At 35.4% G+C, this 57336-nt stretch overlaps 2 protein-coding genes and 12 non-coding genes across 14 annotated transcripts; 3 read left to right on the top strand and 11 right to left on the bottom strand.

The window, feature by feature from the left end:
- The first annotated feature begins 4924 nt into the window (after positions 1–4924).
- Positions 4925–15036, top strand: LOC133335159 (tetraspanin-11). The gene is made up of 2 exons (XM_061543467.1): positions 4925–5009; positions 14004–15036. The coding sequence occupies exons 1-2, from the start codon at positions 4953–4955 to the stop codon at positions 15030–15032; spliced, it is 1086 nt and encodes a 361-aa protein (XP_061399451.1). The 5' UTR covers positions 4925–4952; the 3' UTR covers positions 15033–15036.
- A 3041-nt stretch (positions 15037–18077) lies between these two features.
- LOC133335170 (uncharacterized) lies at positions 18078–25985 on the top strand. The gene is made up of 6 exons (XM_061543478.1): positions 18078–19442; positions 19516–19627; positions 21723–24126; positions 24190–24946; positions 25351–25568; positions 25631–25985. Exons 1-6 carry the CDS (start codon positions 18078–18080, stop codon positions 25983–25985), a joined length of 5211 nt encoding a protein of 1736 aa, XP_061399462.1.
- An 8070-nt stretch (positions 25986–34055) lies between these two features.
- Trnad-guc (transfer RNA aspartic acid (anticodon GUC)) lies at positions 34056–34127 on the bottom strand. Its single transcript has one exon. It is a non-coding gene; the product is annotated as a tRNA-Asp (tRNA).
- Positions 34128–35634: 1507 nt separating this feature from the next.
- Positions 35635–35706, bottom strand: Trnad-guc (transfer RNA aspartic acid (anticodon GUC)). Its single transcript has one exon. It is a non-coding gene; the product is annotated as a tRNA-Asp (tRNA).
- An 868-nt stretch (positions 35707–36574) lies between these two features.
- On the bottom strand, positions 36575–36646 carry Trnad-guc (transfer RNA aspartic acid (anticodon GUC)). Its single transcript has one exon. It is a non-coding gene; the product is annotated as a tRNA-Asp (tRNA).
- Positions 36647–37062: 416 nt separating this feature from the next.
- Trnad-guc (transfer RNA aspartic acid (anticodon GUC)) lies at positions 37063–37134 on the bottom strand. Its single transcript has one exon. It is a non-coding gene; the product is annotated as a tRNA-Asp (tRNA).
- A 436-nt stretch (positions 37135–37570) lies between these two features.
- Trnad-guc (transfer RNA aspartic acid (anticodon GUC)) lies at positions 37571–37642 on the bottom strand. The gene has a single exon. It is a non-coding gene; the product is annotated as a tRNA-Asp (tRNA).
- Positions 37643–37978: 336 nt separating this feature from the next.
- Positions 37979–38050, bottom strand: Trnad-guc (transfer RNA aspartic acid (anticodon GUC)). Its single transcript has one exon. It is a non-coding gene; the product is annotated as a tRNA-Asp (tRNA).
- An 813-nt stretch (positions 38051–38863) lies between these two features.
- Trnad-guc (transfer RNA aspartic acid (anticodon GUC)) lies at positions 38864–38935 on the bottom strand. The gene has a single exon. It is a non-coding gene; the product is annotated as a tRNA-Asp (tRNA).
- Positions 38936–39161: 226 nt separating this feature from the next.
- Positions 39162–39233, bottom strand: Trnad-guc (transfer RNA aspartic acid (anticodon GUC)). The gene has a single exon. It is a non-coding gene; the product is annotated as a tRNA-Asp (tRNA).
- Positions 39234–39471: 238 nt separating this feature from the next.
- Trnad-guc (transfer RNA aspartic acid (anticodon GUC)) lies at positions 39472–39543 on the bottom strand. The gene has a single exon. It is a non-coding gene; the product is annotated as a tRNA-Asp (tRNA).
- Positions 39544–40876: 1333 nt separating this feature from the next.
- On the top strand, positions 40877–40948 carry Trnad-guc (transfer RNA aspartic acid (anticodon GUC)). The gene has a single exon. It is a non-coding gene; the product is annotated as a tRNA-Asp (tRNA).
- A 1623-nt stretch (positions 40949–42571) lies between these two features.
- On the bottom strand, positions 42572–42643 carry Trnad-guc (transfer RNA aspartic acid (anticodon GUC)). The gene has a single exon. It is a non-coding gene; the product is annotated as a tRNA-Asp (tRNA).
- Positions 42644–45490: 2847 nt separating this feature from the next.
- Positions 45491–45562, bottom strand: Trnad-guc (transfer RNA aspartic acid (anticodon GUC)). The gene has a single exon. It is a non-coding gene; the product is annotated as a tRNA-Asp (tRNA).
- Between the last annotated feature and the right edge of the window lie 11774 nt (positions 45563–57336).

Raw genomic sequence — 57336 nt, 5'->3', positions numbered from 1 at the left:
TGTCCTGCGCTTTTCTTGACAGACCAAAACGTGACTTGGCGCCCAATTACTTCCGCACATAAAAATGCGTGATCTATTATTAGAATTATTGTTCACCTCAAGAATGCAACAATGCAATGCGTGGTCTACGATTTTCGTCGGCCATTTTTTGAGCGGAATTATTTCATGGAAGATTTTGTAGAACATCCCTTTGTGATTACCGTTAAAAAGTTTGAAGAACACCAGACGAACTTTACGCAATATATTTACCATTTTTATAATCTCCCCCATAAGTTGGAGTGTATATTAAATTTGTCATTCCTTTTGCAACACCTCTAAATATTCACCGGAGACACCACAAAGTATACAGTGGTGGCAACGTAATTAAAACATTTATTGTGATAAACATTTTTTGATCAGAATACACCATAAATTGCTAAAATTAGTAGAAAACCATAAATAATTCTCAAAATAAATAAATATTTGAAATAAAAACTCAAAAAATGGGAATTAACCTAAAGGAACGATTCGACTTCGGTAGCCTTTATTGAAGAAGGCCGGAATATATTTGCCGTATTTTCTAGAAAATATCGATTGATATTTTAATTTATTACAACAAATCGATTGTTCCGATTTCAACTAAACTCTGAATATATTTTATCAAAAAATATATCAGTCACAACCACCAACGTAGCCAGGGGGGCCCTGGGGTCCCGGGACCCCCGAAATGAGGATTGATTTTTTAATTTTTATACAGATATTGGAGAAAAAATTACATACATTTTTGCAAAATTACTAATTTGTTTAATGCAACTGCAATTGAATTTCGAAATATATTTGAGTACTCGACTTTTTGAGAGTACATCTATAATTTTTGATGCAAAGAATATTCATAAATCTAATATAAAGCGAATGGAATGTCCGATTCGGTCCAAGCTGTGCACATCGTTATATTTCTTTCACACTTAAATGGGGAATATCGGTTTACTCCTACAGGTACCTCCCCCACAAAATGGTCTAAATCTTGCTGAAGATTAATTGGGAACAGACCATCGGATTGGAACCAAACTTTGACACCCTAATATTTAAACTACACCTGTATAATGTCCTCCCATACAAAGGGTGAATATTTTGAAAGCTTTTAAATCTCATATGCTCATATACATCAAGAACGGTGTATATGCCTCCTTAATAAAATGTTCTTGAGATATACATCAATCGAAGTGATGAAATCCTACGATCCTATAATAAGTTTAGGGCTTCAAATTGGCCCGTCCGAAAACAAGGATATATCGGCTTCAAAATTTCAGCTTCCGGCTTAGTTGAATGCGGTGGAAATATCGAAAAGTCATACATTAGAACTGTATTGCCAATGTGGTGTTCTTCAATTCAGTCGTAAGCACAAGTCTATCAGTCTGTTGTAATCACTCTATCGTCTGCAGGAAATGAGCTAGCTGTCCAAAAATTTGCACAGAAGTGCCAGAGCTATATCAGTCGACGTGTAGACATATCCCCCATATAACGGTACCTTATGGAGACCAATTAACCAATTTTTTTTAACCGAATCGGCTGTACTTTGATATTTTGGGTTTACCAAAAATTATTAATATTGGTCCTCGTTTCAGTGCGGCCCCTATACTAAGGTCATCCTCCAATTTACAGTATGTTCAGGGTTATTAGACATTTTTTAACACGTTAATAAAGTGAAATTTGAAAATAAGTGTATGCATAGTAAAACAATATGATGATGTAATTTTTTAATCATGGTCGTTCAAATTCTATAACGTTTAAGAATTAATTAATAATCAATCAATTTTTATTTATTCATAACTTTTATTGCAATGGTTCTTAGCATGAATTTTATAGAAAATAGTACGAAAAAGGAAAAGCTCTCAATTTGTGAACGAATTTCCGTTTAAATCCTTTAAAGTCGTAGAACTATTCAATAGCTAACGATGGGGTAGGACAACGCGAGAAAAAAATATTTTTTGGTTCTCGGTGGTTCAAATTGGTTCAAATTAAATTGGTTGACAGTAGTGCAAATTGTATAAATGGCACCTTAAAATATTAAACTTCGGTATAAGTCCTAAACATATTCGTATTCTGCAAATGTTTTCCAACGTGCAAAAGTGAGGACATTGCAGTTGATCTTGAAGAGTTGAATATTTAATTTTAAGGTGTTTTGTTAAGTACAAAATACCTAATAACATATCGTAATCTTTCGATGTCCAAGAGGATTATTTATGATTTAATTAATTTTTTAACAATTTATAAACAAATATTTAAAAACACTATTTATTTACAACTTCAAACTTTTTAACTCTTATTCCTATTTTAATAAACAATACCTTACGTCTTTACACCACTCTGGTTTCTTGTTTTTTCAAAATAACTTACTTACATTGTTGATGCCACAATACCACCTTATGGCACAAACTTATGGTATAGAGAGAGGATCCAATTGTTTTACTAAAAATCTGGCCAAGAGTCTGGCCAGCCAATGTATAGGTATTAATGTTTGTCAGTGAAGAGTTTAAATTTATTTTCGAAAATTCTGATATTGACGTTATTTGCATCTCATAAAACTTGCCTTAAAACGTCTATCCCCGACAAACTAATATGTCTGCAAGGATACTTGGTCTTCTGATCCGAAAGAGAACGTCGCGTAGCTATCTTTGTAAAATCGAATATAAACGCAATAACAGTTTTTAAATCATGCATCGGTGATAATAATACAAAAAATGATAATTGGTTGTGTTTACAGACCTAACAACACCATTCTGTTTGATGGTTTTCTAAGCACACCAAAAACGGCGAAATAATCATTACCGGAGATTTTAACTCGAACATTCTTATTGATAAATCACTCATTAATAATCTCTCGATTTATTAGTAACCAATAGTGTTAATCCCACTCATTTTTCTTTTACAGTAAACACATTACTCGATCTATTTTTTGTCAATAATTTGAAAAATGATTTAATATTTCTAGCTTATAAATTTAATATTCTAAAGGAAACCCAAGAAACGTCGAAATAGAGTCTAAATTTCACCAAGCAAACTGGGATCGTTTATATGGCCTCATTTCTGTCGATCAACAAGTCGAATTTCTCACAGAAAATATACTTACATTATATATTGAAACTGTTCCTGTCATATCTATGAGGATATCACCTAAAATAAAACCTTGGTTCAACTCGTCCATTAAAACATGTATGTATCGACGAAAGGGATGATCTTACTCTAGGTGGAAGCGATTTAAAACGCCAGAGCTTTATGAAGTTTTCTGTTCCGCCAGAAGAAGAGTGAATAGCCGGTGTCATCGGTGTCTTCAGTTTTTTGGAAGAGAACAGGTCAGCCAGAGCCAAATCCGGTAAACACAGTGATTGAGGTTGTTATATTAAATTTATCATTTCATTTGCAACACAAAAAAAATGTTTACAGTAGACCCCATGGTTAAACACGTATTCTCTTTTGTTCTCTTTTCGTCAGTCATTTTTGATGATGATCTCTCATTTACGTTCTCACACTCTTATTCTCAATAAAGATCTGTTCAAACCTCCTGTAAAGTAAATATATATCCTTGCCAGAATAAAATTCTATGACTATTTATGTATGTTGCCTGTCTGTCTGTTGAAATCACGGTATTTGCACGTTTTTTAACCGAATTGCCTCTATTTAGGTCAGGCATGCTTACCAATATACGCTACCGTAACTGAGGGTCGATGAGTAAACACATTTTCTATTTCTTTCTCTTTACGTCAGTCGTTTTTAATTGTGAATTCTCAGTTACGCTCGCAGAAACTTACTCTCAATTGAATTTTGCCCAACACTGATTTAGGTTATTATTGGGAGCATTGATGCTCAAAACTTCCCAAAATCACACATTAGCGTAAATGGTTAAAAACGTACTCTCATTTGCTCTCTTTTTCCCTGGGTGATTTTTGGTGATGAATTCTCAGTGACACTCTCCAAACTAAATCTCAATTTAGGTGTGCATAATACTTATTAGGAGTCAAATCTTCTTACCTTCAATTTTCCACAAAAACAATATTTCAAACTTCCCATGCCTGGATGTAATGCTGTAAACTACACAGAGAATCTATTTAATGTAAAAGAGCGCAAATAATGTAAGCATAACAATAGTGTTAAGATATTTAGTTTTAAGTATCTCATAATAGCCCCACTCTAGAGAAAAAGGTGAGAGCTCTCTTGTGTACACTGTGCGATGTGGTCTCTCGGTCACACAATGGATCAACCATAACGACAACGTCGACGTTCCAACGTCATAACCATTGAACTCCACCGTCGTCATGTTGCCACAAAATGTGGACGTTGCTGCTGCTCATTTAGTTGTAATAAAGCTAAGCTACGGTTCAGATCGTATTGTAACGGATCGGTTCATTCGAAATATGAAATGGAAAATGGACGGAGACATAACGCATGCAGTGAAAAACTAGTGATAAAAAGAAAATAGTCAAGCACTTAGTGTTCTGAGTTCTGATAAATTAAGGCATTGTTGTGTTTGGCCATTGATTACAAAAGAAGAAAAATAAAAAGAAACGTTCTCAAATGTTTGAGAATGCGCTATGAATAAAAGGAACGAATTATTATTATTATCAGAAAGCGTGTGAATTTCAAAAGAACTTCAAATTATTACAAAACCTATATAGTTGAAGGGAACTACCTACCGGCATATTTGTGTAGATTACAAAAAATGTGATTTCATTTGGAAAACAAAAAGAAAAGAAATATATTCAACAAAAAAAAATCCATTTTTTTAATTTATTTATTGTTTGGGTGTGCAATCCATACCATTCCACCCAACCGCCCATCCATTGGATTTCAAATTTTCTTGCCAAATACTAAATAAAAACGTCGGATCGGACCTGTCCATTGTAATCCAATTCCGTTGCAGTTTGGGATTATCGTTTGCATTTATTTATGCTCCACATCATCGCTCGCTCATCACAATGGGTCGCTTTTGCAATCATAAACTTTTGCTCAATTGTTGTAATTTATTATTTTTAGTAAGTATAAAAATGTGCTTTGTTACATACACATCTATTTACATATATGGACATTATTTAGTACCCATTTAAATTATAATTTTTAGTTCAGTTTCTTTTATTTTCATATAATAGTAATTACTGCAAACGTATTTTGTATTGCGGGTGAAATCCACCCAAGGTTTTTCTATACCTTCCACCACCCACCCATCCAACCCGATGATAAACCACAAAATTCTACATATTTTGAATTTGATTTATAAATACCGTTTATTTTTTTCGTTCTTCTTCTTCGTAGTCATTTCTTGTCTGTGGTTTATAGCCCGTTACCGATTTCCCTGTGTTCGCACACAGGCCTTCTTTTTCCAATAGTTGCTTTAAGTGATAATAATTTTAGAATTAATTAACATTGACTCATTGAATGTTGACTCTTTCTTTCTCTGGTAGTATTTGTTGTTGTTGTAATTGAAATGTCATTTATGGCAAAGCTCAAAACAATTATAGAACCGAATCGTACGGTTTATCTTCCTTATATGGTCTAATACGCAATTAAGCAACAACATTGACATTGTGCCCAAAATGTATGTTTTGTCTTTTGTTGTTGTTGTTGGAAATTGTAGTATGTCATGTTGGAGCTTTGGTTATGGCTTCTTCCCCACACACACACATACGATACACATGCGCTTCAAGTGTAAGTGGCGTAAAATTCGGCCAAGTGGAAAGTTAATCGTTTTTGTTATATCCTCTGCTAACAGGGTGACTTGAATTTATATTACCATTGTTTAGTAAATTGACCAAAATTAAAAAAAAGAACCAGTAAAGACCGATTTTATACCCTTCACCATGAGGTAGATATTTAAAATACCTAAAATCCATGGTAAATTGCCTGCAGATCAAAACAAAATGACAAACTTTAGACACTTGGGTTGGAAAATTGAACCTACCGAAAATGATGAGTGACCTTGTTATGTGAAGAAGTTGTATGTCCACGAAGACTGTCATTTGAGAATCCTAAATACAGTTAGGCACAGCCAAATGTATCCACTTGTTTTTATACCCTTCACCACACTGTGGTACAGGGTATTATGTTTTTGTGCATATGTTTGTAATAGGCAAAACGAAACGAGATGGTTCCTGGTATAGAATCACTTTCTCAGTCGATTTATACATGTCTGTCTGTCCGTCCATGTATTTTTGTGAACAAAGTACAGGTCGCATTAATGATCTGATTTGGATGAAATGTGGCACATATGACTTATTTGGCATAAGGAATTGGAGCTTCGATCGATTTTATATAAATGGTGTACCAAACTCCCAATATTGTCCGATTGAGACAAAATTTTGCACAGAGTACTGAATTAAGTTTTGTTGAAATCGGTTCAGATTTAGATATGGCTCCAATATATAGCTTCGTCCGATTTTATGTAAATGGAACACCATACTGCCAATATTGGTCCGATTGAGACAAAATTTAGCATAGAGTACTGAATTAGGTCCAGATTAATGTATGCGAAGTTATGTTGGAATCGGTTCAGATTTAGATATAGCTCCCATATATACTTTCTTCCGATTTTATGTAAATGGTGCACCAAACTCCTAATATTATTCCAATTGGAACAAAATTTTGCACAGAATTAGGTCTAGATTGATATATGCCAAGTTTTGTTGAAATCGGTTTTGATTTAGATAGTGGAGTGTATTGGTATGTGTATAGGGTTTTTTAACATAGTTCAAATATATATTCGCGCAGATAATGTGTTCCACTTCAATGGTTTTTAAAAGCTACGTTCAAATAAGAATTTTGTTATATGAGCATCTCTTGTATGTACCCAAAGTAGTGAAGGGTATCATATAGACTTTTGAACATTCCTTACTGGTTCATTATAAAAATGGCATAAGTGCATATCAATTAATGAATACAATTTTATTATTTTTTATATGTGAATATGAACATCATTAGTGAAATAAAATTGCCAATATTAATATAAATTCTATATAAAAAAATTATTATTATTAATCAAAAGCAATTGCAACCTCACGAAAATAGGGGAAATATCAATATTACCCGATCTGCTGTCAAAAAATAAAAAATAAATAAAATGAGGCACAATTTCTAAAATCTCAGAGAAATATCTAGAAAAGAAATGTAACCCAGGAACAATTCGAAGAATTTTGAGTGAGCATGGTCTTTATGGTAGGGTTGCACTGAAATAGCCATTAATAAACCCAAAATAACCGGTACATCCGATTGGAGTTCGTTCTTTCTTACTTAGCTAGCTTGTGACAGAACGTTTCTTCCATAAGCCGAGCTTAAACAAGATTTCCAGGCGCGTCGGTCTTGTGCGCAGCTCATCTAATTGTTCCGAGATGTCTTCCACTTGATCTTTTCATCATTCCCCTTCTGCGTGAACCGTGAGCTGGATCGCCTTTTTATACTTTTTGAGCTGGGGCATCCTCATTCATTCTCACAACATGACCTAGCCAACGTAGTCGCTGCAGCTCGATACGTCTATGTTGATGACTGAGAATATATGGTACATCTCATTGTTCATTCGACGGCTATGGGCAGATCGGCCTATAAATAATTTTTCTCTCAAACACTCCAAGAGCTGTCTCATCTGCTTGCACAAGTACCCATGCTTCAGCGCCATGTATAGTGTGAGTTTGTTCTGGCGAGAGGTGGCCTTGTTCTTTAATTGTTTACTCAGACCATAGTAGCATCTGTTGCATCTCATATGACCTTTTCCAGCAGAATGTTAAAAAAAGTAACAGACAAACTGCCACCTTGTCTATATCCTCGTTCGGTATTAAAGGGCTCCGAGAGGTCCTTTCCGACTTTAACTGCTGACCTTGTGCCAGTTAAAGTTTTCCTGCATAGCCGTATTAATTTTGTGGGAATTTTGCAGGAAACACCTTTGAACGGATAGGGCTGTCGAATGCGGCTTTATAATCAACGAATAGGTGGTATGTGTCGATGTGTTTTTTGTGAGTTTTTTCCAGGATTTGGCGCAGAGTGAAAATCTGGTCAATGGTGGATTTGCCTGGTCTGAAGCCGCATTGGTATGGTCCAATGATGTCATTGAACATTGAGTTCATTTGTTCACACAGCACACTGGATAGCACTTTGTATGCGATGGGAAGAAGGCTAATTCCTCTATAGTTGGCACGGGACACAGGGTGCTGAAGTTCCAATCATTGGGCATGCATTCCTCTAGCCTACTAATCAGCTGGTGCATGCTCCTTACCAGCATCTGACCACCAGTCTTGAATAGTTCGGCTTGTAACCCATCGGCAACTGCTGCTTTATTATTCTCCAGCCGATTGATTGCTATTCTGACTTCATATTGGCTAGGTGGTATACACTCTATACCGTCATCTATTATACCGTCTTCTTCACTGCTACTATTTGATACCACAAGTTTTTCAAAATGCTCCTTCCAGATTATCAGCACGCTGTCTGTATCTGTCACCAGGTTTTCTTCTTCATCTCTACAGGAGGATGTGCCTGCACCAAAGCCTTCGGTTTGGTGTTATACCCGTTGGTAGAATTTTCGGACTTCATTCTGACTCCTGTACATCTCGATTTGCACACGCACACATGTTTTCTTGTTCTTTCGTCTTTTTTTCGTGTTGCCCTATACGACACTCCTGGTCGTACCATAGGTTTCTTGGTGGTGGTTTTTGGTGCACAAGTGTTGTTTTTGCTGTAGTTTGTAGGGAGTGGGCAATTCTTTGACATTGTGCTTCTATACTATTAGCAGGTGGGTAAGTTGAGCGGAGTAGACTTCTCATATCTGTTGTGTTTACTGCTTTTCGATGTCGAGTTTCCGTGATACATTAGATCGCACATTTGCTGCTTACGAACCTTGGCTGCCACAAGGTAATGGTCCGAAATCGACTCGATCGGACATCGTAAACACTGATATTTGCCAAACATATTTTTCCTTCCGATTTTTTGCATTAAAATCTCCTAGTAGAATTTTAATGTCATGGCCAGGGCAGCGGTCATATGCAGTTTCTCGTAAAATATGTCTTTGGTCTGTTCATCTTTATCGGAGCATATTCGGTCGTAGCGTGGGCGCAAATGACACTGATGTAGAAGAACTTCGCTTTTATACGGATTATAGCAATTCGCTCATCTACTGTAGTGAATCTGTAGACAAGGTCTATTATTATCCTGTTAATCATAAATCCTGTAAGGCAATTCAACGTTCGTTTATTCAAAGTGCAGATTCGCAGATCGTGGTCATTTATACGTTTGCGGGGGTCGCCAACATTGGGGTGTTTGGTTTTCTTTTTCGTTGCTTTTTCATAGTAAGAGGGGCTTTCCGAGTGTGGGCAACTAACCCTACGCCTCAACCCACATTTTTATAATTCTTATGGATGAACTCGCGGCACATATCTCATTGGGCGTCAAACCTTCGTACCAAAAATCCACCATGGCATGGCGCTCTATTTATGAAGATCCCCAACGATTACAAATACCTTAAATGTCCACCTTATGGGGGAGTATAAAATACATGTTTCGTATATTTCAGAGGTCTTTGGGCCAAAAACAAAAACTTCTTTCCTTCAAAAATTTCCGCGATTTAAGACACATCAAAACTATACATTGTCAAATTTTGTTACATTGTGTAAGGTAATGTTAACATTTATTTTTCTGAAAACGAAAAAAAAGGTGGCGAAAGATTTTCTGCACAAAAAAAAAATTTCTTTGGAAAATTTCTTTCACACACACGCATATTGAAACAGAGAGAATGGAAATTTGCATGTGTGATACGCTTGAAGCGTTAAATCTTTGTTGTTTTACTAAAAAATAATCGACACCGAAAATAATAATGACGAGTTAATGATTCACGAAAGCTATACTTACGGGTGGGCATGCAGATAGATTACGTTTTCTATGGATGTACGTATGTATGTATGTAAGTTTGTTTTGTGTTTCTACACTGCGTATCATAACTATAGACGCACCCTTAATTCAATTGGTATGTTAGTTGACAAATGAAATGGACCCATTAAGTTATGGTTCACAATAAAATGATCAAAAACAGATATTATTCAACAAAAATAATTAATTTATTCTTTATGGTTTCGCCGAATTCTGCCCTTTAAAAATTGCTGGTGTTGCATAACTATAGACGCACTTTTACAAAATTAGAAAAAATTATTTTTTAAAACTTAAATAAAATAAAATTACTTTTATAAATAATGGGTAGGGCCTCCCTTATTTTGAATAAGTTCAAAAATTTTAGCCATCACACTGTTGATCAAAATTATTCGCAAGTTTCATCGTTGACCGCCATTCATCGATAATCATTTCTTGGAAATAAAATAATGTTTGGTATTGGCTGTTTTCTGCATAGACACGACGAGTCAAGATTCCACACATGTTCTCGATCGGATTCTGGTCGGAAATTTTAATATTTTTGGATTTTAACCATACTTGAGTATGGCCACTTTTATGAACTGGTGCGTTGTCCTGCTAAAAGACGAGTCCTTGATTGTTACTGCTTTCCCAAAATGGCAATAATTTGTCTTCCAAGACTTGAACGTACTCGATTCAATTCATCCGACAACATGGAAATGTCAAATAATGGCTATAAAATGCTCCCAAGGCCATTAAGGAACCGCCACCGAAATATTGTATTAAGAAATAACGATATTTCGGTAAACGCCACCTTAGGAACATTTTATAGCCACGGAATGCTTTATTTGACATTTCCATGTTGTCGGATGAATTCAATGGAGTACGTTCAAGTCTTGGAAGACAAACCATTTTGGGAAAGCATCAACAATGGCATGGCGCTCTTTTAGCAGGACGATTACCAATACCTTAAATGGCCATACTCAAGTATGGTTAAAATCCAAAAATATTAAAATTTCCGACCAAAAACAAAAACTGTGTTCCTTCAAAAATTTTCGTCGATTTTGCAGAAAACATCAAAACCAAACATTATTTTATTTTGTTATCATGATGGCGGTCAATGATAAGACTTTAATTTTGATCAACAGTGTGATGGCTAAAATTTTTGCTTATTCAAAATAAAAATTATTTATAAAATAATTTTATTTTACACACGTTTTAAAAAGAGATTTTTTTCTAATTTTGTAAAAGTGTGATACGCTATAGTTATGCAACACCAGTTTTTTAAAGGGCAAATAATCGACAAACCATAAAGAATAAATTAATTATTTTTGTTGAATAATATGTGTTTTTTATCGTTTTATTGTGAACAATAACTTAATGGGTCCATTTTATTTGTCAACTAACATACCAATTGAATTAAGGGTGCGTCTATAGTTATGATACGCAGTGTATAGAAAGTGAAACGATTATTCATTTTAGATAGACTCACTTAAACATACATAAGTATATTCATACATCTCCCCTATAATAGTTTACGAATATTATATGAACAATAACAACAACAAAAATTATAAAACATAACAACCAGTACAGCAACAACAACAAATCGTGTTATCCATCATTCAAAAACGAACAACAAAACCAAAAAAAAAAATACTTCTAAATTACAGGCGGACTGGCCTGTCTGTCTGGCATTTGTGGCTTAACGCTGAGGATGATGATGATGGTTGATTCATAAAATGGAATTTATAATAAATGAAGAAAACAAAACAAATAAACGAAAAAAATGAAAACGATCATCGAAGCATAACTAAATTTAATTTGTATTGCATCAGGATTGAGTTTGCTTTTTCGTTAACAAATTATGTGGAAAATTATTGAAATTTTTAAAAACATTGATCTTTTAACTATAACTTGTATACTTTAATGCGGAGCTCTTATGAAATTGATTGTTGATCAAGGTTGTGTTAAGAAATGGGGGTTAGTAATGAAATTTATTAAAAAAAACCATTCAAAACCAAATTTCAAAACCTTTTGTGTATATCTATATTCGATTTATGAAGGAACCGCCAAGTGGCGAGATTACTTCTCAAAATGGCTATACATGTCTATGTTGCATGTGGGTCTGTATTGGTCCTTGAGCGTGTGATAAGACTGGATTTTTAGAAATTCGTACTAAAGGGAATGGATATGCTTAAAACCATAACCAAAAGTTCAATGATGGAGTGTAGAGTGGAAATATCAAAGCTTTATAAATTGAATAAGTTATTCCGTTTGCAACACCTCAATCACGATATATCGCAATATTTAAGATAGAGCTCTAAAATTTTGCACAAACATTGCTAATAATAATAATAATAATTGTTGGATATTTGGTATTTCAAATGGGATATATCGGTCCACGTTTTGGTGTAGCCCCCATGTAAATGTACCGCCAACAAGTGTTCCAAGTGCTGCCAGCAACCGACACAGCAGATAGCTGTGGTTTGCGCGGGCGATTTGAGCACGCTGTAGAATGTGACCCCGAGTATTTAGGGGTAGTTGTGTGTTCCTCTATTGCACATTCAAGGGCATTCGACTATTAGATATTTTGAAAATTTCAATCAGTAATCAAATTTAAAAATACACTCCACCTTATGGTGAAGGTAAAAAAAACTGAGTTTTAAAATGGAAGATGCCGATTCATTTCATTTGCAGCTCAATACGACTGACTATGTCGATGTCCGCGTATAAATTGTAAAGCTCATGGTTCATTGGACGCCGATATTCACCGTCGACGTAGATCGGCCCGTATATCTTTCGGAGAATTTTTCTCTCAAACACCCCAAGAGCTGCCTCATCTGCTTGCGCAAGTACCCATGCTTCTGATCCATATAATAGCACGGGTAGTATCAGCGTCTTGTAAAGTGTGAGTTTGGTCTGGCGGGAGGTGGCCTTGTTTCTAAACTGCTTACTTAGACCATAGTAGCATCTGTTGGCCATCACAATCCTTCTCCGAATTTCAAAACTGATGTCATTTGTTTTATTTATGGCGGTACCAAGGTATATAAAGTATTTAACTACCTCGAAGCTGTAGTTCTCAAGTTCCACAGTTGGTCCGAGTTTACTGGACGTCTTGCGCGTTGATACCATCAGCTTGGTCTTCTCGCCGTTTACTGCCAGACCCACTTTGGCAGACTCCTTTTCAATTTGTTCAAAGGTGGCTGTTACCGCTCGCAATGTTCGACCCATTATATCAATGTCATCGGCGTAGGCGAGTAACATGTGTTGTTTGGTGTACAGAGTGCCATTTCTGTTCACCTTTGCGTCTCGTATGACCTTTTCCAGTAGGATGTTAAGAAGATCACACGACAAACTGTCACCTTGTCTGAACCCTCGTTCGGTATTGAAGGGCTCCGATAGGTCCTTTCCTACTTTAACTGCTGACCTTGTGCCACTTAAAGTTATCCTGCATAGCCGTATTAATTTTGCAGGAATGCCGAATGCAGACATGGCTTTAAACACCTCTGAACGGATAGGGCTGTCGAATGCGGCTTTATAGTCGACAAATAGGTGGTATGTGTCGATGTGTTTTTCGTGGGTCTTTTCCTTCCTACCGAATAGATCCCGGAAAATAAGATTAGGTAAACCCCCTTGGTAAAGACTATATATGTTTACATTTTCACTGTTTTTCGGTATTCTTAAGGTCATAGGTCACAATGACGTTGCATAATTCACTATACTTGCACTTTTTGTATAGCCCCTATAACGTTAACTGCAGTCTTTCGTAGTTTATAGTCTCATGTTATACGAATGGATGTCATTTAATTCTTTGAGGGTAAGAAGCGGTCTGGCAAAAGCTATAGCCAATTTTTAAATGTCCTAGGTATATTTGTATATCTTCCACAATAAGGTATACATTCTTCATCAGAATAATATTGATTTTAAATAAGACAAATAATGTCTATATACCATTATTTTCATGGTAACGCCTTAAAGTATGCTATAAAATTTAAAAATCTTGGTTGTAATGATAACCACTTTATTTCTCGTCTTAACTCCAAAGAATATTTAATATCATAATTATTAATAAAATATTTTTATATCTAAGATTACCGAATGCTATAACTAATAATACCCGTTAAAATCCCCATTTCTCATTTCAGATATGTGGTACAATACTGGTTGTTTCTGGATTTTATTTATTTACCGACACAAAGCGGATACTCCTTTCACGCCTGCTAGCAGCAACCAGTGAACGTTTGAATGATTTACCAGAACCACTATTCTATTATATATCAATCGGTTTGGCTATGGCTGGACTGATTGCTGTATTGGCAGCAATGATGGGCTTCTGGGCATCCTGTCTAAATACCTATTGCTGTCTAAGTTTCTATTTCCTAACCGTTGTTGTATTGCTATTAGCCGAATCTGTTGTTTGCTTAGCCATAACCCTTTGGCCTCATTGCTTGGGCATCAATTTAGATGAAGCGAAAATGAGCAAAGCTTTGCAAGCCAACTACGGTGTTCCTGGTCGCGAACAATTCACTATTGCCATGGATTTGGCTCAGGCGAAATTCGGTTGTTGTGGCATGAATAGTGATAGCGATTATGATGTATCCCTGTGGAAGCTGCAATCATACGGTCAACGCGATTGGGTTGTACCTCTCACATGTTGCATTCTAGATAACCCATCCGATAAGAAAAGTCATTTAGATCCCAAACCTGCAAATGAAACCTTATGTCAATCCATTGAAAAGCGGGAATATACACAATATCGTTTCACATCGCCCTGTCTCAGCTATTTGGATAATTGGTATCGTCAACAGTATGTCATCTTCTTGGCGGCAAGTCTTATCATAGCTGTAGTGGAATTTTGTGTGCTACTGAGCATCACCCTGGCCTGTACCAGAGTCTCAACGAAGAAGGTGAAAGTTGAAAGTTTTATGGAACTACGTCCGAGAATAAAACGTCGCCAATCTCTGGTGGAGAATGTCTACGAACCGGAAGTGGAATTGCGAATTGCCGAGGAGCCACGAGGTGCTATTATTCACGGTGTACCCAGTGATATATCGGAAGATTTCAAAGAGGTCTATATACAACCACGTGATCTGTATAAGAATCGTTATAATACAACATTTAAACCGATTTCCAGTGATTATAGTGTTCCAACAACACGAAGTTATTTAGTTTAATTGTTGCTGTTGTTGTTCGTCCAGTAAAAAATGATAGTTGTAGTAAAATAAAATGAAAAATTAGTCTTAAGGATTTTATTATGGAACTGATTTGCTCATTTCCTAAAGATAAAAATTTATAAATTATTATGCATTTTTATAAAACATCCCTATGTACCAACATATGTATTTGTGTATGTGGTTTATGTTTCCGTATTATATTTTTATTATTATTAGTTATTTGAAAATAAAACGAAACCAAAGAAAATCAAATGAAAATGAAGATATTTAATTGAAAAAATCTCCAGATGCAATGCAACATCACTGAAAAAAATTTGTTGGGAAAAATGATTACATATCTTCCTAAAGGCGGATTTACATATAACATCTAATCATGATTAAAGGCTGTATCAGGGTTTATTTTCTTAATCAGGCTCAATTTACCATGATTTATTATACAAGTTTAAATCATCATGCAGCAAGTTTTATTTTAAATCATGATACTAATGAGATGCAACGCGGGTTTTGTACGAAAAAATACAACTCTCTAACAATGTACCAAAATTTGCAACTGTTTCTACATTTTTTTTTAAGTTAACGGTTGCCAAATAAAAAATTAATGATCGAAGGAAAATAAAAATGATTTTTCAATTTTGAGTGTTTTTATGTGGGTTTTTTACGTTCCAAACGATAACAGCTTTGAAAAAAATTCTATCGTTGTAATTTTTCTTTTCATTTACAAATTGCAAAGAAAAATATTTTTGGCGCAAATTCATAATTTTGTATGTATACAAACATCAGCTGATCGGCATTTAGGTCATGATTAATGGTATGTGTAAACAATTAGGGTGTATTTCAGGATTTCGTTAATCGAGTCGATTTAAAATCGTATATGTAAATGGACTTTAACTCTTAGATTTCTATGAAAAAAAAATAAAGAAAGAAAATTAAATCAACCCCAATGTACTCACTTTTGCACGTTTGACAAAATTTGCAAAAAACTAATATTTTTATTACTTTGATCACCGTCCTGCTCATAATTACTTCTCCTACAGAATAGGCGTTCTTATCTACCAAGACCGGTTGGTAGGACTCTACAATGATTCAATAAACTTCATTCATTATTATATTGTTAATTTCAAGATCCAGAAGTTAAAGCCCACCCATACCATCGTAATTCTTCAACCGTGCTTCACATTAGGCATTTGAATTAGTTGCTATAGCCAATGTCGGGAAGGGCTCTTCACGCCGTTCACCGATTAACAGGTTTGACGGTACTAATGAAGCATATTTTGGTATTAAAACTTATCAATTCACTTTCCCGTCGGTCCACACAACTTAGAAGCGGTGTAAATTTGGGGTTTGGGAACAAGGGAACATCGTTTTTATACCCATATAACCACTAATTGGGACAATTTGCCATTTCCAGGGTAGAACAGCTTCTTTCATTCAAGTCCTACGTGGCCTCTTCAGTGGTTATTAAACGTTTTTTCATGATTTTTTTTTTAGTTAAATATTTGATTTTTGTTCAAATTTTTTTCACAATGCTTTTAGTAAACGGTCCTTAATTAACGTAAAACTTATATTATCTTCAAGGTGTATGCATCAGATACAACAACAAATATTTTACAAAAACAACATTGTTGTTATAGAAATTAAATTGTCATGCTGACCAAGGTGTATTCAATAAGGTGTAAGTGACAATCATATGGTTTCAAACTTTTTTCTTTATTGTTTGTAAAGTAAATTGTCAAAAACATTTTCAATATTACATTTCGATTTCAAAAATGGTCTTTAAATTTAGGCTTTTTTAATAATAAAAATTCAAGAAAACTACATTCATAGAGGGGGGCGGAAAGGAAACTTAGGCTCAGTTATAACCCCGTTCGCCGATTGGTCCACATATTTTATGTTATGTGTGGAAATCTGTCCAGAAATCCCAGCTACTCATAAAATCTTAAAAAAAAATTAAAGGACATAAATCTCCGCCCAAAGACTAAATCATGGAAATTGTATTGACCGTATAAAATCTTTCCATAGGCGTATTTAACCTCCGCCGAGAATTGTGACAAGCACCAAGGGGCCGATTCCAATATATGCTAACATAATCTCCTCGATTTTATGAGTAGCTGGGATTTCTGGACAGATTTCCACACGTAACATAAAATTTGTGGACCAATGGGCGAACGGGGTAACAACTGAGTCCAAGTTTCCTTTCCGTCCCCCTGAATGTAGTTTTCTTGAATTTTATTAAAAAAAAAACCTAAATTTAAAGACCATTTTTGAAATCGAAATGTAATATTGAAAATGTTTTTGACTATTTCCTTTACAAACAATAAAGAAAAAACCATATGATTGTCACTTACACCTTATTAAATACTCCTTGATTATCTTAAAAAAAAAACTAATAAAAAAGATTAGCAAAAAGTGTTTTTGCATACCATTTCTTCAAATTATTCGTAATATGTAGACGCGCAAAAGTGAGTACATAGGAGTTATTTTGTTTTCCATATTTTTTTTAAACGGCCTTTGCATTAGAACTACATTATGAGAATTTATTTGACATATATACAATGGAATTGACAATTTAAACCCACCGGGTTAAACGTACTATTACCTAGAAATTTAAGAGTTAATTGTTTAAATTTAGGTTGTTTTGTTAAGTACAAAATACTCAATAAAATACAACAACATTTTTTAATATGCTTTTTTACTTTTATTTTTATGACGTAAAAAGTGTCCAATGTACAAACATGTACTAGAAATAGTATCGATCGAACCTATCAGCTGATTGAGATTCTTCCAAGTTTTTTTCTAAACATGTATGCTGGGTGTCACCACGTTTTACTTCGTACTTATTCGTAAACATTTCATTTTTGTTTCGATATGGTCTTTATCAGCTATTCTTTGCATACGAAACGTTTTTAGATTAGGTCGGCTAAATCGTCGATCGTTTAATTGTTTATTAGTTGGTGGACTGAAGACATTGTTCGTTGTTGTTTTTATTTTATTCCCCTTGTTTGTTTATGTTATGGCGCCGAATTAATTAAATAAATAATTCCGAAAATGGCAACGAAACACAATACGGCTGATGAAGATCCTTGGACAGATTTAAGTTTCAATGATGAAGAACTGCATACGCTGATGAACCAACTGGATAATCCACTGGAAGGTGTGGACAATTCAAGGCTATGTGAGGCTGAACAGCACAAGGGGTTCGATAGGAATGTCGGAGAGACATGGATCTATCCCAATAATTTGCCATGCCGATCCTATCAACAGAGCATTGTACAGGCGGCGCTGTATCGTAATACATTGGTGGTGCTGCCCACTGGTTTGGGTAAGACGTTTATTGCTGCTGTGGTCATGTACAATCTATATCGATGGTATCCCCGAGGGAAGGTGATATTTATGGCACCCACAAGGCCGTTGGTAAATCAACAGATAGAGGCGTGTCAAAAGATTATGCCATTTCCACGAAAAGACACCGTGGAATTGACTGGGAGACTCCCAAAAGCTAAACGTGCCGAACTGTGGAAGACAAAGAGAGTGTTCTTTGCCACACCCCAAGTTGTACAGTCTGATATTTTGGGTAATTATGTCGCAGGCGATGAGGAAGAAGGAGAAACCACTTTGGAAGATTCTACGAGTTCCTGTAAATTTGAATTCCCATTTGATTCGATTAAATTGATTGTGGTCGATGAAGCCCACAAAGCCAAAGGCAAATATTCCTATGTTGAAGTTGTTCAGTCGATTGCAGCGAGGAATAGATATTTTCGTGTTGTGGCCTTATCAGCTACCCCCGGTCGTAACATGGATGATGTGGCGGAGGTTTGTCGTAATCTGTTAATATCTCACATAGAGGTACGTTGTGAGAATTCCGTGGATGTGGCACCCTATGTCCATAAACGTGCCATGGAAACTGTGGTCGTGTCATTGGGTGAACGCATTAAGGAAATCCGAGAAGAGTTGTTGGAAATAATTGATCCATATTTGAGGCAGCTAATCGATTGTCAAATGCTTTCGGGATCATTGTCAAATATAAATCGCAATTTTCTTCTCTACGAACAAAAACGTTATCAGGAACGTTGTCAACACAATGGACGTCATCCACAACATTCCGCCATTACGACTAATTTTTCCATATGTATAAGTCTTTACCATTCCTTGGAGCTGTTGGAACGACATGGCCTGAGAGTATTCTTAAATAATTTCGAAGAAGACATAGAAGGTAAAACGAAATTCGTTATACAAATGGAACGTCGTCTAAGGAATCTGGTTGATCGTCTCAATGAAGAAATGGGTCCAAATCCGTTTAATGTCTCAGCCGGCCCGATGACAAATGGTGAAATTGCTGAAATGCCCAAAGATTTAGATTTTGGTCATCCGAAATTTGAAAAGGCCCGTGAATGTTTACTTAAGCATTTTAAGGTGAATATACAAAATGGAGGAGGATGAGAGTATTTAAACTGAGTTACAAATTTGATTATTCTTTTCATTACAGTCTCATGACGATTCCCGTGCCATTGTCTTCTGTGAATATCGTGAATCGGTATTGTTAATCTACCGCATGCTGCTCCAACATGTTCCTTTACTAAAACCTAAATGTTTTGTGGGTAAGTGCCGATTAAAACTTGCGATTAAGTTTAGTTTAAAACAAGGTCGCGGATTACCTTAGAGAATTTAAAAAAGTAGGGGGAATACTAGTTCCTACGCAGACGACGCCAACCCCGTTTGGACGTCATTCCTATCTAGACTATCCAGAATTGTGCTCTAAGGATTGCTACCGGATGTGTCATGATGTCGAGTGTGGATCATATTGATGAGGAGACAAGCTGTCTGTACAGCAACTTAATGTGCTGCTTGCCAGACAGATACTTCTGGCCTGCCATCTGCCAAATCACACCCCAATCATGGTGGTGCAGGATCCTCGTTCACTGAACATCCAGAAAGACATCAAACATTTCCGCCTAGACATCCAAAACGTCATACCATCCGACCTCATCAAATTGTGAATAGCAGCAGGTCTGAAACCATTACGCACTCGAGGGGCGAATCAAGCCGTTGACGGATTGTGCTACTAGAACAACTATAGCTCAACTCAGGTTTGATTGTAGATCAATCTTAAATAATCATCTGTCAACAATTATTTCCGGCACAAGCGATCAGTGTTCAAACTGTCCCTCATGACACAAACCATATATTTCCTTACCAAGTCAGACCCACAGATTTTCACAAAACACGCTGCATATGCCAAAGAGAAAGTCCTCAGCAAGGTCCTGAAAGCTCTGACAGGTACCTCCTGGGGAAAGGATAAAGAGATGTCGTCTTGACGTACAAACCCATCAGTCGCTCTGTGCTGAGCTACGCCACCCCGTTTGGACGTTATTCCTATCCAGATTATCCAGAATTGTGATATTTTTTGCTTCTAGAACTACTCTAGCTCAACTCCGATCTGGTTGGAGAACAATCTAAAATAATTATCTGCCAAGAATTATTTCCGCACCCGATTCTTACAGCTACCTGTATAGAGTAACTTCGGGTAATGTGGACCACCATTTTCTTTTTTTTATATTGTGGGCGTAACAAAGGTAAAAAATAAAAACAAATTGTTTTCACAACATGGTAGATTTGTTGGCTAATTATACTCCAGGTCAAAAATTAAATATATTTGTCCATAAAAATGTTATTGCATTATATTTCAAAAAACTCTAAACTGCAAATAAAAATAACTTGGCGGGTAATGTGGACCAGTGTGTGTGGGTAATGAGGATCAGTAAGTTAAAGGTAGGTTGTGGATTAATTGTGATAAATTTCAATTTATTGGACTCTTGGGTAACAATGAATGCAAAAATATATGGGTCCATGTTTTAGAATAGCCCCCATTTAAGGGTACCGCCCCCATTTGCGGTATTTTGAAGGTCCTTGCTTCATTATCCAACCGAGGCACCTATAATTTCGGATATAAAGTTTTCAGAGGATAGAATACCTCCTCGCATATTAAATGCGTCTTTGTTTCGAACTCGTCCTCATGAAAATGTCCCACTTTTTTATAGTGGTCCACATTACCCGACATTGAATATTTTTATTTAAAAATAATTATCGGCTTCAAAAATGAATAAAAATTTAAAAATAACCGATTGTAATTACAGATAAACGTGTATTTTTGTTAAAGAAAACAAGAAAACCACATAACCTCTTTATATTCGAGAAAAACAAAATGTTCGACTATTTTACAAAATCGTTCGACTATTGTGCTTTAAAATTTTTAAATCACACTTTTACAATCAGAGCAACATTTTCTCATACTAAATTTCCAACATTGCAATTATTTATTAAAAACCAAGTTTGGTGTTTGTTTTCACTAATTAGGAAAACATTTACCAAGGCGGCATTGACTTATTTCAAGCATTTTCTTAGATATGGGGGGTGGTCCACATTTGACGCATGGTCCACATTACCAGAAGTTACTCTAATATATTATAAAATAATCAAATATATCCTAACTCTCACACATACACACACTGTTACAACACCAACAACAAGTTTCCCAGCGGAATTTTGGAAGTTCATATCTCCGAGATTCCGCAATAAAAAATTATATAGTTTTAATGATCTGCGATCAGATCCTAAATTAAACTTATACCAAAATTTCATTTAAGTTTCAAAAAAAAATTAATAATAATTGATTTCTTATTTTTCTCCATTCAGGTCAGGGTGGTACTGGTAATTTAAGACCACTCACCCAAAAAGAACAAATACAAATAATGAATGATTTTCGTTCGGGACAAAGTAACGTACTTATAGCCACTTCGATTGGTGAAGAAGGCATTGATGTCGGGGAAGTCGACCTCATTGTTTGTTTCGATATAAGCACTTCGAATCCTACAAGATTTGTGCAGCGTATTGGACGAACGGGGCGAAAGAAAAATGGCAATGTTGTAATGTTGGTTACCGAGGGTCGGGAGCAACAGATTTTAAAAGATGTCCTGCACAATAAAGACCAAACGAATAAAAAAATTTTAAGATCTCCCGCAGTTCAGCATTCTCTGTATAAGCAGGCACCACGTTTAGTACCCACCGATATCAAGCCGAAATGTTTACAAACCTTTGTAACGCCTTACAAAGATGATGAGGATGACGATGGTGGCGACGATAATAAATCTACGGCAGGGAAATCCAAAAAGACGGTGGGATCAAAAGCAAACAAAAAGGGACTGGGCCAAGAAAAAGGTGTACAAGATCTGCGAAAGTTTTTCAACAAAAAACCACCACTTGTAGAAATGGATGCCGAAGATTTGGAATATTTCGAAATAGACACAAAAATGACGCAGGCCAAACCGGGCATACACACCCAGCAAAATATGGAACGGAGTTTTGATCGTATTAAACATTTGTTTAAGGATATGGCAACACCAAAATCAACACAATTGAAACCGAAGATGTGTAAAACGGATGTTCCTAAAATTGAAATTGAATCTGTTGATTTGTGCGGTGATTCATCCGATGAACACATTGAAGATGTTACACCTAAAAAGCGACAGAAATTAACGAATAATAATAGCCAAAGTTCCATAACAAGTTATTTCAATAATCAAACCCAGAATACCAGTATAGCGGATGAGGATGATGGTGGACTATCGGCCAAGGAAATTTTACTAAATGGAAGGATTACAAAATTAAATGAATTCCTAAAGAAGACACACACTACAGCGGATGTCTTGAAAAGGGCTAACATCAAAGATTTATCCTATCATTTAAAATCGGACGAAATGTCAGATGAAATGAAACAAAAGTTGCTGATGGTACATCAGGATTTCCTACGCAATAATCTGGAGCAAATGAACATTTTAAATGCCCTCCAAGATTTTGACAATGAATCTGAAGAGGAAAAGTCTATACGAGAAATTCATCGAATAATTGTTAGACTTTTTGGTGGTGGTGAAGAGAAAGTAGAACAATTTTTGGAAGAAGCAGAAATGGAAAAACATAAACGGCAATCCACAATAGATGATATTTCATCCGATGAAGAATGGGAAAATGAAAAAGAATTTAATAAGAAAATGGATGATATATTTGGTGATTTGGGGGAGCCCCATAAGAGTAGTGAAACATTCGATTGGGTCCGAGAAAAATTCAAACAAACCGCAAGGTATAAGGATGCCGAAGAGGAAAGGGCCAAGGCAGCAGTATCCAAGGTCCAGGAATCCATGGTCTATAATACATTTGTGGACAATGAAACTGAAGATCGTACACTGAACTTAGAGGACAACGACGAGGAGGAAAATAATGATATATCATTTACTGAATCCAAATATTGCAGTCAATGGTTGGAGTTTAATAAACCGGATATGGCCTTTAAATCGACACCATTGCAAGGGCAAATGAAAAAGTTCTCAGAATCGAGACCTACAACTTCTACCAAAGCCAGGAATTTATTAAATAAACTTGAAGCAACGGGTGGAGAGAAGATCTTTGAATCTAAATTCGAAACTACTTCCACAAGAGCTATGAACTTATTAAATAATCTAGAGGAATCTAAAGAAGAGAAAATAACGGAGCAAAAGAAGGAGAAGGAGTCTGCAAATTCACCAAATAATTTCCTGCCAAGTACGAAATTTTTAGATTCATTGCTGATGTGTGAAAAGGAATTAAACACACTTCTACTGGAACGCAAAAAGGAAGAAGATGAGAAGGAGGATATTCACAATATATTGCATGATGAAAGTTCCACTTCCAGAGATACTGATATGACCACGGGTTCTTTGGTTATACCGGAAACAGAATATCCCTTAGAGGGGAAAGTTGCAACCACAAAAGATACGGCGACAAATGATATACTCTCATCCACAGTAAAAGAGGCCAAGGAAACCAGTTTTGCCATGGATGAGGATGATGGAGAGGAAGATGAAATGTTCCTGGCTGCTTTGGAAGCAGAAATGCAATTTACACAAACCAAAGAGCAAGAGAAAACTAAGGAGGGAAGTACAGATGCTCTCAACGATTCCAATAGAACACCGGATAATTTGAATTTAACCGCGGAAACTGCAATTGATCCCAGTGCCAATAAACATAACTCCAGTGTTAAAATGACTCCACCCTCCTTGAATTCAACGCCGGATATAATTGAATTTAAAACCAACAACAATGAGTCAACGACAACAAAAATCTCTTCCAGTTTACCCACACCACCAGAAATTTCCATAGAAAAGGAACTGGATTTCGATATGGATGCATTTATGGAACCATTCCCCGAAGAAGAAGAGCTAATGAAATCATCACACAGTAAATTGCCAACAAGACGTGAAAGTCTCAAAGAGAATTTGAATAAGGGTGTCGGGGCCCGCCAGTCACCAGATTTATTTGGTGGTGGTGATGACCAAAGTAAATCTCCAATTGTATTGCATGCGAAACCCATACAAAAAACTTCCTTGGCCTCCAAGTTGTCGGCAAAACTAAATCTACAGAGAAGTCATTCAGCCTTAAATCCTCCCACTTCGACGAAATTTGCTTCACCCAAGAAAAATCTATTCCCTACAAATTCCAGTGCCAATTTAACATCACCCTCCTCGCGTACATCCACCAATGCCATACAAAATAGTGATAAATCTCCCAGTCTATTCGATATGTATTTGAAAAATGCCAAAGGTCGAGCAAAATTGCCCAGTTCTCTAAGAAATACCTCTTCGACCTTGGGTATATCGAGATGTGAGAATAATACCTCAACGAGTAGTAATTCTAAGCCCATACCGGCCACACAAGATGAAAGCATTTTGGTGGTAAGGAAACGAACCACAGCTCCTAAACGTAAAATATTCGATAGTGATTCGGAGGGTGGTGAAAGCAGTGAAAATGATGTCACCGTCATTGCTGCCGATAATGACGACGACGAAGACGATGATAGTGATTTTGAACAAATTGCAGCCACACAAGCAGTGAGTTCCAAGAGATATTTTTCCTTCCATAAGTAGAGTAGATTCTTATTGATAAATATATATTTTTTATATATGTTGTAGATTCAGGAATAATTTTTAAGGTATTTTGAATCAAATTTAAAATTATTTTTTTATATTAACTTTTATAAAATAGTACAAATTTGTTTTGTATTCCTTAGCTTTACATTTTAATAATAAAATAAGAAAATTGTATAACAGTATAACAGTTTTGTCTGGGGAATCCACCCACGAATGAAAGTTTGCATTATTCTAAAACTTGAGTTGTGAAAAATTCTCCATAGTATTGTATGTTGAACCAAACAGTAGCTATTAACGATAAATGTAAAATAGAACCATTGATATTCCAAATTAGACCCAAAGGCGTTTACATACATATGTTACAGGCTGACGAAAGTAGTATACATCATCGTAGAAAACGACGAAAATACAATTCGTTTATCGAACAAGAGGCTGTCTTAAGTGGCTCGGATCAAAGTGAAGATGAAGCCGAACACTCAATTGGTTGTTATATGATGGATTCAGTAGTAGTTGCCAGTGATGACGAGGATCCCGATCAGGCATCCACATCACACATGCAGGCCATGTATTTGCAATCACTAAAGTACGTTATTCGAATTTTTGTAATTATATCCATTTGAAATAAAAAAATATTTTTTTCCGCAGGAGTCCTGCTGCAAGAAGAGGGGGTTTTAAAATCCCAGCACCCCGTGTATACAACGATCATTCACAAATATACTCCCAAGCTTTGCTACCCGAAGAGGTATGCTCTCAATATATACCTGATTCATTTGTGGTCGATGAAGACGATAGCTTTATTAATAACAATGCCAATATTACTGAAGTTTCAATGTGTCCCCTGGAGAGAGCAGAGAAAATCTTAAAAGAACGTAGAAGGGCAAAGAAAAATGCCAAATTAGCTGCCGCGAATGGTGGCCAAACAACAAATGCTGTTAAATCAAAATCTAAGAAAAAGAAAATCCACTTAATCGATGATAGTTCAGATGATGATTTTATTTAAATTGTTGAGAATTGTTTGTTTTTTAATATAGACTGATTACATGCTGCCATATATATAATACTCAAACTAGGATGTATTAAAAATTGTTCCCTTTTTGGAATAAATTTATCAAATTGTTTAACGTTTAGTATAGAAATTTAAGATAATTATTTTTGTGTGTATATTATTGTGAAAAAAATCAGAAATAATCCTTTTGATATTATGAATTGTTAAATACAAAAATGTTTTAGTGAATATTTAACATAGAAGATGTTTTGTGAGAAGAAATAATCGGGAAAACGAACGTACATATTGTGTATTGTGATGAACATGTGAGGGGGAAATTTATGCCCCTAAACTAAACATTTATTTACGCTTTCTTCTCTTTTACTTTTTGAGGTGGGACCTGCGACACAGGAGATGCTCCTCCACGTAAACACAGAGTCTACAGTAATCAGTAACATCATGGTCCCATTTACTGGTTCGTTGTGCCAGAGTTCATTGGCTCATTCGTCGAAGAACGCCCCAACGTTCCGAAAAAGACGGCAAATGGGTGGTTTGATTGAGCAATCGATTGCTAGATCTGTAGATTGAGATCCTCGTCTAGCTAATTCATCTGCTTTTTCATTACCCATGATGTCACAGTGTCCTGATACCCAACACAGCCGATAGCTGTAAGTAAGTTTTTCCAAAACTGCTCTACACTCGAGGACGTCCTCAGATTTGATATTACAGGATTTGATGGCTTTAAGAGCCGCCTGACTATCCACAAAGATAGCCACCAGTTCAACGATCTCTGCATCCAGACTTTTTGTCAATTCGAATGCGAATTGCTAAGATGTGGTGTCTAACTACTCCTAATCTTCAGATCGATCAATCTTTCAAGAGTCTTGAGGAGAAAGGATGATAGGCTAATGGGTCTATAGTCCTTTCGTGCAGAGTGACTTGCTTTACCCGCTTTGGGAATGTAAGTAACCTCTACATCGTTCCATAGACCCGGAACGCACGAGAGAGTCCCCCACTAGGATCGATGTATGGTGCACGCAACAAATTTAAAAATACCAAACAGCTTAAATTTGTCTTCTAAATCCTTCCTAAAAAACCCAGAGGTCGACGAACCACTGCATTCTATGCAGAAAAACAGAAATATATCAATCTAGGAACTCCAGCTCGTCAGAACGAAGTTTGTGAGGAAGTTCGAAACACATAAAGCAGTATTCGGCAACTACAAACCTCGCTACTGCTGCAAATAGGACTATAATATCGATAATACTGTCATAGAACACGAGAAAGTGTCGTGATTATGGGTCCAAAGCGTTTTACAATTGGAAGGTACATATTTTTCTACCTTGTCTTGAATTTTAAGCAGTGCTGTGAACTTGTCAAATTTCATTTTTTTCATTGACTTTTTGACTATTTAAAATATAATTCTAATCATTGAAATAAAAATAAATGGTTACGTTGAAGATTTTTCCAATCCGAGAGTTCCTCACAGGAAGATTGGCTATAAATAAAATCCCGATGTGAGCTCATGTCAGAGGCCGACGCAACTCCAACAGATTACTTGTCCGTAATCGACACATGACCACCAATCAAGAAAAGTATGAATCCGGTGATCTCGATTAGTGTTTGCGGGGATCGAGAAAGTGGGTATGAAGCTCTTTTTGGGCTACAACTGAAATATATTTCCATCGCCAATAAGGACCTTCCAGATCCTCTCCGTAAAATAATGAGCAAAATTACCCTTCAAGTGAGAACGGACATGAGTAAAAGGTACACCCCAACCAGGGAGTTGTGATATGAAATGCAAAGCCCGAGTCGTGTGCTGCTAACATTTAAACTGGAAATGTGAGTAATATTCAATCAAATTTGTATTATACGACTATAGCAGGATCTTTGAAAGTTGGCTATTTCTGGGAAAACGGGTTTTTATTCGCCACTAATCCGGAATGTAAAATTACAGCCATTTCGGTGTCTAAAATAGTCAAACAATCCAAAATTTGTCGGGACCTTTACATGGGCCAAAGTAAAAACATGATCCTATATTTAAAAATGTCTGCAAAAATGTTTTGACCTTTTTTGAAATACAAAATCGGTGGAAAAATGTGACTAAAACGTTAAAAGTATCGAAAATGGGATGGGTCATTTATATGCGGAACGTTGGACCTATATTGAACATTTTCTGGCGACATGTTTATCACACTTCGAAAACCCAGAATACCAAATTGAAGCCTTAAACAAAACGAAGCCGAAAAAAATCCGACCTTTATATGGGACAATATAAAAGGAACCTTTTCTGCAATAATGGACGATATACAAATATCATTGATATTCTTCCACAGTTTCATTGACAGACGAACTTAGATAGATCATCCATATTATTTAAAAAATAAGATAAAAAGGTTGTTAAGTTCGGCCGGGCCAAACCTTTTATACCCTCCACCATTCGGTAGGCATTTAACATATCTGTAATAGTTCATCACTTATATATATATATATATTGCAGGCTATGCCATGTTACATTTTTGGCCGAAAGATTTGACACCCAGTTCGAATTAAATTAAAACCTATTCGGTTAAAAAACGTACCCATAATCCCCAAAATACCGATGTAGAGGCACCGTTAGATGAGTGAAAACTTAAAAAGTGGACCGATATCGATTTTTGGTTGTTGTAGAAACTCTATAGTTTTTACACAAGGGATGAGGTGACAGGCGTTGTAGACACCTCTATCGTTGGAACGTCGATATTTTTTTAGGGAGATTTACTATCCAAAAATAATTTAGAATGCTAATTTATAGCCTATTTGGTTGCAAAATTTTCTTAAACACCCCAAAACACCAAATAATGGAGAATATCATTATATGGGTGCTATCATAAAAAGAGGACTGATATCGATCGTGGGCTGATATCGATCGTTTTTGGTGGGGAGATTTGCTACCCAATGAGAACTCAAAAACGTCCCAATAATTCGTTATATGGTAACAATACCAAAACGTGGACCGATACACCCCTTTTTAATACCAAATATCCTAGGAGTAGTACATCGTCATTTCAACAGACGGACATGCATAAAATTTTATGGGGTCTCAGACGAATATTTCGATGTTACAAACGGAATGAAACTTAGTAAAAAAAAGTCTCAGTGTCAGGTGTCGCCGATATACCCTCAGCTTATGGTTTGCAGAGGTCTACAGGTTTTATTATACGGATATAATGTTGATCGGATTCGGATTTAATGTTGATTAAATTTACAAGTTTATAAAATTGATCCTTTGTGATGGAGGTACCGGAAGGAGTGGACCGATGGGTCCCACCTTCGGACTTCATCTAGGCTTGGTATTGATAAATTTGGTCCAAATCGGACATTCCATTCGCTGATATTGGATTTATAAATATTAAACATTTTGTCCATTTTGTGGGGGAGGTACCAGAAGGAGTGAACCGATATTCCCCAACTTCGAACTTGAACTAAATTTGATGTGCAAAGTCTGGATGAAATCGGGTATTCCCTTCGAGAGTTATCTTCGGCACCAGCCGACCAGACTCCAAATTGTCTGAAACGTATTTGGTCCCAAGAAACATGGGGTCTAAAACCAATATTTCGATGAGGCACATTTTTGGGATATCAAAGTGTATATATCCTCATTAGCCATGAGGCTACGGGTATAAACATCTGGGTTTTTGACAGATTATCTTAAGCTAAATAACAAGGTGAAGTACGACTTACGCTCCTATTTTGCATTAATATAGGCCCCTTCATCAAGGCCGCCTATTGCCAAACAACGCTTTTGTTTTATTTGCCAATTCTCTGCTCACCCATGCACACACACACACATGAGCGCCAAAACCCCAACAACACCACACCGACACCGTACCACCGTTTGGGCTTTTGCTATGGAAACGAAATGTCAGTTCGTTGAAAAATGTTGTCTAAGCACAACAGCCATACGGACGTCGTCGGTTGGGTTTCGTTTTGCGATTGTTCCCTACACAACTATGCTTGTTCTTCTTCGTCGTTCTCGCCTTCTTCTTCGTGCACAAGTTCATCGAGTGTGCAGCAATGATGGATGCGATGCAATGACAATTTACGTTTGTAATTCGTGTGTGTGTGCGTGTTTCAAACAGAATAATCCCATTCCAAGCATTTGATTAAATGCATGAAAATGCATGTTTGATGGAAATTGTTTATCAGAAGTAAAAAAAATCAATTGTTGATAATTTGGTCCATCATGGGAATTGAAACAAAAATAAACAAGTGAATGTGTTTTGGCATTTGAATTTCCTTGCAGTTCTATTTCCACTTTTGTAAATTATTAATAAATGTAAACAAAAGCAACACAACATCGTTGTTATAAAAAAATAAAATAAAAAACAAAGGAAAAAAGTGAAGAAAAATTGGCGCGGCTTTTCATTTTAAAGAGGGTAAAAAGAAATGATGAAAATTTTTGAGTTATAAATAGCAAAAGAAAATAAATTGCAAAGTTAGATAAAAATTTTATACAAAAAAGTGCATTATTAGAAACGAGGTCAGCCAGCCTAAGAAACTACTTTAAAGAAGAAAGTAGTGAGTCGGGGCTGTAAACTCACGTGGATGCTATTTCTTGTCCTCCAGCTAAAGCAGCAACAACAAGAATAAATGTAAGTTGCATATTTATTTTATTAAAAATATGTTTAATTAATTCCCTATTAAATATGTGAAAGAAAATTAAAATATTTTATATTGTCATTAGAAATAATAATTTTAAAGGTGGATCATTGTGCGAAAAAAACTGTAAACAACATTTTCCAATTGGATTTAATTTTATGTTCATCTTTATTCTCTTTTGATCCTTTCGAAATTGAGAGTGGCAATGCAAATGCATATTCGGTACAATAAAAGAGAATTGAGCAGTTATAATTACAGTGGCTCCGTGCTTAATTTAGAAATGTAATGTAAAATGTGTAAAGTTAAAAATGAACAAAAATAAAAACAAAAATTTTAGGCTTAACTGTAGTCTAGTAAAAATGATCTAATTTTTTTGAAAATTTCTCTAATGATAGACTACAATTTTCGCTTTCCAAAATGACGCGATATGTGGCTATATCTGTCGTTGATTAAAATTATATGGCTCTAGAATAGTTTGTTTGGGTGGACGGCCTTCGACCGGGGACTTAGAACTTTTTCCTATGGAAAGATATCAACACCGGCTACGCGAGAGAAGCTCTTTTCAAAAACCCGGTCCAAAACCCGGTTTTTGACTGTTTAGATAATCCCTTCATATACCGATCAATGGAAATGTATTTGTGTAAGCTTTAAAATGATACCAATTTTGTATAAATCGGTTCCGTAGAACCGGTTTCCCAAATCCGAGCTTCCGGGTCAAATAACCGGGTGTGTTCCCCAAGAAAAAAAAATATGTTCCTATAATTAGGGTAAAAATACCTACTTCTGAAAAAATTAAAAAGACCTTATGTTTTTATTAAATTAGAATCGTTCCACATCGTATACCCTCTAAAAAATACCCAAAACTTGCACGATTTTGGGAGTTACCATTATATGGGACCTACCCTAACTTCCTGCGGTTGTATATTCTGAGCCTGGACAATATTTCGCGATATTAGTACCCTCTTGACCGATTATAGGTCAACAACTCCAATTTTTCTAACACTAATATTCCGAGATGAATATTAAAAATAATACACCACAAAATAAACATTTTCTCACTTTGGGTTTTGGCTGAGCCGTCCTAAGGATTTGGCCAGATCCCCTTCACCGTGTAAAATATGTGACATTCAACATTTAATAGTGGCCTCTAGAGCCAAAAATTAAGTTTACGGTTTATTGTACACCCTAAAACCGAAACTTCGTGTAAAATTTTAAAGTGATCCGCGTGACATTTCCGGCTTCTAGTGGGGTAATATTAATACTAAACAATATCATAACTCATAGAGACTATTAAATATTTACCTATAATACCCACATCCGACTACATACAACATTATAATTGGTATCAATTTAAGGATCAATCGCTCCCTTTGGATATCAGAACAGTCTATTTTTTGGCCAGATTTTGCGAAGATTGGTCTATACCTGTGGCCTGTATCATGTTTACAAGTTAGACTGGACAGACGGACGTGATGAGTTGCAAAAACAAAATAAATCGGTGCTGATGAGAGTGGAATTATTCTAAAATTAAACTATAAAGGATAATCTTTGCAAAAAACAAAACTTTTCAAAATTTCACAAAAAAAAAACCCACACACAGAAACACCAAATTATGTACGAAATACAAACATTTAACATAAATATATATCAATAATATTTGTATATAGTAATTATACTCATATCGAGTATTGGATTCCATATTTACAAAGATAAAAACTTTCGATTTTTTTCTTATCAAAAAATTGAAAATAAAAAAGTTGAAAGTTGACTTTCTCCGCTAAAATCGTGATTTTAGCCCACTAAACTCTCTAATAGTGCACTAGTTCGAATTTGTCCAAACCATCTACTGGCCGCCCATCTTAACCAACTTAACCGGATAGGCGAAGTATTTGACCTTTTGTAAAAAATCCCAAAATTACGGCATCCAAAATCATTTAAAACTTGAGAGAATCCTTCAGCAAACGTATATATGAACCATCTTATAAGTTACTGTATGTTGTTAACTGAAATAAATTACGAATTATTTCAAGATCCTCGATAGTATAGTGGTTAATATTCCCGCCTGTCACGCAGGTCATACATATCTGCCATCAATTGACAGAAAAGAAATAACTTCGCTAATAAGTACATAAAATGCCCCAGAATTCTGTGAAAATGTCTTATTTTACGATGAAAGCCAGTTTTTCATTTTAATAAAACATTTCAATCAAAGTACACAGCATTGGTTCCAATAGGATAACCATAAGAAAATGTAATTTATTCATGCTAAAAAGAAAAATCAAAAATATGGATTATTTTACTTGAGCACTTAAGACATAAAAGGAAGTCTATTTGTTGAGTTTCATTGCAAGGTGTACGAATACTTTTTATGGCAAGTGTACTAACTTAGAAATGTGTTCTATACTATTTAACAATTCTCGCATTGCATTTGCAGTTAGGTTATCAAAAAAATTTGCATGTGTAAAAATATAGTTTGCAAATTACATGTATTTTTATAATATTTTCAACATTTGACCCACTGTATTTATTCGCATTTGTTTCGCAGCATTATATTGTATTTGTTTTGATTACACCAATTCAGTCTGTCACATTCGTTTTGTTTATGTCCCCACGTTTCACATTGTGTGTTCGTTTCACATTTGTTCCGATACAAGTGACTTTGTTCTATCCCATTTTGTCTTCTCGTGTGTGTCTGTTGGTTCGCTCCCTCTTGTTTATGCAAGATCAATACGGTTGTTTTGTTCTCATTCTCTTACTCTCTGCGGATTGGGGTTCATTGGTGTCGTTACTGTTGTTGTTATTAAATTTTGTATTTTATTGTGGTCGGTTGCAATTCCGAACGTACGTACGAATGTATGACAATAAATCACCGCACCAAAAAGACAGAACATGTGTGCGCGTGTTTGTGTTGATCTGTCAGCCTGTGCATTTGAATTTGCTGCCAATTTAAAATGAACTAAAATTGAATGATAATTTGCATACAAAATTATAAATATAAACGAAGTAAAAACAAACGAGACACCTTTTGATTTCTTTGTTTCGGTTTGTTATTGCGTACATTATCACGAATAGAATTGGAATTAATACAAAAATGTAATGTAAACAGTAAAAGTGTAATTTCTTGTCTACTTCCTTTTTTACATTTCTGTGATATTTACAGCGATTCAAAAAAGTGACTTATATGAGTAGACTACCCTCTTGTGCATAACACTAGTTATGTGTAATGCAGCAAAGAAGCTCTTTCTACATTTTTGCCGATAATTGCCGAAATCGATGGGCACTAAGAATTACCATAAAATATTATGATATTCATTAACTTTAATATGCAAATTTTACGTTTTATTTTTTATTATTCTGGGGCGATAAGAAGAAAGAATCTTACTACAATTTCTTCAAAAACACTACATGAAGAAACATCTTCAAAAAGTCAAAATATTTGCTGATCTCCCCGACGGGGAATTGAACCCCGGTCTCCCGCGTGACAGGCGGGGATACTAACCACTATACTATCGAGGATCTTGAAATAAATTATCTCTATGAGTTTGAGTTTTCGGTACCAATACATTTAACACAAAAATGTATGTCTCTCTAATATTATAACAAACTTTTTTCAAGAAGGAAGTCTTGGATTAACTATTACTTGGACTTCAGGCTTCTCAGAAGGAAAAGATTCATTTTATTTTGAGATATGCCCTTTTTATATGGTCATTTATAGTGCCATTTTGTGCGAGGAAGTCTGGTCGTAGTATATTTGCATATTTTTTTAATATATAGGAAAGACTTTAGTCGACATCAGGAATGATACAATATCGCTATTTGTCGATAGCAAGCAATACGGTGTTCCTCGTTCTACAATTCAAGATAGAATAACTACGGGAAAAAACATTATAAAATGCCGAGAAAGCCCCTTTGGGGAAATGCTGTCAATATATGGCGAAATGTGGATTTCCATTAAATAATACGATTGGGCAAGAAAAGCAGAGATAGGGAGCGGTTGCAATGAAATGAAAATTGTTTAGATATTTTAGATGGAGAATATAATTAGAGATGACGAAACAAGGTCTTACATCAGGTAAGAAGTTGTCTGGTCCTGTCGCTTCGAATGGGAAAAAACTCTTCGAAGCATCCCGTACCATTGACTCTTCAATCCTCTGCAGCACCGGTGCTAGATGGGATTTGAGCCTTCATGAGAAACCTTCAGTTGTTTCTATCCTATACTCTCATCATCCAGGCGAGAATGGGACACATTCGGCACTTATTCAGCAGATATAAAATTTGCCGAATGCGCCACATTCGGCACCATAGTCATAGCCTGGTAATTATCCCCGCTATCAGTTTTGTTGTAATATGCAATGTTTGACATTTAAGACATTTTTAATTATATTATAAGAATATACATAGTAGTTAATGATTTTTAATAATACTGTCTTGAAATTTTTATACACGAAATACTTACGAAATGGAATTGAAATATTACGAAAACATCTATAAAAATACAAAAAACCGTGCATCTATATAAGCTTATTAGCTAGAGATTTCAAAATTTGTGATAAAGCTAGTGATGTGCACGGAGCTTCATATCGATTACATTTTTGTCGTTAACAACCGAAATTAGTGTCTACTTGGGTTGCCTATAAAATAAGATGTTATTATGTTTTTACACAAAACACTATAGACCTAAGTCTGTTTTTACACGGTAGATTGGTTCCAGAAGAAGCCGTGTAAAAAAAGACATTGATCTTATACATAAAGGGAATTCCCCTAAATTAGTGCTATTCACATTTGCTTTGACCAGTAAAAATTGTTTGTACGCGCTAAAGGGGAATTCACTTAAATCTTTAAGCTAGTGTTCGCAAACTATCGAAAAATTAAGTACATACAATTTAAAATCGAGCTAAATGGAATAAAATCGTCTAAAAAAATTAAAAATATTAAATTTTCAAACCGTGTTATATCAAAACCGTGTTAAAACAGACTTCGGTGTATAGACAAACACCTACAATACACCAAAATAATTGCAGATCTCCCCGACGGGGAATTGAACCCCGGTCTCCCGCGTGACAGGCGGGGATACTAACCACTATACTATCGAGGATCTTGAAAAAATATTTTGAAATAATACATTATTTATTTTAGTTATCAAATTGAAAAAATAGTCCAGAAAACATACAGGAACTTATAAGATTGTACTCTTAAAGGATTTGACACTACCTATGTTAATTTCATGTTGAGAACAATATTTAAATTTGATTGGAAGTAATTCCAACATAATTGGGGGATATATTAGTATTATCATTCCATTTGTAACACGTTGAAATATTAGTTGCAGATCGCAAAAAAGAAAACTAATGTATATCTCTTGAATAATTTCATATTTTCTATATTTTAATAGTTTTAGCCGCATTTTTTAAATGAGAGTACGAGGATCATTTTGAAGAAATAGGCGACCACTTGCTTCGAAGTACTTTTTCTATTATCAACTTTCGTTGGATTTGGCTCGTATTTGAGTACCCACACGATCGATTTGTCATGTGTGAATATCTTTGCATCAATTCTAGATTTTGGTTTCTAAAAGTCTCCAGTTTTTTTTTTTTTTTTTTTTTGAAGTTATAACCGCATTATACAACATTTTATAAATTACGCAACTGACGACTCTTCGGCGACTATACGCATCATATATGCCGTTTTAATTAATTGGTGCATCATCCGTCATATTGTGAGGATTTCGTCAACAGTAATTATATTTCCATACTTAAGGCAATGTATAGGGGAAAATGAATACAGAAAAGATAAAATACTTTTAAAATTACATTGGATAATTTTGAACTTCTCTTCTGAGTTTTGTATATTTTTTTCAAATTTCAATATTTTTAAATGAAATTTCAAAATGTTGATAAGTATGTCCTAAATTTCTACTGGAAATGGTGTAGTAATAAAAAAATAAGACAAAAAATTTAATTGATCTCCCCGACGGGGAATTGAACCCCGGTCTCCCGCGTGACAGGCGGGGATACTAACCACTATACTATCGAGGATGTTGATGCTTCTATTTCAAATTTTTGTATACAAACAACAACCTTAAAAAATCGAAATGTCTAATTTGCAAACAATCGCAAAAACACACATAAGTTCGTTGTTAGTTGATAAGCTCACTTGATACAACGTTCATTCACACGAACATTTTGATTACAAACACACGCCTTGTGGAATAAAGATATGATTCAATATTCTTAATATAGTTTTTTTATTGTTTTCATGCCCTAAAAGTATGCAATTGTGGTTGTCATACAATGATGACGTGTATTTTGAATTGAAGATGACGTCACATGAACAAATAACTTGTATTGTCGTTCTGATGTTTCAAATGGAAAATAATATTTTCGAGTATTTTAGTACGTATAAATAGAAATAAATATCATATAATAAAGGCAATAAATAAAAATATTTGGATCTCCCCGACGGGGAATTGAACCCCGGTCTCCCGCGTGACAGGCGGGGATACTAACCACTATACTATCGAGGATGTTGAAATCACTGATTTTAAATTATGTACATGAAGTAATGAACGCATAATTGTGTAATTTGACAAAGATCGAGAAAAGGCGGAGGCTTCTTAATTAGGAATTAATTAGGGAATAATTATTATTTTCTATGAATTTAGTTGCGTAGAAAGTAGATTTAAGTTAAATACAAAAAAAATGGCAGAAGCAAATCGTTGAATTTTATTGTGTGCTGTCTTTTTGCGAAAACATATCTTTATTATATGTGTTGTTTAAATATTTCAATAAAATTATCTCAGACAATTTGATTGAAATATTAGTAAAACTATTAGTACGGTATTAATAAGCTGTTAGGGTAGGGTCTTTATTTGTTATTGTTCTTTTGTAATCCTATTTATTAAAGGCGTTTTCAACAAACCCCGCAGAGTATATGCAAGGCCAGGGCAAAAAGTTATAGGTCTCCCCGACGGGGAATTGAACCCCGGTCTCCCGCGTGACAGGCGGGGATACTAACCACTATACTATCGAGGATATTGCGAATATTTTGTACTTTATAAAGGACGTGTTCCTCAATAGAATATTAATATAGTGTAATTTGCATGGGAAATGAATACACGGTATTACATTAATGCCCAAATGAATATCCGAAATATAATGCTTGATGATAGGTCAACAGAATTAAGTATGTCTTAACATAGTAAGTGATATGACTGAAATGAATGTATGCCAACCACTATATTATCGAGGATCCTAGCATATTTATTAATTCAAATGTTAACATAATGTAAAATTTTTATTCCAAGTGGTAGTGGTAAATAATAATAAGTGATAAAAATATAACGTGCTTAATGTAAAATATGTACTTATCTCCCCGACGGGGAATTGAACCCCGGTCTCCCGCGTGACAGGCGGGGATACTAACCACTATACTATCGAGGATGTTGATGTCTTGATCGTTAAATCTAAATGTAAACGTTGTGTCGATATAAATAATTCTGGAACATTGGTATATCCTCTATACTTCGACTGCATTCGACTGGTATTTTTAAGGGCTTCGTCTTATATTAGAGAGTAATCTTATATATAAGTTGTGGGTGCCCATCAATAATTAACACTAGCAAATTAGGTTATCTTCTAATTAGGAGCTCTTACTATAAATTCCTCTCTTAAGGAGGCGGGGATACTGACCACTATACTATCGAGGGTCTTAATATAAAAATTTAAAGACTACCACATTATGGACTTTATGTCTGTGTTGTCATCATTTAAGACGCCCTCATAGCTGTATTAAATGTTTCCGTTGGCATAGATTTAATAAACACCCTCTCCTGCAACCTTGTCAATGACCAATGTCTTCGGATGTATCCCTTTTAGTAAATTAAGGGAGTCATTGGGATCCATGTCATTTGTGGAGTTTTCTCCACAACTCGTGTCTGTATCAATAAAGTTTAGACAACAGAGACTGGAATTTGTTAGGGTAACCCATAGTGCACCAAGTTCTTCCAAATCCTCAAATTCTTCCATGTCAATCAAGGACGCTCGATTATATCCTCCGATACGTTTAATTATATTCACTGTAGACGTATCAGATAGTATTCATATTTCCGTTAAATCTAACGTCCTTAATTTTGTTTGACATGTAGGTGAGATTTTTTAAAACTGTACAGACATGTAGGTGAGATTTCTAAAAACACATTCACATAATCTTTATGGTCCACATTGAAAGAAAAATCTATAAAAATTATATTTAATCTCCCCGACGGGGAATTGAACCCCGGTCTCCCGCGTGACAGGCGGGGATACTAACCACTATACTATCGAGGATGTCGGTACGAATAATTTCAAATGTTAACAATTCAAAATCAGGACCTTATAGACATGACAAGTGTTGGAAAATGTATGTATAGAGGAAAACGAAATGAGAACTATATATCATCTTATTGATCTATCGAATAATTTAGTCCTCTTAAGTTCAATTTTCTTTGCGAGAGCTGTACCAAGCTCTATACGATATATACCAATATATACGAATAAAAAAATGTTATACGATCTCCCCGACGGGGAATTGAACCCCGGTCTCCCGCGTGACAGGCGGGGATACTAACCACTATACTATCGAGGATCGTAAAGTCAATATTTTCGTTTCTCAATAGTTATGTAATAATTACTGAAAAATAAATAAGGAAAACAAAAAACTTGAGATTGTCGCTAATAAGTTTCCGTAAAATACCCCATTTTATCAGCAATGAGTCTAATTCACATAAAGGAGGGCGCATTAGAATAATCTAGAAACATTTTCTATTCAATCTTTTAAGAACCTCCGTTATAGACACAAGAGAAATTAAAAACATTTTGATGATCTCCCCGACGGGGAATTGAACCCCGGTCTCCCGCGTGACAGGCGGGGATACTAACCACTATACTATCGAGGATCTTGTAGTCAACATTTTCGAGTCTAAATAATTATGTAATAATTTAATAATTAAATAAATAATTAAAAATAAATAAGAAAACGGACTCAAACCTAAAAAAACTTTTTCCTCGAAACTATCGCTAACAAGTTTCCATAAAATACCTCATTTTGCCAGTAATGAGACTATTTCAAAAAAAGTGCAGAGTGGAATAATACAGAAAACATTTTCAGGACACGCTTTTAAAATCCTCCATTATAGATACAAGAGAAATTAAAAACAATTTGTTGACCTCCCCGACGGGGAATTGAACCCCCGGTCTCCCCGGGGATACTAACCACTATACTATCGAGGATCTTAAAAATGCCGTTAGAATATTAACACGAGAGTTATCACAACTGTTTGTGCAGTTAAACTTTATTTGATAATTTGGTTTTCGGTAATTGCATTCAGGCTCACTAATCGAAATTTAATTTCATAAATCTTGTATGGCAGTTTTATTAAATACCTACTTGCTGGCACTTAATTAATACATCACGTCATTTCAATCCCAATCGATTATTTGCTATTCCTACCCCCAACTATAGTAAATGACGTAAATGGGGTCACGAAGCTCTATATTATTTGCGTACAGTGGCGACTGTCACATGTGACCATAGCTAAGTACATGTCCGTAAGACATGTACATGTGTTGATTGTGAGGTTTCACTGTCTATCAACTCGTCTGCATTTACGTTTGAATGTTTGCTCAAGCATTCTGCTGGTGGACACGTCTTTGGTGGTGTCATGCAACGTAAGTTTGTATATTTTAGCTTATTTTTAGAAAGGACAAAATTCATTAAATTGAATTTGTTTTATTGCTTTTGTGGTTTCATTCAATTTCTCATAGTTTAACTTTTGGGGACCTATGTGTTTAGTTTGTAATGAAACAAATTTTGTACATCGAAAGGCTTGGATTTCTTTTACTTTTTGGTATGTCTGATAAGAAATCGTAAATATTGTTCTTTTACGTGATGTAGACATAAACGTATCCCTAAAGAGCAAGGATACTTGTATGCCTTTTAAAAAAGATTTTTCTATAGGAAAATTATTATGATCCAAAAAGCTTCTATAATTCCTATTTGTGTTTCTTTCCATAGTCTTACTATGTAATTTATAATACAATTGTATACCCAGGTAGCAGGAAAAACACTTAGACTAGATCCGCTATGCAGGATACCAGTGTCAACAGTTATCTTATAGGATTATATTTTATTTTAGAAGCTATGTGGACCATAATTTTTCTTAGCATCGCTGATTATTATTTGTTTGTGATATCGTGAATAATTTAGATTTGCAATAGCTCAAACCAACATCCTCGATAGTATAGTGGTTAGTATCCCCGCCTGTCACGCGGGAGACCGGGGTTCAATTCCCCGTCGGGGAGATCTAATTTTGTTTATTTTATATACAGTGGTGGTCACGTAATTAGCACACACGTGAAGGGTAAAGTGTCTTGATTAATCGTCGATTCGTTTGAAATATGTATAAATATTTTATTAATAAAAACGATTATGTGTACTGAACTAGAGCGATTAAGTGTGAAAATAGGAAACAATCTCGGAAAAATTTTTGATATATAAAGGCGGTATTTAAGAAACAAGTGATCTATTGAAAGGGACACGTAATTAGCACACGTTGGAATTAGCACGCGTTAAGAGTTAAATTTGGTACTCTGTATCTCTCACGCAAACGCATTCGCAAACTAAAACGAAAATTGGGCAACACTGTCACCACAAAGTAAACAATAACGAAGAATAACAAAAGGAAACGTCAAAAATTGTAAATAAAAACATATTTTTGTGTGGTACGAGTGTGTTTTAAAAAACAAAAATGATGAACGAATTAAAAAAAAAAGAATTTTAAGACAAATATACTCTCCCTAAGTGACCACGGTTATGAAAATAGAAGTGACAAACGTTTTCAAATATTTCATTTTTATAGATTTATATAAAAAATGTTCGTCTCAATAATGATGCGTCTATGTATTTATTAAACGCTCGTCGTTCCAAATGCATTCACAGCAATTCCAACTCCAATAAAAGTGGCCGCTGCTTTGAAATTGCTTGGACACGGTGGTTATACATTTTATATAAAAATATAATACATTACTTATATCCAACCAGCGACATCTCTTACAGGAGGCCCATTTGAATTGAGGTCATCAGCCGGTTTTGTCCACATATTGTTTGCGCGTTATTTAGCATTTGAACTCTGCAACTGTCCCTTTGCCAAATCGATGTTATGCTCCATAAAATCAACTAACGCTGTTCAGTCTGCAAATATTTTTTGTATTATCCCTAAAATAATTAATTTAGATATAAATAAAACCTTTAATTGTGCTTACTTACATGTTTCGCATCCTTTGCGTTTGCTATTTTGTTAACGCAATATATTTGCGTTTAACGAACGAGTTTGACATGCGTTTTCGTATTACAGAGTTCGGTGATGCCACATTTGCGTAAAGTAGATGCGAAAGGAGATACGAAAACGAATTAGAGAGTACCAATTATGCGATGCGATGCAATTTTTCTTACGCATCGCAATACAGAGTAACCCCCCAGTACATTTTTGCAGTATTTGAGATAAGATCAGTTTATAATGACATTTGTAATATCAAATCAATTGTTTGAGTAGAACAAAATCGAGAAAAATATCACTCCAAACAAAATGAACATTTTTCCATTCCAAGGAAGCACCCACCCTTACAAACATAAGTTTATGCAGATATAAGTTCAAAAGATAGAATATATAATATCCCGCGTGTGATAGGTTATCGAGGATGTTGTGTGCAATGTTTTTTCAACATTGTTGAACATTATTCTCATTAACTTTTCCGTACATATATGGGTTTGACAAGTTTCTCTACTACGTATATAACGAACTAGGCACGTTCCCCTGAGTGCGTTATAATCGTATTCGACTTTATCTACGAAATGTTAAGATTTTGCAAGATCTTTTCCTATTAAGGATTTTGTGTTAGCTACTAACGACAAAAGTAATTATTGATCTCCCCGACGGGGAATTGAACCCCGGTCTCCCGCGTGACAGGCGGGGATACTAACCACTATACTATCGAGGATGTTGAATTTCAATTTATCAAAATAAGGAAGGAGAAAACAAGTCCGCGTGAAGTGCGCATTAAAACTACCCAAAAACGGTTGGGGTTATAACGAGACATTAACCTTGCAAAGTATCTGCCAAGAGTTTTTTATCTTCTGTAAAAAAATAAGTACCTAAAATAGAAACTTAACATGGAATATACGGCAAATACCTTCATTTTACCGATAATGGGATGAGAAATTTGTTTTGATCAAAATTTTGTGAATGCAACTAAAACTTTAAAAATACAGAAAATGGGTATCCGAACGATCAGCGCTAGATCCAATTCCTTAATTCATCCAGTTTTTTTGCTCCAGTCGTACATCTATGATCTTGTTCACACAGTTCCTTTCGTAATATCTTCCCGTTCATTTACCGAATTTCTCTGACCTATGAATGATTGAACTTTGATGAATGACCTAGATCAGACCGCTTCAGGAACTATATTTCCCAACCCTAGTAGGTAATCTGGTTTAGGGATAAGTAAATCGATTTTCCACTAATTGACGAATCGATTAGTGGAAAATCGATTTTGATAAGTATTGACAAAATTGAAAAGTCGACTTTTCAGTTAAAGGCAAAAATCTAAAAGTCTAAAAATCTACTTTTTGATCTGAAGCAAAAATGGAAAAGTTTAAAAGTCGACTCGACTACGTATTCCTAATCTGGGTTGCCTGTCTTGAGGGATCTGTTTCATCGCGAGATAAGTCCAATATTTTCCCAGTAGTTATAAAACATTGTTATACTTGTGGCGCCCAATTCAAAGTACACTATATGATTCAGGAGACGTTTATCGGAACTTTGGATTATCTTAGGGCCGAAAGCATCCGTCCAAAAACATGCCTAAGGGCCGTCAAACTTGTTTTAAAAGTTTAAGTCAGTTATTAACATGGTATAAGGCATGTCTGACCTATTAGCTGTTCATATTCAACAATTTGTTTTTTTACATGGATGAGAATCCACACTTTTCGTTTCAATCAGCGTACCCTGAAATGCACAACATTATTAACCAAACATCGACTAACCTTGAATTTTTTTACATAAAAAATGCAAATTCCTTTACCTTTCATATTGACGACAATTCTCCCTGTAACCATTCCACTCACCACACATAAGTGTGGGTCTGTGTACCTGCATGTGGGTGTCATTAAACCCTTTCGAGAAATACCACAACTTGCCAAGCAATTTGCACTAAACAAACAACAGCAACAATAACAAAAAACCAAACATTGTAACCAAAAATAATTGTCCATGATTTTGTCATCGTAAAATTTGTTGCTGTTGTCGTTCGTTTGCTCTGGCGGTGTTACGTTTCAGGTCATCATACTTCGTTCGAATGGTTGTCGAATGTCGCCACCACCAACCATCGTTGGTATTTCATTTTATTCTGTGGTAAAAATGGAAGAGTTCGATGGATGGATCATATTTTGAACAACTAAATTCCAGTTTAGATGTTTCTGTTGTTGTTGCTGCCGTTAGTTTTTGATTTACTTTTATTTGGTTTTAGTAGTTCGGGTTTTTTCTGAATTTTTGGTTTATTGTTGTTTCGGGCTTTTATTTTGGGTTCATTTGTCGTCAATTTTTTCGATGGTAGGCATCGTCATCATTGCTGCTGCCACTGCTGCTGATTGTTGTGCTATGATCCAAAATGAACGGGAGCAGCCACAGCCGAAGTACCTTCACATACAGCACAAAATATCAGAATATGCTGAGCAAAAAATTGGAAACCGGTTTTGGAATTGTGTTTAATATATCTGCAAAAAATATATAGCGAGACATGTGTATGTAGTTGCGAATGTAAAGTACAATTCGAACGAGTGACTACTCTGAATGAGTGAACGGTCGTTCATATAGTTCAAAGTTAGAGACATTTCATTTCATGCATACGATGCATGGTGGTGTTGCATCAATGTGGATAACTCAATTAATTGTTGTAGTGGTGTTATAGGGAGTCGAAACTACTGTTTCATCATTTCAGAAGATTATTAATATTTGGGCAACGAATCCAAATTAAATCAGGCATTCCGTTCGAAATATTCGTCGGAGATTCCATAAATGATGTACATTCTTGATCAAAATTGGAAATGCGGTATACTACTTACCTAGCTGGCTTGTGACAGAACATTAGTTCAGGTCTTCCAATTTGAAAGACCACGTTTCAAAATTTTCTCTTCCACTAGATCTTTCCACCCAATTCATGTCCTTTCCCTTCTGCTTGATCCATCAATAGGCTCGATTTTATATGCCTTTTGTGCTGGGGCATCCTCATCCATTTCCACAACATGTCCTAGCCAACATAGTCGCTGCAGCTCGATACGTCTGACAATGCCGATGTCCCAGAATAGATGGTACAACTAATGGTTCATTAGACGGATATATTCACCATATTAACAATCGCCGTCTCACTCACTAAATTGTGGTTAGTTTTGCATTCCATTGATTCCTTATTTCACGTACTGCTACCAACCTCTGTATTGGTGTTTTATAATTCTCATATGCATTTTCCAAATTATTTTGATATTAATGCCAAATACAATACGGTTCAAATAGCTTATAACGATAACCAAGGGACCGGCTTGCTCGAGACTTTGACTATATATCAAACAAGTGAACACTTGTGTTGAGCAACAAGCCGAATGTGACACACTTCTATGCAGAATATAATCAATATAGGCCCATGCTTTTTTCGCATATCTGCTACATAAAAGTCCCGCCTCGTTTTCGGTATTCGAAAGGGTATAGCACATTTGTGCTCCCAAAGTAGCAGTAATTAAGCATTACGGGTTCTTGGAGGAGAAACACATAACGAAAAAAATTATGATAGAATCTCCCCGACGGGGAATTGAACCCCGGTCTCCCGCGTGACAGGCGGGGATACTAACCACTATACTATCGAGGATGTTGAAACTTATATTTTCAAAATCAAACTAATCACAAATCCTAAATATAATAAATCCTTTATTAAATCAAAAACGAGGCGATTCCGTTATATAGAGGCTATACCAAAACCGATATATTCCATTCCACACCAAACTTCCAATGTATGTGCAAAATTGAAAAATTCCAATAATTTTAACAGAAAAACGAAAGTGTCTAAATCGACATTGAATTTATTTCTGACTAAACATTTTTGCTGAAAATGTTAGATACAGGCAGTATTGCCAAAACTCTTTTGAGAAAAAATGTTAGATTTTGTTGAAAAAAATGCTAGAAAGTGCTAGAAATTTTAAAAAAGTGCTAAAAAATTAAATGAACAAAATTGTTAATATGTAATAATGAAATATTCATCAGAGACCCCATTTATTTATAAAGGCTACTACTTGTCGATTTAGCCATGTCCATTGAGGTCGCAATATTGAAACATAGCTTTGGAATTTTGTCAATATATTGCACTACATCTAGGACATTTGGTATTGGAAATTAAATACATCGGTCTTTTTTATGTACACCATACCCAATATTTGATTTTTTTAAGGTTTTGGGCACATTTTTCAACCTAATATGCGGTTTTGTATTTCGGATTTTCCCTGTGTAGAAAGTCTTCTTAGTAAAAATTATCAACATTGGTCCACTTTTAAGCGTAGCCCTCATAAACACGTTTTACAATCGAATTGGCTTTAATTTTATATTTCAAATTGAGTAAAAAATCTCCTTATCAGAAATGATTAATATATGTACATATTTAGGGGTTGCTGGTTAACGGCAGCACCACATTAGCCCAAAGAATTTGTAATTTCACATTGCGGGATTTTGGAGGTTAGCATACGAAGACAATTATCAATCAATTTCAATCATACACCCTTTCGAAATACATATGGAAGCTATGGCTTCATCTGCACCAATTTCAACAAAACACAATAACGCCATTCTAGTCTCAATTTGATACGCTGTACAAAATTTCGTGCTAATCGCACAAATATTAGAAATTCGGTGCACCATTAATGCAAATATATGTACATTTGGGAGCTATATCGAAATCTGAACTGATTTTTCCGAAACATTTCACACATTTTAGACTCAATTCAGTATCCTATACCATTTTTATTTCGTGCACATCGAAGGATATAAATGGACTTTGGTGCACTATTTACCTAAAATCGGCTATATCTAAATCTGAACTGATATTCATGAAATTTAACATAGATCTTTCTAGACTTAAATCAGTACCATATGCAAAATTTCCATCAAATCGTGGTATATATATAGGGACTTTGGTGCACCATTTACATAAAATCGCACGAAAATATATATGGGGGCTACATATATCGAAATATGGACCGATTTTCTCGAAACTCACCACCCATCATTCTAGACTCAATTCAGTTCGTTATGCGAAATTTCGCGCAATAGGGACTTTGGTGCACCATTTACATTAAATCGGAGAAAAATATATATGGGAGCTATATCTAAATCTGAACCGAATTTCACGAAATTTAACACACGTCTTTCTAGGCTTAATTCATTACCCACTGAACAAATTTCGTGCAAATCGAAGGATATATAGGGCCTTGTGTGCCCTATTTACCTAAAATCGGACGAAAATATGTATGGAAGCTATATCTACATCTGAAACTATTTCCCCAAATAAATGAGCTGTGCCAAATTTAATCCAATTCGAATCAAAAATGCGAGTTGTACTTTGTTTACAATTTAACATAGACAAACAGACGGACATGCATAAATCGGCTTAAAAAGTGATTCGATGCATATTCTCAAAAGGAACCGTGTGTCTATCTCATTTCCTTTTGCCTGTTACAAACATCTGCACGAAGACATGTGTATAAAATAAAAAAATATATGTTTGCCGGAATTTTTCAATTTTGGCCCTGTACTCGGGATTGCCAGTGAATAAAAAAACTTATGTCATAGTCACCATATGAAGTACCTGCTTACAAATCTACTGTCACTTTTTTAACATTGGAAAATCAAATTCATCGCGTGAAACATAGGGAAATTTTAATGCGTCAATATGAAATCGAAAAACGGGAAAATTTGTTGGGATGAAACAAAAATGATAAAAAATTACTAAAAAATAAAAAATGCTAAAAAAAGTGCTAGGTGCTAGATCAATTTTTTTTGGTGCTAAACGAGTTTAAAAAGTGCCAAATCTAGCACTAAAAGTGCTAAATTGGCAACACTGGATACAGGTCCCCATATAAAGGTGTTTTGATTTACGTGTTCTAGGATGTTGAGATATATTTTTAAAACACTAATATTATGTAAGTCCTTTTTTACCATATGAGGTAACGGCTAATTTTCGAAATTTTTAAAGTATTATCCGATTTTTACCAATGAAGTGGCTGTAGTCGATCTTTGGAAGCTATACGTAGGCAATTTTTTGACATAGCTCCCATAAAAAGGTCCCGGCCCATTTTCTGCATTTGACGATTTTAATCGCGTGTTCCCACCAGTTGCTGCAATTTCGCATTTCTAGTTCTCTCTGGGTAAAAAAAACTTTGCTGAAGTTAATCGATGTAGGTCCATGTTTTTACATAGTCTCATAAATTTGTAGAAGGACATGCCTCCTTTTCGTTACCTCATTTTCCCGCTGAAGTGGAAAATTTGGTTGAAATTCCTAGCTCCAGTTTTCCAACCTGAGTGTCTGTAATTTGGTTTTTATTTTCTCAGCAGACAATTTACAATGAAATATTCTATAACGATTCCCATATTTTTAAGAAAATTGTGATAGATGGTACTAAAAGTTTTAACGTTGTAGTTGTAGCAACTAAATGTGGTTCTGACTAACCTCTACGATCCCTAAGCCGTCCGGTGTTTGTGGAATTTCCGAAAGGTAGAGGTGAAACAGTTTTGAGATGTCACATCTCTTTGGGGAACTTTACGTTTTACTCTGCAGATCTCTGACTTCTCGTTTCCATATCGTAGGTTTCCGATAAGTCAAGGAGCCTATCGTACACTGATGTGGGTCAGTTTTCTACTTATATGTGTGGGTATGACGTATAATACTGTTGTGTGTTCCGAAATTCACGTTGATGAAATATATTTGTTTCTAATTAGATAGAGGATTAGTGAGTGTATGAAGGGTCTTTGCTACAGGGGACAGAAATGAAATCAGCTTGTACGATTCGCCCCTACTGACATCTTTATTTGGCTGGTTTTAGTAGCGGCTGCACGTGGACCTCGCTGAATTCAATCCAATATAATCATAAGAAAGCCACTATTTTTTTTAAATGTAAACGTTTCATAAATATAACAACTATTTCCCTACTTCGCTCTATTTCATTGATCCTCAAAACTTCCCAAAATCAAAATCATACGTTAGCGTAAATGGTTAAAAACGTACACTCATATGTTCTCTTTTTCTCAGTCATTTTTGGTGGTGAATTCTAAGTTACGCTCACCTACACTTACTCTCAATTGTATATGCCCACCACTGCTCTACTTTATCAATATTTGCGCTCAATTTTTCTGTCCCTCTCCCTATATTTTTGAAAAAAAAAACAAATGTATTCCTCTGAAGAAAAAATACTCCACCACAACAACAACAATTCATCGATCGGCTATCGTTCTCCGCCTCTCCCCTCACTTGGTAGTTGTTATTTTTTGCAGCCGTTTATTTGACTACTGTTTCTGTTGCTAACAATCGCCGCCTTTCCACTCACTCGATTGTGACTAGTTTAGCATTCCAATGTTTCTTAATTTCCGACACGCTTATAATTCGCATATGTATTTTCCAAATTATTTCGATATATATGCTAAGAAGTAAACAAGACACAAAGAAAAAGAAAACATAAAATCAAATACGAAAAATTAAAACGACAAAGAATATCTGTGACATAGAAACCCACGACCACCAAACACACATTGCATTCATAAAATACAGGAATTCAGACATAAATATATAATAAATCTTTTCGGCAAGACACCAAATGAGTTCGTAGCTAATATCATGGGAAATAATACCTCTCTCTACATACACCACACAGTTGAGGTGGCAGTCCCTGCTTGGAGATTTCCTTAATCCGATGTCTATAACCAGCTGTCATGTTCAAATTTAACAATAAAATCGCTAAGTGGACAACACTACATTTATTGGTTCAATGAGGATTTGTCCATGCCAGAAGTGTCATTGTTTACTACCGAACATTCGTATCAAATTTTTATACAGCATTTCATTTTGGTATTTTCTGGTCATCATCAATATCAAAGCTGCTATTGTTGTTGCTGCACAATCGAATCGAAATATGTACATTTAAAGACCAGTGGTAAAAATAATCAATAGGTTACAAAAGGACTTAATGAAAATAATATATTAGAACAATATTCTAATTATATATTAAGGAAGGGCTTAGAATAACAAAGGTTTTTTTCGGATCTAAAAAAATCCTTTTCATTTTTACTTTTCTATCAGAATACATCCCTTAATTCACCTGTGCTGCCTTCTGTATGGGTTCTCCGAAGAGGATTTTCTAACATTCCCTTGATGTTTTTCTAGATAAATTCTTCAGAGAAAATTTTATTACAGAAAGATTTGCATCCTCAAACTTTCCCAGCAGACAGATTGAGTAAATTGAATATGGGAGAACATTTAATAAAGAACAATTTCTGTTGGGTGATTTTTAGAAACATAATTTGGGTTTTGCTATTACCTTTTATAATTGTACCATTATTTCTGATTCTCACTTGGTTTAGTTTTAATTCGGTACCCCAATATGAAATGTGTAGTTGCAATAACCAGATCTTATCGTTCCTTTGCTGTTATGGTAAGCGGATGAACTCCAAGCACTGCATTGACAAGGTATATTCTGGGTGACTGAGGCCTGTTGATCCAGGAGTTTGTTGAACCTCTTTCTAGATCATGAAAATCTTTTTTTGACGTGGATAGGTGAGCGAATCATATTCATGAGATAGTGGCATGGATGATTTTGTATCAGTATTGTGTGTAAGATCTTCGCCTCCTCATGTGAATGGTTAAAAAGAACAATTTTGCCAAGGAATTAGGATTCGGCAAAGATTATTTAAAAATGCACGGCTTTTGAAAAAATTATTTAAAAGAATCAACGCCTTTGAAGGACCCAAACATTTTTAAAAAATGCACACCGTTCAAGGTCTCTATAAAATACTATTAAAAATCCACTCCGTTCAAGGTCTCTAAAAAATACTATTAAAAATCCACGCCTTTGAAGACCCAAAAAATTCTTATTTAAAAACCCACGCCTTTCAAGGATCCCCAAAAAATTTTATATTTAAAAAATCCTCGCTTTTTTTAGGACTCCAAAAAATGTATTATTTAAAAAATCCACGCCTTCTAAGGACCCCAAAAATATTCTTTAAAATATCCACGTCTTCTAAGGACCCTAAAAAATTATTATTTAAAAAAATCCCCGCCTTTTAGGGACCCCAAAAATATTCTTTAAAAAATAAACATCTTTAAGGACCCTAAAAAAATTAAAATTTAAAAAATCTACGTCTTTTTATAAAAGTTACGCCTTCAATGACCCCAAAATTATTAATTAAAAAATCGACACCTTTCAAGGACCTAAACAAATATTATTTAAAGAATCCACGACTTTCAGGGTTTAATGGCCGCAAAAAATTATTATTGCAAAATCCACGAATTTCAGGAAAGATTGTTCAGAAAAGATTGTCGGGGTTATCTGTTTTATGACTTTTGATAAGTAAATGCTCTACCGCACGTCCTGATCTGGTTCAGTACTCTACTTAGAAGATGTGTTATTTTTCATTTTCCGAAATCGATGTTGATGTTAGCCGGGAACCTGTTTGTCTACTTTTCACACTTCTCGAACTATGTTAAATACTAGACGCCCAGTCTCATCCAGTTGCTTAAGCATTACCATAGACTTTCAGTTCGGGCCTGACCTTTTGGATGACGTCTTCCTTCCTAAAATGCGATGGTCCCATCTCGGTTGAAAGGTCCCTCCTCTTCGCCCTGTCACTCTCGGGCTGCTCTATAAACTGTCGATTAAAATAACATGCTCCCTTCTTCGGGTCTGTCAAAGTTACGTCGTTAAATGTGACAGCCGTTCTGTCGATCTTCTTTAAGCCTTCAAGAGGATTAAAATTGTAGAAAGTAGGGTTATCAATGTATCGTTGCTATATCTAATGATAGTAGAGAGATTTTCCACAAAATCAGAACGTCCTCTCCTTTATTTGATACATAGACTATAGCTACCTATTTTGACAGTCTCTGGTACGTCGTATTAAGCGATTTCGCCTGTAAATAATTTTCATTATACGTAAATTTCTGTTACCTAGTGTTCCATTTAAATGTCTTCCTTCTACCCTACATCCACACAACTTTTATTCCTATGTGGACATTTTGTTTTCATCTTCCTTGTTGTTTTTATTTCTGCAAATGATTACTATGTGTATGTGTGTGCGCCTGGCTGCAGACAACTAACCTCAACATAATGTTTCCTTGGAATTTGGAATATTTTTGACATGAGTCATTTTATTAGATTTGGTCGCCGTCGTCGTCGTCACTTTTAAATTGATAAGAGATTAGTTGGCGATAAATCTCTGAATGAAATCCAGCAAATTAACACAACAGACACGATAATTTTCGATGATAAGCCAGGATGAGAATGCTGGGCGGTAATGTCAAATATTTTGTTTTGAACAAATGTTTTCAAAACTTGTGTGCAGAGTTTAAGTAGATGGCACTGCAGGCGGGTGAAGGGGGGAAATATTAAAGGAACAATAGGGATATTGGGCATAAATGTTTGCAGTCTCCATTGGTTTATTGCACGAAGTGTTTTTAACATTGTTTGAATCCTGGAAAAATGGCGGAAGAAAGATGTTCACGTTAAAGACTTAATTGTAGTAAAGTGTTATATAAACACAGAGGTTGTACCCCCGCAATTAACAAAAGAGGCAGATGCCATCAGATGCCATTCTAAGTCATCCAAGGGGTTCGGTCCGAACGGAATATGTGTGTAAGGGTTAATCAGCTAAATGGTCAGGGAATCGAGTATATAACATCAGTCCTCAACTTATCGTTAACCACCCACATTTTTGCTGAGGTTTAGAAAGTAGACAGTGTGGTCCCGCCAGTGAAGCCTGGGAAGGATAACTGCAGTAGCTGATCGTTCTATACGAATTCACTTCTCCTCCCATCGACGATAAGACATTTTCAGCAGGCCAACAACAAAATTCATCCTGTAAAAATAATGGTGCCATAACAGCGAAGTACTACACGGTCCGCAAAAATCCACGCCTTTTGAGGACTTCAAAAAATTATATTTAAAAAATCCACGCCTTTTAAGGACTTTAAAAAATCCACGCATTTTAAGGACCTCCAACAAATTATATTTAAAAAATCCACGCCTTTTAAGGACTTCAAAAAATTACATTTTAAAAATCGACGCCTTTTAAGGACAAAAAATAACATTTTAAAAATCCATGCCTTTTAAGGACTTCAAAAAATTACATTTTAAAAATCGACGCCTTTTAAGGACAAAAAATAACATTTTAAAAATCCACGCCTTTTAAGGACTTCAAAAAATTATATCTAAAAAATCCACGCCTTTTAAGGACTTAAAAAATTACATTTTAAAAATCCACGCTTCTGAGGACCCCAAAAAATACTCTTAAAAAACCATGCCTTATAAGGACCCCAAAAAATATTCTGTAAAAAGACCACGCCTACAAGGATTCAAAAAAAAAATCCGAAAAAAGCCACGCTTTTCAAGGACTCTAAAAAAATTCTGTGAAAAAAACCACGCCTTTTGCCCCAAAATCCACGCCTTTAAGGACTCCAAAAACAACCTTTTAAAAAAATGCACGCCTTCAAGGACCCCAACAAATATTCTTAAAAAAATCACGCCTTCTAAACTGGTTACAAACCCAAACACTGACAAACTCCCAGCTCTGTATAGAGATGCTTTAATATTTTAATCACTTCTCAGTGGGGATAATAACTGTTTTGGATAAGCAGACAAGACAACAAACAACAGCAATGGAATTAATATCAAAAAAATTAGGAATACGAACCACAACCAACAACGTCTCTTTCTCTCAATTACAGTCTCAAAAGAGAGAAAATTAGCCGTTGTGAGCACCCAAACATGCAGCTGTTTCTTGTTTGTTGGTTGCAAAAAAGAAACTCATCCACATATGTTGCATGCAACATGCATCTTACTTCCACAATAGCAAGTATCCCGAAAATGAATAAAGTGGGGGAAAAAAAGCCAACCAGTCAGTGAAGTTGACGATATAACGCATCTATCCAGGCATTTATGTACGGTATCCCAGTTGTGGTATCCCATCGTCTCTTTCTTCTGCTTCACCTTCAGCATCTTCACTAGGCAGCGATGATGGCAGCATGTTGCACAGACCACCGATTCCTGTCCCATTCCAGGTGTTTTATGCCTCATGCTTACTAGGCGTTCAGCATTTGCAGAATCGCGTCTCGATGGTGTTGCAACAAGCTACAACAGTTTTTGCCAATTGCATTCATCACTTGTACACAACCGAAGAGCAAAAGTTTTGCTGGATGTATGTCGAAGCCATGGTGCTACTGTTGCTGTGCAGCAACATCTGCAGGGGTAGACTTACTCGTACTTCGTCGTAACACAATGATGATGGTGTTGTTGGTTGCTTGGTTCGTTTGGATCCAATGCACCAAGCAGACAAACCATTGTTGGTTCATTGATTTCCAGTAGTAGGTTGTTGTTGTTGGAGTTTCTGCTGTTGGCGGAGTTTCGAGTTGACTCTGTTGGTGTCGGTGTCGATTTCGTCTTCGGATTCACATTTGCTGGCTCCTTTATTTTGTGCTACTTTCTGTTTGTCATGTACTCCGTTTTGTGGTCTTTATTTTGGATGCAGTTTGCTGCTGTTGCTGTTCATGGCTGCTGCATCTGAGATACAGACGACGATGGCGGCTCTCCATCTTACACAAACAGATGGACATCTGTGTGTATCTCTGTCTGTCTGCCTGCCTGGCTAAGTGGATTCTCTTCCATCCGCCACTTGCATTTTGAATTTATTTTCTTCTTAGGTTTGCATTTATGTCTGGACTCATATCCATGTCGAATATTGTCGTCGTTGTCGTCGCATTTAATTTGTCTGTAGTTGTGTTTACACAGAGTGGCAAAAAAGTTTATTCCAATTTCAAATTTTTATGCGTTTCTTCTTATGATTTTCTAGAAAAGAGATTTTGTCATACTCAGCATAATAGGTGAAGTGAATCACTCGGAATAGTATTGTAAATATAGTTCATATTTTAAATAGAATTAATCTTTAAAATTGAAGTTCATAGTTGGAAAAGATTTAAAAAGCTCCAACACGTTGAGTTTCACAAACATTGTTTAAATAAATGATCGAAGACTCTCTTCCAACATGACTGATTGTGTGAATCACTTCCTCAAGGCTATCGGATCAAACAGGGGCAATTGAGTCATAAGGCAATTGTCGCACTCCTTAGGGTAGCATAAATAGGTATGTTTGAATATCCTTCCCCATAATTAGCATTAACAAACCACATTAGCCGTGCAAGAAATTGTAATACCCTCAGATTTATGGTTCTTTATATTATGGTTTTGGACCTAAAGTGTCGTCGGACCAAACCCGTTTTAGGCAATTCGCAGTCGATTTACAAATTGGCGCATATTAAATTTTGGTATCCATTATTCGATATTTTGTATTCTCATTGTCAAATCTTCCTATAAATGAAAAAGACATACAAAAAAGAATTAATGATTGTTAGGTTGGGGAAAAAGAAATCCATTATTTTTATATGAACTATAGGACTTTATTTAACATGCTTCGGAATGTCCGATTTGCATCGTTTTATTGTATATATGTTGCCATTTTAAAGGTAACTTCATAATGCCTCTCTCATAGAAGTCCGCCTCTCTATTTGCAAAAAAAAACTCAAGTAGTCGATTTTCACAATCCTTCCTAGATTCCAAATTTTTATCATTCATAAAAATTTTGCAATGCAACAAAAATATGATAATCGCTTGGTGCCAAGTCCGGACAGTATGGCGGATGTATTAAAAGTTCCCAACCGAGCTCCCGAAGTTTCTGTATGTGGCCTAGCGTTGTCCTGGTGGAACACGACACCTCTTCTGTTGGCCATTTCTGGTCAATTGTACATGGTTTAAAACTGTTTTATGGTCCATTTTTAGCTCCTGGGCGATGTTAGGACTGCATGCCGACTACATGCCGGTCAACTTCGATCATTTCTCTGATTTTATCGACATTTTTGACGACCGGCCTATCTGTGCGAGGGGCATCTTTAACATCAAATATTCCTGAACGGAATCTACGAAACCAAAATTGCACATAATTGGCTGTTACAGTATCGGTCGGAACCATAAACACCATTCAAAATATTGGCCTCTTGAATTGCATTTTCGTCTTTGTCAAAGAAAAACTGTAAAATGTACCGAATTTTCTCTTTGTTCACTTCCATTTTTAGCACCAAACAAAAAATTAATTTACTGCAAAATTAATTTTTTTTACTGCGAAATGTCACCCTTCCAACGATCATAAATCTGAAATTGTTTCATCGATACTTTACAAGAAATCTATCAGTGCAGTCGTCTGTCGAATAGATAACTCTCGAGGGGAATAATTGATTTCATTCAAACTTTGCACTTAATATTATTTTTTCCAAACTTAGTTCAAGTTCGAAGATGGGTAATATCGGTCGACTCCTTCTGGTACCTCCCACACAAAATGGTCAAACTTGTTCAAAAAAACAATTTTATTATATCATGAGAACGAACTATCCTATTTGAACCAAACTTAGTATCTTTATATACCCAATATCAGGCGAATAAAATGTGTGATTTGAACCAAACTTACCACAATCTATTATATTTACGAAGCCTAGATCAAGTCCGAAGTTGGGACCCGTTTGCACTCTCCTCTGGTACCTCCCCAAAAAGGGTCGATATTGTACAATCTTGTAAATTTTATTTGAATAGCCGTATTGATCAACATTAAATCTGATCAACATTAAATCTGAAACAACACCGAAGACCTTCTACGCAAACCATAGGGTGAGGGTATATATCTGTCGTCGGCAACGCCGACTGACACTTTTTTACTGGTTAATATCAATATTATTTTCCTACTTTGATCTACTTTAACACAATTTGCGCTCATTTTTTCCAATCTCTCTCCCTTTGGAGGAAAACAAATTTATTCCTCCAAAGAAAAAAATAAAAAAACACCACCATCACTTAAGTTCGGCAGTGTTTTGTTTTGGTATCGTCTACCGTCTTTCCCCTCTCACTTGGTGTTTGTTAGTTTTGTAACCGTTTGTTTGACAACTGTTACTCTTGCTAACAACCACGGTCTCACCACTCACTCGATTGTAAAGAGTTTTGCATTCAATTTTTTTGTTACCGACCTATGCGTTGATGTTATATAATTCGCACATGTATTTTGCAAATTATTTCGATATAAATGAAAATGGCAAATATTTTCTGTGCCATAGTAAACCCTTTATCACCTCCTAAAAGTTTTTTTTCGATCTCTCTGACAAGAAATCAGTATTCAATGTTTTATGAATTGCATTCATAAAATTCGGAAATCCGGACATTGACAAAACTTTCTGAACACAATTCATATAATATCCGAATTTTTATATGTATTTATAGGTATCCAAAGTGATGAAGGGTATCGCATGGTCGGTCCCGTTTAAATGTTTAGACATTTTGAATTTCGATTCAATCAAATAAT

Source organism: Musca vetustissima, unplaced genomic scaffold, assembly GCF_032173495.1.
Source record: "Musca vetustissima isolate MV318-11 ecotype Yass unplaced genomic scaffold, APGP_CSIRO_Mvet_v1 utg28317, whole genome shotgun sequence".
NCBI lineage: Eukaryota > Metazoa > Arthropoda > Insecta > Diptera > Muscidae > Musca > Musca vetustissima.
Note: the sequence above shows the minus strand (reverse complement) of the source record. Positions and strands in the feature narration are given on the sequence as shown.

Bases quoted from the DNA above. Each gene is read 5' to 3' on its own strand.
- LOC133335170 (XM_061543478.1), top strand. From the start codon at position 18,078: ATGGCAACGAAACACAATACGGCTGATGAAGATCCTTGGACAGATTTA. The intron at 19,443-19,515 runs GTGAATATACAA...TTTTCATTACAG, and splicing joins GTTTACTTAAGCATTTTAAG to TCTCATGACGATTCCCGTGC. The intron at 24,127-24,189 runs GCCGGATATAAT...AATCTCTTCCAG, and splicing joins CCACCCTCCTTGAATTCAAC to TTTACCCACACCACCAGAAA.
- LOC133335159 (XM_061543467.1), top strand. From the start codon at position 4,953: ATGGGTCGCTTTTGCAATCATAAACTTTTGCTCAATTGTTGTAATTTA. The intron at 5,010-14,003 runs GTAAGTATAAAA...TTCTCATTTCAG, and splicing joins GTTGTAATTTATTATTTTTA to ATATGTGGTACAATACTGGT.